The sequence below is a fragment of the Balearica regulorum genome, chromosome Z (genome assembly GCF_011004875.1).
Source record: "Balearica regulorum gibbericeps isolate bBalReg1 chromosome Z, bBalReg1.pri, whole genome shotgun sequence".
NCBI lineage: Eukaryota > Metazoa > Chordata > Aves > Gruiformes > Gruidae > Balearica > Balearica regulorum.
This window is the reverse complement of record NC_046220.1, coordinates 66,684,777-66,756,371: the sequence shown is the minus strand read 5'-3', so window position 1 is coordinate 66,756,371 and position 71,595 is coordinate 66,684,777. Positions and strand designations below refer to the sequence as shown.

General features: G+C 41.1%; 1 protein-coding gene across 5 annotated transcripts; it reads left to right on the top strand.

The window, feature by feature from the left end:
- Nucleotides 1–11,673: 11,673 nt before the first annotated feature.
- Nucleotides 11,674–47,624, top strand: GPBP1 (GC-rich promoter binding protein 1). Of its 5 annotated transcripts, none has more exons than XM_075739361.1 (13): nt 11,674–11,752; nt 12,751–13,797; nt 14,589–14,656; nt 29,086–29,203; nt 33,893–34,016; nt 34,506–34,729; nt 35,382–35,439; nt 39,033–39,217; nt 40,041–40,181; nt 40,624–40,788; nt 42,847–43,031; nt 45,933–46,035; nt 47,147–47,624. In XM_075739361.1, the coding sequence occupies exons 4-13, from the start codon at nt 29,141–29,143 to the stop codon at nt 47,300–47,302; spliced, it is 1,404 nt and encodes a 467-aa protein (XP_075595476.1). In that variant the 5' UTR covers nt 11,674–11,752; nt 12,751–13,797; nt 14,589–14,656; nt 29,086–29,140; the 3' UTR covers nt 47,303–47,624. The 5 variants fall into 5 exon arrangements, with proteins under 5 accessions (XP_075595476.1, XP_075595473.1, XP_075595474.1 ...); XM_075739358.1 differs by having other exon boundaries at nt 35,382–35,448; XM_075739359.1 differs by lacking the exons at nt 11,674–11,752; nt 12,751–13,797; nt 14,589–14,656 and adding an exon at nt 27,777–27,795 and having other exon boundaries at nt 35,382–35,448.
- Nucleotides 47,625–71,595: the final 23,971 nt, after the last annotated feature.

The following is a 71,595-nucleotide window of genomic DNA, read 5'->3' as shown; positions in this document are numbered from 1 at the left end:
TACTACTCTGAATCACATTGTTCGTTGTGCAGATACCATTGTTTTGGGGATTGTATTTGCAATAGAAAATTGATACGTGTCCTGGTTTTGGCAGGGATAGAGTTAATTTTCTTTCTAGCAGCTATAGTATAGTGCTGTGGTTTGGATTTAGGATGAGAACAATGTCATAGACTCATAGAGTGGTTTGGGTTGGAAGGGACCTCAAAGATCATCTCGTTCCATCCCCCCTGCTGTGGGCAGGGACACCCTCCACTAGACCACGTTGCCCAAAGCCTCATCCAACCTGGCCTTAAACACTTCCAGGGATGGAGCTGCCACAAGCTCTCTGGGCAACCTCTTCCAGTGCCTCACCACTCTAACAGTAAAGAATTTCTTTCTAACATCTAATCTAAATCAACCCTCTTTCAGCTTAAACCCATTACCCCTTGTCCTGTCACTACACTCCCTGATAAACAGTCCCTCACCAGCTTTCCTGTAGGCCCCTTCAGGTACTGGAAGGCCGCAATTAGATCTCCCTGGAGCTGCCTTTTCTCCAGGCTGAACAACCCCAACTCTCTCAGCCTGTCCTCACAGGAGAGGTGCTCCAGCCCTCTGATCAGCTTCGTGGCCCTCCTCTGGACTCGCTCCAACAGCTCCATGTCTCTCCTGTACTGGGGAGAGACCACCTCTCCAGCCTGTCAAGGTCCCTCTGGATGGCATCCCTTCCCTCCAGCGTGTCGACCACACTACACAACTTGGTGTCGTTGGCAAACTTGCTGAGGGTGCACTCAATAACACACTGATGTTTTCAGTTGTTGCCAAGCAGTCAGGGACTTCTCAGCTTCTCACGCTGCCCTGCCAACGAGAAGGTGTAGGGTGCCCAAGAAGCTGGGAGGGGACACAGGCAGGACAGCTGACCCAAGCTGGCCAAAGGGGTATTCCGTACCATATGATGTCATGCTCTGTATATTACTCAGGGATGGGATGGGGGGGGGGGGGGGGGGGGGCACTTGGGAACTAGCTGAGCATCGGCTTCAGGTGGTGAGCAATTGTGCTGTACATTGCTTGTTTTGTATATTATTATTGTTATTATTGTCTTCCTTTTCTGTTCTATTAAACTGTCTTTATCTCAACCCATGAGTTTTACCTTTTTCTTTTCATTTCTCTTCCCCCATCCCACTGGGCAAAGGGGAAAGTCAGCAAATGCCTGTGTGGTTGTTTTGGCTGCCAGCTGGGTTAAACCACGACAATACATAAAGTAAGTTTTTTTAATTCCCTAGCTGATTCTGTCTCCCAGCACTTTAACTTTTGTGAGTGCAAGTAACACACCTTTCTGCAGTACTAATTGGACTCCAGTATAATATAAGTAAGTTTGACTTTTTTAAATAGTATTGCTTACTTACCTCTCATGCCAAATTTTGAAAGGGAATAGTTTGCCTTACCTCCTTCCCAAGCTTTTAGTATTCCATTATCTTTATAAAACATAAAGTTTAATTTCTCCCCAAAGAACTTGGAGAAAAATTTAAGTGATTTACTTATAGTAATAATAATTTAATTTTAGTAATAGGCAAAAGAGCTTATTTTTGGTGAAGCTTACCAACAGCCAGCAGATTTACAGCAAGGAGATGTTTTACCCAGATTTACAGACAGATACAGCACTTGCATGTAATGACATTACTGGTAATTACATAAAAGATGGTGTAATGTGAGCATAACAAATATTTTAATTTAGGAGATTTTTTTATGGCTTCTTTTGTGAATTTAAACAATTTCATTTGTGTATCATCATAAATAGTTGTAAATAAAATGTTAGTTATTGTAGCAGGAATTTAGGCAGCCTCAAACTCCTGGCCAAGTCACTCCATCAGTTCCCCTCTACCAGGAGAAGCAGCTTTTCAGTGAATCATCCTTGAATGGAATAATTGTTTGTATTTATTTGGGTTTATTTTTCATTCAGTTTAAAGTGCCAAGGGGGTTCTAGTTGGCCAGCATCTTGGTTAGTTTGCCCTCAAGCCACTTTTACATGTTACTTGCATAGCCTGTATTGAATTTCTCCCTCTTTCTAGACTCCAGAGTCTTCTCCATCTTTTCCAAGCACCTGTAATGCACCCTCTCACTTCCCAGGTGGCATGTTCCTGCCTGTTCCTTAGCACCCATGGAGCTCCTGCCCACCACAGCTCCCTCAGGCATTTTACAGAGGTGGTCTAAGGAAGGCTTGTTATCAGGCACCCACCTTAGGCTGCACCCTGCAGCCCTCCTGGTTTTATCACTGCAGGGGTGGGATAATCGCGGTGTGAAGGGGATGAGTCCCATGCTCCCTCAAGGCCTCAGCTTTCCCAGGAAAGGCTTGCTCAGAGAAAGCAGCTTTCCAGTTGTATTCATACTGACGTGTGACTTCACTTGCCATATAAATGAAAACAACTGTTAGTCAGCTACGCATAGAAAAACATGACCCAGTATCTCCTCTGTAGGCCTTACTGTTGGGCAAGGAGGACTGTAGGAGTTTTTAATGAAAGGGTAGGTGTGTGATTAAATTGTAAACAATTAAGAGCATGACAAGAAACAATTTCTCCTTAGTATTATACCTCACTAATTTTCATTTTATAGCATCAGCAGATATGTCACATGGTATGAAGGAAAAAACATTGTGCTTTTTGGTGTCTGTCAATATTTCAAATGCATATGCCATAGCCATCATAATTTGAAAAATATTTGCAGGAAACTTGCTTTTACTTAGTAAAGCAATGTCGTTAGCCATTCTGCCAAAGTTAGTATAGTGTAATAGGATATCATTGTTTTGGAAGGACTGAGAAGGAATGTTTCCTGAACATTAAGCCCTGTACTTGTGTTTTGAGGGCATTTTTGCCTATTTCTCTGGAGTCAATTTATAATGATAAGCAAGTTTACAAAAAGTATCATCATTGTCTTTCAAAAAGTTCACAAAGATACACAAACATCTATATTCTGCGCAGAAAAGTTAAAAAATACTTGCCAAAAGTCTAATGCAGGATCTCTGACAGAAGTGAAAATCAAAATCAGACAATGCTGATTTGAAGTTCTTGCATCATCTTCATAGATTAAAGTTTGCATTTCAGGGATTTCAAATTTATTTTCTGCTTATTTACAAATACCAGGAGTTTCTAATAGCAACATACAAAAATGCCACTATATAAGAGTATGATTCATAGAATCACAGAATGGTGACCTCAAAGATCATCTGCCATGGGCAGGGACACCCTCCACTAGACCAGGTTGTCCAAAGCCTCATCCAACCTGGCCTTAAACACTTCCAGGGATGGGGCATCTACAGCTTCTCTGGGCAACCTGTCCCAGTGCCTCACCACCCTCATTGTGAAAAATTTCTTTCTAACATCTAATCTAAATCAACTCTCTTTCAGATTAAACCCATTACCCCTTGTCCTGTCACTTCAATCCCTGACAGACAGTCCCTCACCATCTTTCCCCTTTAGGTACTAGAAGGCTGCAATTAGATCTCCCCAGAGCCTTCCCTTCTCCAGGCTGAACAATCCCAACTCTCTAAGCCTGTCCTCTTAGGAGAGGTGCTCCAGCCCTCTGATCAGCTTTGTGACCCTCCTCTGGATTTGCTCCAACAGCTCCATGTTTTTCTTGTACTGGGGCCCCTAGGGCTGGACGCAGTACTCCAGGTGGGGTCTCAAGAGCAGAGTAGAGGGGAAGAACCACTTCCCTCAACCTGCTGGTCACATCTCTTTTGATGCAGCCCAGGATACAGTTGGCTTTCTGGGCTGCAAGCACACATTGCCGGGTCGTGTTGAGCTTCTCGTTCACCTCTAAGTCCTTCTCCTCAGGGCTGCTCTCAATCCATTCTCCTCCCAGCCTGTAGTCGTGCTTGGGATTGCGCTGACCCACGTGCAGGACCTTCCACTAGGCCTTGTTGAACTTCATGCGGTTTGCACAGGCCCACCTCTCCAGCCTGTGGAGGTCCCTCTGGATGGCATCCCTTCCCTCCACTATGTCAGCCACACCACACAGTTTGGTGTCATTGGCAAACTTGCTGAGGGTTCCCACTGTCCATGTCGCTGACAAAGATGTTGAACAGTGCCGGTCCCAGTACCGGCCCCTGAGGAACACCACTCGTCACCAGTCTCCACTTGGGCATGTAGCAATTGAGTGCAACTCTTTGAGTGCCACCATACAGCCAATTCCTTATCCACCGAGGCGTCCATCTACTGAATCTATGTCTCTCCAATTTAGAGACAAGGCTGTCATGCGGGACAGTGTCAAATGCCTTGCACAAGTCCAGGTGGATGACATCTGTCACTCTTCCCTTGCCCACCAATGCTGTAACCCCATCATAGAAGGCCACCAAATTTGTTAGGCACGACTTACCCTTAGTGAAGCAGTGTTGGCTGTCACCAGTCATCTCCTTATTTTCCATGCACCTGAGCATAGTTTCCTGGAGGATCTGCTCCATGAGTATATGTTGGCTTGGTGTCCAGTAGGAAGTAACCATATCTCTAAATTGCCACTTCGGAACAAATAAAAGAGAGACTCTGAAATTTGTTCAGAGGGATCTCGAAACAGCATAACATAGATCCAGAAAGATAAGTCTGAGAAAATATTTCATTTGCTTTTGACACTGTTCACAGCCTTTCATACCATTAATTTCCTCGGTGGTTTGGGGTTTGGTGGTTTTGTTTTGGTTTTGGGGGATTTTTTTTGTTGGTTGGGGTTATTTTTGCAAAGTTTCAGATGACAGAACCACACAACAGATAGTAGAAACTTCTGCTGCCTGTTTTCATCCATTAAAGGCAAAATAGAGAAAGAGGAGTAGCTGAGAAAGAGGTAGATTTCCCTCTTTAACCTTTTGCATTTAACCTTCTTAGAATACTAAAGCTTTGCTGAGGCATTTCAGTGTGGTTTAAAGATGGAAGAAACCTTCTGCTAGTCAGAAAGCTAGTTTTAGTCTTTCTTAAAAAATACTTGCAAGTGAATCTTACTTTGATCATGTGATGCATTTTTTTCTCTCAAAGGCTGATTGATACTAAAGGTAAGGATCTGCAACAGCTAAGCCTGCTCTATCAACCTTGATGGTAGTTCTTCCGGGGGATCATGCCACAAAACTCAGGAAATCTTTGAACTGTGAGTTATATCCCATAGTGTTTGGTATATATGACAAAAACTATGCTTCTAGCAATCAGATCTAAAAAGTGGTATAAGTTTGTGTCTTTTTTTTTTGGGGGGGGGGGTAAAGTAGGGAGACATTATTCTATTAAGTAGATCAGTTAGTATAGCTGGGAAGACACAGACTTTTCTACATGCAATTCCTTCATTTGGTCTGTCTGTGTAGAGAAACAACACATCTCCTGGGCCAGTTTCCTGACACGAGCCTCTGTAGTAACTAAACGTACTTCTAAAAACCGCGGTAATACGTGCATTGATGGTGGGCAAAACTTACAGAAAATCCTTACAAAAATGGTTTTTCTTCACTTGGATGTGAAAAGTTTCTAAATTAATCTTGTCTTTAAAAAATGGGAGGAAATAAAATGCCAAGTTGCTGTCAATACAGAAAAAAGGATAAAGTAAATAGATTTGGCTGTGAAATGCACCTGCATTAAAATGCGATCTGCTCATATTTAAGTATGTGCAAGATCCTAGCATCATGCTGGTCGTCTGGTCTCCTTATTTAAAAATTAACATGCTCTAAGTTCACAAGTTAGCTAGGTTCATTTTGGGGAAAATACAGGAATTTTGTTTTATAGATAAAAGGGTAGGGTAAAGACAAACATCTTAGGAAAAAAGAGCCACTTGATATTGCATGTTCAGTTCATAATTCCTTCAACTTGTTCCTTTTGCATCAAAATTGTTCATTGTGATTAACAGTTATTATTTTAAGTTCCTCATGAAATTTAGAACAACGGGGTATTCACTTGCTGTTATTTCATTTACCTGGATGGAACAGGGCCGAAGTTGAGTACATTTAGGATTTATGTGCTCATTATTTTAGAGAAGGTGTATAGCATGACTTTATCCTTCAACAGAATACATATCATGTCGACAACATTCATCTGGGACATGCTTGAAGAACAATTGTACCCTTTTAACCTCAATTCATTAGCTGGATAACTTACATGAAAGGAATACAACTTAATGTAGATAAACCATTAAAATAGTTTCAAATTACCCTTGATTTAATACTCCCCAATGTTTCTGAGCTGTATTCTTGGAGATGGATGTTTTTACTGTTAAAGCGGAAAAAGATACTAGTCAGGCTATTTTCAGTTACAGTATAGGTGGAAAACTTGAAAAGGACAAGCTGCTCTTTTAAAAGCTTGATTCTTAATAATCTTTCTACCTTTCAATTAGTATAACAAAAGAACAGCCTCTGCGTTCTTGTCCTGGCTTTTCACTAGTGTCACCAAGATGCTGATTCTTGCAGGTAGAAACAGTCATTATCTTGAGAGAGATAAAATGATTAATTAATTTCAATAATATAGGTAAAATTTATACTTATGTGTGTCCTGGTTTCAGCAGGGATAGAGTTAATTTTCTTCCTAGCAGCTGGTATAGTGCTGTGGTTTGGATTTAGGATGAGAACAATGTTGATAACACACTGACGTTTTCAGTTGTTGCCAAGCAGTCAGGGACTTCTCAGCTTCTCACGCTGCCCTGCCAACGAGAAGGTGTAGGGTGCCCAAGAAGCTGGGAGGGGACACAGGCAGGACAGCTGACCCAAACTGGCCAAAGGGGTATTCCGTTCCATATGATGTCATGCTCTGTATATAACTGGGGGATGGGCTGGAGGTGGTGTGGCTCAGGAACCAGCTGAGCATCAGCTTTGGGTTGTGAGCAATTGTTTGCACTTGCTTTGTTGTACTATTACTATTATTTATTATTATCCTTCTCTGTCCTATTAAACTGTCTTTATCTTAACCCACATGTTTTACCTTTTTCTTTTCGATTCTCTCCCCCATCCTACTGGGGGGGTGGGGGGAGGAGCGGATTGAGCGAAGGGCTGTGTGGTTATTTTAGCTGCCAGCTGGGTTAAACCACAAAAATGTGTCATTCAAAATTAATACCTAGGTATTGTTTCAAAATATGAACTGTTACCTACAGCTTTATTGAAGTCTTGGCCCAAAATGCTGCTCCCATCAAAGCCAGTGGTAATTTTAATATTAAAGGTCTTCAGAAAAGAATAAGTCAACAAGCACTTGTGTTTTAATTTTCAGACCTGTTTAGCACTTGGTAATTGTATTGAAGTGCATTGGACACTGAGATGCTCAGAACTGTTGAAAAATCAAGTAAGTAGAGGTTATACATCCTTCAATGCAAATAATAATAATGGTAAATTCTTTAATACAGTCAAATCCCTTTGTCTTATGTGTGTAGTTAGACCCACTGAAATCCTGGAGCAACTGGAAAAGTCATCTTACTTTCCTTTCCTGGAAGAGACAATAGATATAAATAGACAAGTACAGATACTTTGTACTAGTGTTCATTGCGTTACTGCAAATAATGACTAGATGATGCTTTGTACTTTTGTACAATAATTCCATTCTTTTAATTTTATTACTTAAAATGTTTCATATTGTGAACATGCTGCTGGAAGATATTTAAAACTTTGCAACAAGGACTTTTTATTAGAACTGTGTTTGTACTGAGGAATTCTCACTGTGCTGTGGATCTGATTGTACAAATACTCCTCTGTTGAGAAGAACATACATCAGAATTGTTTTTTTAATTAATATTAGGTGGCTATTTTCTGTCTAGTTTTTAAATATTGGGCTCACTGCATCAGGAGCTTTCTGTATCAAATCTGTATTAATCAGATTTTAAACCTGTTATATAAAAATTTTGATTTTGGCCTTCTGCCTGATTCTTTGGTTCAGACTGATTGCATATTGGGCACACGGGGTTTTTAGTATAGGGTTAAGTGTTTTGTACTTCTTCATGTGGACAAAAATGTGCAATAGAAAGGAATTTGGTATTTTTCCATATTTTTCTTCAATATTTGCTTAATTAACAATCTGAGTGTGTCATATACTCGCAGAAGTATCTACTCCTAGAACAAATGAAAGTCAGCACATTTCAAATACCTGTCAAAATACTTTTTAAACTTTTGGTCTCATACTTTGTCCCATCATCCATGTTTGTTCAGTAAATAATTTAATTTTAAATTAATTATACATTTTTAATATTACAATGAGTTCTAAGACTTGTATTTAAATATGGATCGTTAGTACTTGGTGGGATGTTTACGGTTTCATTTCTTATACCTCAGCATTTTCCATACATTTTTGTTTCATTGTATTTATTCAATGCTTTCACGTATTGGTGTAGACAGTCCCTGCATATGGAATGAGCTCTCACTCTTCAGTTATCTCACAGTCTGTAGACTGATCTACACCAAAGAGAGCATTAAATTACATATAGTATCCAGAATACTAAATTTGGATGAAAGTGTTAAATGTGTTTTTCTTCTCTCTTCATCAAACTACCCAGAGGTACCTCAGTCATTCAAAACCAGTAATTCTTAAATCTCAGCTGTTGTCTCAATTCTGCATGTGTTACCCTTTGCTTATATCATGGTTTTTGGAAAGGACTTTTTAAAAACATCTGAGCATCTGTGGCAAAAAATCTTGACCTTCTTTTCCAATTTTGTTTAACAAAAGAGAACTCCTCATATGGAGATATCTCCCCCCCCCCCCCCCCCGCCCCATGTTAATTTCCAGCATAAGTGTCATCATAACCTCCTGCAGCAATTTTCCAAAACAGATATGTTTTGCTCAGCCTACCTAGCTTCAGAAGCTGTTTCTGTTGAATTTCATTCACTTTAATGCTCTCACCCTTGTCGTACTCCATAAACTTTTGAAGATCCAGGTACAGTTTGGGTTCAGAAGACCAAATAACACATTTTATAACCAAAAAATAGTATAAATATTGCTTCACAAATTTGCCATTCTGGGAATCTTCTGTCTTTCCTCTTGCTCTTCATGACAGACAATGACTATGTTTATGCTAGAATTAGTAATGGAACACATATGGTTTTATTAGTGTAATTTAATTATTCCCCATACAAACAAAACAACCTAGATTAGTGCAAGCATTGTTTCGCTCATATAAACTCTGTGAATACCACGAGAACCAGCTCGTATAGTTAGGCCATGCATGGCAGGGACCTCTTCACAAACCAAATTCATATCCAGCAGGCTTGCAAATTAATTCCTTTAAACCAATCCTCACACACTAAGAATGGTCCTGTTGACTTTGCTGGAAATGCTTGAATGCTTGTGACACGTAAACTGTAACGCGTTAAAAGAGAAGAGCTCTTGATTTCAGTGTGAGGTTTGCCATTGATGCTAGCAAGGTAAGGACATCACCTCAGCTGTTTGCTGGGTCAAAGCCTTGCTTTTCATGAAGTGGAAATGGCATTATACCTTCTTTTATGCAACAATTAAAGAGATATAAATCAAACCTATTCCCCTTTACCGCTTTAAAATAATTTCCCTAATGACTATCACAGCTTTTCCTGTGGTTACTAAAATCGATGTGGTTATTGTCACTGGAAGGAAATAGAAGGATCATGTATGAAGCAACACAAACAGTAATCTATTAGGAGTACTGATAGGGATTAGTTGATAGTCTCCTGCTACTTTCTCTGTGTTCCTCTTTTGATACCCACAGTATATAATATATTTCAAAGCCAGAAGATGCTCAGAATATCTGTGCAGAGTGGAGGCTTTAGCCATAACTCACTCGAATGAATTGAAAGGTCATTTCAGATCATTAATATAGGCTTAAGTGCATGTTGTCAAGCTGGCCTGGAAATGCGTTATTGACTTTATACACTTTGTTTTCATGGTGCTTTGGGCTCACGTCTTACCTTGTTTTCCTAGATACTGTTACCCATTATATTTTAGGGTTGTCTGTGTTGCTTTGGGACATGTATATGATCCATTTCAGGTCAGAGATTTCTTGGTATTACATGTGTTTGAAGCACACAGGATAGTGAGTCCTGGAGTCCCGAGATGTTTTTGGTGACTTTTCCTGATTGAACAAACTCCTGATATGAGTTAAACTGATCAATCTGTAGGTTACAAATTACTAGTTTGAAACAGATTTTAATAATGAAACTTGAGACCATGAGCAGTTTTGGTAGTATGGTCCGAGTGACCCCAGGTAGAGGCATCAGACTTGGCTCCTCAGCTGAAGCGGTGGTTCACAGGCGGGCCAGGTTGCAGAACAATGCCCTGCCTTTCCTGTTTGTGAAAATAACCCAGGGGCACGGGTTATGCTCCTTCACCCTGCCTCGTGAGCCTCACTCCTGCAGCACAGGTCAAGGTAAACAAAAGGACAAACAATTTCAAGGATGAGATAGAGGAGAGTGCAGTGCAGTCACGATTGTGATGGGAACCTAGAAAAACACCGTTGCTGTTAGGAATTGAAACTTGGGGTGACTGACTACTCAGCGTTGAGCTGAAGGTAACTGTGCTCGTAGCAGTTTCAGAGGTTCTGTCTGTTTTTGAGGAACCTGGTCTAGTGGAGGGTGTCCCTGCCCATGGCAGGGGGGTTGGAACTAGATGATCTTTGAGGTCCTTTCCAACCCAAACCATTCTGTAATACAATTTCTATTTCTTTTTGTATAACAAAGATGATACTCTCACGTATTTTGTACTTTCTAAATTTCTGAGTTGTTAATGTCTAGTAACTTTTCTAGGAATTGTAAAAAAATCAGTGCATAATTTAATTTCCTACAACAATTTAAATCTCATACCCTGCCATTGAAAGAAAATCCAGAATCAAATGCAGGCTCTAAAAACACTTGCCAATACCCTTTCTAATGATATTTAAACATAATTTTGTGTATTTAATTTTTCACGTAATTAATTGCAAAATAATTTGACTTGCGTAGGAAATGAGATTTCTAAATCGCAAAACGTTAATTCAAGACATTTAGTTCCCAGGCCGCAAAAATCCATCGCGTTTCTTTCCGCCGAAGGGCTGCGTGCAAGTTAAGCACGTTTCTGCTCTCAAGCTTGTAAATTGCAGCTATTCCTGTCGATTCGGTGAAGGTGCTAGTTTTTGGTTCTTCGTTTAAATGGCGGTTATCGGCTTTTTTTCACTCGCCTGAGCCCCGCCGGCGCCGCGATTTAACCCCGCTGCCCGTGCGAGCTGCGCTCAGCCTTGCCCCGGGCCCCCCCGCTCTGCCGGCAGCGGTGGGGACCCGCTGCGCTCCCGCCGCCCAGGCGCCTCGTCACGGGGCCAGCGGGACCCTGCCGGACACCGACCGCGCTGATCTCGGGGGCCGGCACCGCGCTCGCCCACCGCTCCCGCTCACGTACGCGGCGCACGGACCTTCCCGCGGCCAGCTGGGGTCTCGCGGCGCCCGCCCGGGCTAAGGCTCGACCCGACCAGCGCCCTGAGCCCGCGCCTCGGTCGCGTCGTACCGCCGGGCGGGGCTGCCGCCGCCTCCCGTGCCGGTAGGGGTGGCGCCGCTGCACGGTTAATTACGGCGGCGCGGCGGCGCCGGGGACTCCCGCGGGCGGGGCGGGGGCGGGGCGCGCGCTGGGGATTCCCCCGCCACCCCGCGCGGAACGTTCGGGATTGTTCCGTGACGTCACGGCAGGGGGGCTCCCGCCGGCGGGGCGGGGGCGGGGGCGGGGTCGCACCCTCGGCGGCGGCCGAGAAGCCCCGCCCCGGGCTCCCGCGGGGTCGCGCGGCGACTCTCGCGAGGCTTGTGCGCGCAGAGCATTGCGGCTCGGAGCGGCGCCATTTTGGGAGCGAGGCGAGCGGGGTGTGTGCGTGTGTGTGTGTGTGTGTGCGCGCGTGTGTGTGCATGCATGTGTGTGCGCGCGCGCGCGGGGGGTGTGCGCGTGCGGCGCTCTCGCGCCCGTGGTCCCCGCGGCTGGCGGGGGTGGGGGGCGGCCGCCGCCAGGCCCAGGACACCCCCGGCTCTTCCCCCCCCACCCCCTCCCACCCCAGGGGCGGTGTGGTGGCGGCGGGCCGGGGGGCGCCGGGGCCGGGGAGGAGGCGCGGAGGGGCCGGGGCGGGTACTGGCGTGCGGGGCGCCGGGCCGCCCCGTTCCCTCCCCCGCCCCGCGGCCAGGCCCGCCCTCGGGGAGGGCAAGGGGAGCCGCCCCCGAGCCCCCGGCGGCGCGGCCGGCGGTGGCTGCCGCTGCTGTTGCTGCGCGGGGGCGGCGCGGCCTCCCCCTTCTCCCCGGGCAGGCAGGGCGAGCGCTCAGTGCGGGCCGCTGAAGCCCTTCCCGGTGCCCGGCGCGGCACCGCAACAAGAGGCCCGGTCGCGGCCGCGGAGCCGGGGTCTGCCCGCGCACTGGTCGGGCGGGCGGCCCCGAAGCGGCGAGGCTTTCCCCGGGGCGCGCTGGGGCTCCCCCGGGCGGCTCCCGCGGGGCTCGTTCTGTGGTTCCGGTCGGTGTCCCTGGCCCCGGTCAGCACCGCCCTCCCGGGTGCTTCTAGCAGACATGTCCATCTTTCCCAATAAAAGGAGAAATGCCCCTTTCTTATCTTTAAAAAAAAAAAAAAAAAAAAAAATTATTTTCTCCTCTCGGGAATGAGAAGCAGGAGAACGTTTTCGCTGATAGGCTGCGCTCTCCCATGAACATGCCTACTGCTTTCTCCGGGGTGCGAGTGAAGGTTTAACCGAGGCTTCTGTACTCGCGTTCGTCTCCCCGATTGCATGCGTGTTTGCTTTTTAAGAGTCAGGTTTATGTGTTTGTCTGATGCCAGTTCAGATTTCCAAAGAGAAAACTGATTGTTCTGGTTCTTTTTACCGTAGGCAGTTTGGATTACAGAGAGAGTCCTGGATGTTTGCAGCCTTTTGCTTCAGCTGGTAGGGAGAAAAAAAGAGGTGGAAACGTACCTGCAGCAGCTGCTGCTCGTGAAAGGGGAGAAATATCGGACACTGTTTTGGGATTACTTGTCCAAGCTCTTCCTCCTGAAACAAACAGTAGGCATCTGAGAAGTGAATTGGAAGTTTGAAGTCGTGAGCTTTTTCTTTTTAGCAGTGCCGAGCACCTCACCCTTAGATGCTTTTGTCCACATGGCATGGATACATGGCTAAATTTATGAAGTTCTGGATACTCCGGCTGCCAAAATAAAGTGCTTTCTTGCTTTTAGATACTTTTTTCTTCTAGGCAACATTCTGTCTGAGTCATAGGCATAAGCAGTTTTGTTAGCTGGCTCCGGGTTAAATGCAGCCTGAGTCACTGTGTAGACATTGCGGAAAAGTTTCATGGCAGATATTTTCCCCTTATCTTATTTTTTAGATTTTTTGACATAGCCTTCTGTCATTTTGCAATGAGACCTATTTTCTAAATGAAGAATCTAATAGATGGGTTTTTATCCTTTTTTCTTTTATATTTTATTTGATATTTTTGTTGAAAAATGTTGTTGCCAATAAGCAGTATGGAGGTATCCAGATAGCTGTTGTTTACAGATGCCTCTGTTACCCGAAGCTAGCAGATGTTCCACAGTTCAGATGTGAAATTTGGATTTTCAGCTTTGCAGTTTGTGCTGTAAAAAGTGTATTTATTTCACCTGGAGCTGATGCTTCTTATAGTGATATGTACATGGAATAGACAAGAGAAGAAGCTGTCAGAGACAAAAAAGGCTTTTTAAGACAGAGAGTTGGCAAATTTTGGAGATAGCCTTGTGGAATCTGTAAGCAAGAAGGATGGGTGGCTGATTTCTGTGAGGTCAAATCTACGTCAAAGAGCAACGAATGTAGTATCAACGAGAACTGGGGATATTATCTCAAGGAAAACAAACTGGAAAAATATAAATCACACAGTACCTAACACCTTGTGTAGTCCTCTTGGATTAGGTAAGTGTTATACTGTTCATAAATCAGCTTACACTTGAATAAACATTTTATCAGTAAAATCCTTAAATTAGTAATGTTTACTGCTGGGGGGTTGTTGGGTTTTTGAGAACGTTGAAATGAGCTTGCAGAATCTCATTTTTACTTGCTGTTTTTAATAATTAATGGAATAATTCTTGAAGAATTTGAAGAATACATGTTCAAGAAGAAATGTGTGGATAGGAATGTGATTTTTCTGGGAGATCAAAAAATAGGTACATCTAGACTGAATCCCTAGGTAACTTATCCTTCATGTTAGTATAGTAATCTCAGCAATGAGCTATTATACTTATTGACCAGGTCTGCTGGATGGCTTGGAAATCTCAATCTTTCATTTGCATTAGATGTTTTTGCAGTATAATAATAAACTAATAATGTAGTTTTGTGGGCATTTATTTATTTATTTATTATTTCCTTCCACTGTTCTTTGTCGCTTAAGTAACCAAGATATTTTTTACCAAAAATTAGTTTTACTGTCTATGCAAACTAGCTTTTTAATGTGTTGATATTTTAAGGTTGTGTTCAGAGTAATTTCCTATTCTGTAGGAATGAGTGAGCCTGGTCTGTAAGTATAACATTACAAAAACCCTCCACCTTTTTGGAAGGATTCAAAACAAAATCTAGTGAACTAACTAATTTTACATGTTATTTTTAGATGTATTGCTGTCCCCTTCCTCCTGTAGTGGTTGAATGTTTCTGAAGATAGATATAATTTAAATATTGAAATTAATATGTTTACAATAATTTTTTTGTAGGTTTGCATTCAACTGAATTGCTACTGCCTCAAAGAAAATTAAGATGGACAGAAGAACTTAATTCAAAAGTCAGTGGTAGTTTTACTTAAGTTCTCTCCCCCCCTGCTACCCCTTGATAATTCATAAAGCTTTAAATTAAGCATTATTGGGTAGACTGTAAACTGAGTGTCTGTTAAAGGTGATACATTTACCTTAGTTGCTACCTCTTAAAAATTCTTCAGAGCTTCTGCAGTACTGAAGTAGTAGTAGTAGTGAGCTAATGAAAAAAGGAATGGGCAGTGCAAAGATGTTTGGGAGGATGGCTTGTGTTAAAGCCTTGTAGAAAAAGTAATGTTAAGCATGTGAAACTGTATGTAAAGATTGCTACAGTGGTTTTTTCCCCCCTGTACCTTGTTATTTTGACCACGAATTAAAGCCTTGCATCTAAATAAGTTTTTTAAATTCTTAGGCTCGCTGAAGTAGTTGTATTCTGTGTGCTGTCTTGTCAAGATCTAAAAGTTGATCTACCTTCAGCATTTTGCTTTGTTTGGATGGCCTTGCTGTTTTGTTATTTTAACTTCTATTTCAGTTTCGCTCTTTTGAAAACATGGAAACTGGAACATGATTTGGAGTCTGTTCCTGTAATTTCTTGTGGCTGTGGCTTGTGTCTCTTTTACATTGAGTCTCAGTGTGGCTGGGGATTGACTGAATGAACTGAGCCACATGTGAAGGAACCAAACCGACAAAGAAGAATGATCTTCCTCATTCCTTTAGTTGGATTGATCTGTATTTTACTTGAAAGCATTTGGTAAATGGAAGGAGTTCAGGCATGAGTGGCCATTTCATTTGCTTTTTGTCTGTTAGATGGTCATAAACACTAGTAATATGAGTACTTGCTTCTAAACTCATTGGAAAAGTGATATGTCTCTTCTTTTCAAGATAGGAACTTCTAGTGCTGTGAGATACTCTTACCTTTTGACAAGAGGCTCTCACTGAAATCAAGGAGCTGCATCCCCCCACTTACTATTTTGGCTGACATCTTTATCTGGACTCTCTCTTCTGGATGTTTTGAAGAGTTTGCTTTTTAGCTTCATTAAATTAACTCTGTCTTTACATCTTTCTGCTGGTGGGATATATGTATATATTTTCTTTTCACTGTGTTTGCACTTGGGAAGTGCAGTTGTTCTTATTTGTATGCATATGTATTTGACAAGGATTCAGGCATGTTTTAAAGCTGTGCCCTTGTACCCTAAGCAAAATGCATACTGGGGTTAGGCCCATTGAGGAGAAAATGCCTAGCATGCTGGTCCACTTTAATTTCTTCTTTAAGTTTTTATTTGTCTGGTGCTGACCGTCTGTTAAATGGTTTGCAGACAGCTATGAAGATAAGATCCTTGCCCCCAAGAGGTTATACTTTAAGCCTTGATGTAAACATTGCTTTGTACTGGAATAACTGTCAGCAGCTTGGCTCTTTTATTGATGTGTTTATTCTGGTAGAATCCTAAAATGGGTACATTTGTATTGAGACATTGTCTTGAATGGTGTAGGCTGCTCTGCTGTGTGAAAAAACTGTTGGTGGAGGCTTTTAAGAGTAAGCAGAGTTTAAACTTACAGCAAAGCTTAAGTGGAATTACATTTGTAAAATGATATAGAGAAATTGTGTAGATATTTAGCTTTGTTAGTACTGAACAAGTAAATGTGCTTTATGGTTCTTTCTTTCCCTCCATTCTAATGAAATTCTTGTGTTTAAAATGTGTGTGTAAACCAGTGATAGTTCATCAGTGACTTTTGGGGAAGTTGCTTTTATTTTTCAGTACGAAGACTAAATTCTGTCCTGCAAGGAGAACTATTTACAGACCTTATTATAAATGAACTCAAATGAGACTTGGCATGCTTTTTGTTTTGGTTTTTATTACTGTGTGTGTTTGAGCGGTAGTATTACACAGTAACTGGTGGTGCTATCAACTCTTCCACAATCACCTCCTTTTGTATTTTGGGTAAACATAGTCTGGGAAACAGCTAAAATACATAGAATTACTTTTCTGCTTTATTCATTCAGTATAAGTCAAAGCTGCTGACTTTTTAAACTGCTTTTTCTTCAGATCCTTGTGAAGACTCCAAAGCGCAAAAGAATTCCTGGTGATTTTGTTACATAATGTATGCTGAACGGGGTAGTGATGTTATTGCACTAACACTTCAGCTTTTGGACTTTGAACCTTGCAAAGGGCAAGAGATGAGCATTTATCTAGCTCTCCACTAATGCAAGTGTATAGGGTTTCAAGCAGAAGGAACCTGGTTGTAGTTTACCTTCAAATATGAAGTTATTCTGTGTTATGAAATTGTTTACTTTTTAAATTTACATTTTGGTACAGCGGAAGGAGGAAAAACTTTTTTGAATAGAAGTGATGATTAAGTTGTTCAAAACTTTCTTATTAACTTTGTTTCTAAAACATTTCCTAAAAGATGTTTTGAATGTTGTGACATTAATATTTGATTCACAGAAGTGATGTAAACCTTGTTGCTTATGAAGCACATTTATATTTATACAGGAAGGGGACCATACGATAAAGTGCAGTGACTGGGATTTTTAGAACATCAGTGTCCCCCCAAGTCTGCCGACATTCTAGATCCTTGTGCAGAACAAAGTGTGCTTTAGTCGATTCGTCCTCACATAAGGAACTTTAGCCCTAGGTAGAAATGAAGGTGAATTTTCTTTTTTTTTTTTTTTTTTTTTGTGTTTTTGCTAAGTCATTGTACAGCTAGGTTGTAGGGCTGTGGCTGTACTAGACAATGTGTTGGCTTTAAATGGTTAAACAATTGACTGTTACAGTTTGACTTCATACACTTCTTATACCTAGGCATGCCATTAGACTTTTGGAGGTGTTCAGTGTTAAAGGAGGAGCTGCTGCTTGAGCATTCACACAACATTCACGGTGTTGTGTACACACACACTTCCTGGGCACACTTCCTCCTTCTTCAGGCTCAACCCTAAGTTTACTGCAGCAGAGTCTCAGGCGTTGGATTTTATAAAATAATTAATTGAAAGGTACAGCAGTAAGAACAGCCTGGGCTGGGTGGGGTGCCTCCAGGGTGAGGGACCCTGAACAAAGAAATCCCGGAGCAATTACACACTTGTGATCTATACACCCACCCCTCATGCACCCTTCACGCGCTGTCCAAGCTCTTTTAGTTCCAATGGTGATTTTTGGTCTGGGATCTTTTAACATCTAATTGGATTCTTTTTCTGTGCCCAAGCAGGCTATTATCTTGCTGATTTGCAGTTTCGGCCGAAGGTTGGAGCCTCCATATCGTCTGGTTTGCACTCCTTCGGCACCTGCCCTTGCTGGCAGAACATGGAGAACTGAAGCGTCCCAGACTTGGGAAAAACAATGGTGATATCAAAATACTTTCCTGTGTTAAAAGACTAAACACAGCACTGTACCAACTGCTAGGAAAATTGCTAAGAAAAATAACTCTATCATAGCCTAAAGACTTCAGCAAATCTAGCCACTCATGCTAAGTAAAGCTAAGCAAACAGCGCAAATCACACCCTATTATAATCCTAAGTAATTTATTCTAATTAAAACTTATTTATGTTAAACAGTTAATATCCCTCAACAGCTCCTCCCTTTGTGTGTGTGTGAGACACCTTGAATGGTGTGTGAATGGTCGGGCAGCAGCTCCTCCTTTAACATTTAGGTTTGACAGAGGACATGGATCCATCCTCAGTGTTCTGCAGGAAGCCTTAGTTCTCATACTTCTTTTTAAATATGAGGCAAGAAAGTAAATTTAAAAAGTGTGGATATTTTCTTTTACTCTTCCTTATTGTCCAGTGCCAGAATATTCATCAGAACAGTTCTGCATTGGATGGTGGGGACAGCGAGACTAAATCTGGAGATTTGCCTTGCTCTGCAGTAGTAGCACAGTTGAGAAAGAGGCCTTAGCTGAATTCTTCAGAACTTTTTAGTGGCCCTAGAACCAGTGGGAGAGAAGACTTTTAAAGGTTCAGCTCCCTTTCTTTTTATTGGAGGTGTGAGCCTTTGACAATAAACTTTAGAGAACCAAATAACTTGAGAGAATTGCCATACCCAAACTTAACCTCATTTGTAAATTATGTCCGTAAACCCTCTTCTACATTGAAATATAGGGAGGGGGCAACACGCGCACTTTCCCTTCAAAGTGTTAAAAAATTGGTTGTAGAGATTTAAGCTCATTCTGTTGTTGTGGCTGTGTATTTACATGGAGACAAAAGAAAGGAAATAATAATCTTTAGTTGAAATAATTGTCATGCTTTTGCAGCAATTTGCGATCAGTAGAAATGCTTCCATTTTTAAAACTCTGTAAAGCTTGTGTTGGGGTTGGAATATTACTTTCTGTTTTATTAACATGCAAGTTTGGGATAGCAAAATAACTTGAAATTAGCTTATTTTGCTTTGTTCAAACTAAATGAATCACAGAGTAAGGAAGATCTCTAATAAGCTCTGTCTTTAAAAGGGGGATGGAAATTGGGATCTATAGGATTTAAACAAAAGTAGTTTAAAGTTTACACTTACAACTTTACTTCAAATTAGTCCTACTCTTGACTAGAAATAACAGCGAAGGATCTGTTATCACAAGAGATTTGTTGTTTGAAAGAACGTGGTTTTGTGGCAGAAGGAAAAAAACTTTTGATGGAGTGGGTTATTTTAAAGGCCTGCTTAGTTTGAGAAAAATTCTGAATGTTTCTGTTTGTGAAGGAGAGACTGTGTAGTCTGATGAGTAGGACTTGTGCGTAGAGTTTCTCTGCCTAATTCAGAGCAAAGCTTTGTAGTTTTTCTATGGCTGATGCTAAGTAGATGAAATAAACCTTTGAAGCTGGTCCAAGGCGGGAGAACTGATGGGTCAATTTATTCTGTAGCTCAGTTATTCTGGAGTTGCTCTGTTTTAGTGAGAACTTTGCCTGCTTTTTGTAGTGAGAACTTTACCTTGGCAAATAGCTTTCTGTTTTTATTGTCATGAAATGCAGCACCACTGGTGTTTGGCACGTCTTTGATAGTAAACGTTCAGTTCTAATTCCCTCCTAGAAAATCATGTGCCTCCTTTCCCTTCTTGTTAGATGGTCACTCTTTTCAAAGATGTCATACAGGCTTCCTTATTAGACACCTCTGAAATTCATATATATGCTTCATTTGTCTTCCTGACTTCTTAAGGATTTGATATACTTGCTGTAGCTCATTACCAAGGAAGCAAAGCAGCAGCAGTGGCAACAAACTCGAGACATCGAATAATACATAACCTTTTATTTTTTCTACTGTCACATTATAGTATATTTTAATTCTGATGGCTTACAAACTTGTTTTCCCCTATTTTTAGATATTATACTAAAAATTATGGTGACAAGGTGAGGGTGGATTGTCAAACAAGTGTGTAGCTGAGGGGTGGAGTTAAGGTTCCCACATGTAGTTTGTGGTGTGGTGTGCTTATGGTAATAATAATCTGTGAGGCATTAGGTAAAAGATCAGAGGTATGTGCCACTTAGATAGGTGTACATGCTAATTTTAGACTTTTCTGAAGACTATGAATGTGTATATATCCATGTACTTTTAACATTTATTCTGTTCAAGAGTTTCTCTATGCAAATCGATAGACTGAAGTTCTAAACTGGTCTTCAGGGAGCATCAAGAAATTTGAATTTATATCTCCCTTCTAACTTTGGGAATTTGTGGCTTGAAGCTTCTGTATTTTTTTCCCCTGTTAATAAGTTTGCAACTCCACTCACAAGCTTCAAGTATTCCTAGCTTTTTGAGGTTTTTTTGAGAGACAGTCTCTGAAATACCCAGTGTCACAGAAACTGCTTCCTTTGAAATAATATAGGCTATCCACAGAGCATGAGAAGTATAGAAGCTGAAAATGCAGAACTATTTTTACTTGTCTCTAGCTTCTGGTGAGATGGGTTCAGCTGTCAGCGTGGGTTTTTTTCCCCTAATTTTTAGTATTATTTTAAAAATTGTTTTTCCCATAAAATTTTGGTTGGCGCCATTTAAATTGGATGTATTTATTAATATGATAAATCTATAAGATGGACAAAAGCATACAATCTTTTAGTAAATTAAATTTTTAGATTGTAGGTGTTTTGGCTATTTTACTTTTATATTGACTAACCTTTTCCTTGTTATAATGATGTCACCATTTTTGTTTCTTCATGCTAGGACATTATGGAAAAAAAAAAGCTGTTTTTGTTTATTCTGGTAGTTCAGACAAGTAGTGTTACCAAATGTATTTTGCCCACAGTAATGAAACCTGTCTTAAACATTCAAGACATCTTTCTGGACTGAGTATATATTTTTATTTTGTACACTTGAAGAAACCTCCCTGAAGTTGGATCTCTTCAGTACCAATGGGACTGTCTTACCTCTGCCAGCTAAATACTGGTTAGACAAGTTAAACAACATGCTCTTAAAATTGGGTGGAGACAGTCTCTGATCTCATGTCCTTGTCATCCTAAAGTTCTGCTGTGCTTTTTTCTCCACCCACGGTGGAGAAAGGATCAGGTTAGGGAACACTTAAACAAGATCTACGTAAATCCATGCGGCCTGACAGGATGCACCCATGAGTGCAGAGGGAGCTGGCTGATGTCATTACAAGGCCATTCGTTATTATCTTCAAGAGATCTCAGGGTGATTGGGAGAGGCTCTTGAGTGCTAGAGGAGAGCAAATGTCAATCCTGTCATCAGGAAGGATAAGAAGGAGGATCCAGGGAACTACAGGCTGGTCAGCCTCACTTCAGTCACTGGGAAGGTGGTAGAGCAACTAATCCTGGAAACCATTTCCAAACACATGAAGGACAGGAAGGTGAGTGGGAGCAGTCAGCATGGCTTTATGAAGGGGAAATCATGCTTAACGAAGCTAATAACCCTCTGCAAGGAGCTGACTAGCTTGGTAGATGAAGGGAGAGCAATGGATGTTATTTATCTTGATTTCAATAACGCTTTTGACATTGTATTCATGATATCCTCCTAGAGAAGCTGACAAAGTGTAGAGAAGTGAATGATGATGTGTATCAAAAACTGGTTGAATGGCCAGGCCCGGCTTGTCAGAGTTGTGATCGGGGCACAAAGACCATTTGGAGGAAGCTGTTATTGTTGTACCCCAGGGTTCAATACTGGAGCCTGTACTATTTAACATCTTCATTAAAGTCATCGACAATGGGGCAGAGTTTACACTCAGCAAGTTTGCAGATGATACAAAATGGGGAGGAATGGCTGCTATGGTAGATGTTTGTGCTGCCATTCAGAGGAACCTGGACAGGATGGAGAACTGGACAAAGGACAAAGGATCCTCATGAAGTTCACAAAGGGAAAGTGTGAAGTCCTGCATCTGGGGAGTAGTATGCCATGCTACTGCACATGCCAGTACATGCTGGGAGCTGACTAGCTGGTAAGCAGCTCTGCAGAGAAGGACCTGGGGGTCCTGGTGGACAAAAAGCCAACCATCAGCCATCTGCATAACAAATAAGGCCAGCATCTCCCTGGGCTACATGAGGAAGAGCGTTGCCACCAGATCAAGGGGAGTTCATCTCTCCCCTCAGCCCTGGCGAGGCCAAATGTGGAGCACTGTGTCCCACTATAGGCTCCCCAGTACAAGAAACGTACGGACTTAGTGGAGTGTGTTCAGTAAAGGACTGTGAAAAGATGATTAAGGTACTAGAGCATCTTTCCTATGGAGAGAGCCTGATACTCTTTAATCTTCTAAGGAACTAGAGTTGGTCCTTAGTCTTTCAAAATGTTCTCTGGATGTAATATACTTTCTGAAAAAGTATCTTTTTCAGAAGATACTTTCCAGATTTAAAATTAGTAAGTGTATTGGGTCTGGCTGAGATGGAGTTAATTTTCCCCACAGCAGCCCTCATAGTGCTGTGCTGCGCGTTGGTAGCTAGCAAGGTGTTGATAACACACCAGTGTTTTGGCTACTGCTGAGCAGTGCTGGCGCACATCAAGGCTAGGCTGTCTCTCCAACATTTCTCTCCCCCTTCCCCCCCCCCCCCCCCCCCGCCCCCCTGCACCAGCAGGCTGGGGGTGGGCAAAATCTTGGGAGGGGACAGAGCCAGGACAGCTGACCCCAACTGACCAAAGGGATATTCCATGCCATATGACGTCTGCTCAGCAATAAGAAGCTGAGAGATAGGGCGTGGAACTGGGGGCATGTGTTTTTTCATAAAACGTTTGTCTTCTGGAGCAATCACTACACATACTGAAGTCCTGCTTCCCAGGAGGTGGCCAGACATCGCCTGCTGATGGGAAGTAGAGAATAAATCTTTTGCTTTTGCTTTGCTTCTGCACGTGGCCTTTTGCTTTTGCTGTATTAGACTGCCTTTATCTTGACCCATGAGTTTAGGGTTGTTTTTTCCATTTTATTTTTCTCCTCTCCCTGTCCAGCTGAAGAAGGGAGTGATAGAGTGGTTTGGTGGACGCCTGGCATTCAGCCAAGGTTAAACCACCACAGTAAGCCATCAAATTCATGTTTTTCTCATGTAAAATTTTGTGAAGGTGAAAACGATGAGGGAGACTGCAAGTTTGTTAATGCTATTAAGGGCCTACAGAACGCTGAGGAAAGAGGGTATGCCCTCAGAGGGATGTTACAAGGTAGCTATGTTTCATTACAATGGGATGCTTAAAGTTCATAACCCTGCCTGTGATAAATTGAAGAGTTGTGGTGTTGTGAGGTTCCTCCTATAATCTGTAATAGGTGTGGACCTGGGAAAGTAAAAGGTAGGATTACAAGTTTTTACACTCCAGTCTTACCAGTTGCAACATTGTTGTAGTGCTTATAGTTAAATGCATTAAATATGTGATACTAAATGCATCCTAAACCAAGTAATGAAAATTGTCTCAAAAAATAATAGCAGTTAACTGTGAATGCATATTGTCTTTTATGCCATAGTCCTTTCGGGATTCTGTACTTCAATAATTGGGCTCATTTTTTCTTATTTGACCTGTTTATACAAAACAAAAACATGGAACTAAAATTCAGAATGCTTTGATTACATCTGCTTGCTCTGCTCTCTGCCCTTGCAATACCTGAGAAGAGCATTTCTTCCTGCCCTGTCTGTAGGCTCTCAAGTCCACTTACGCAGCCAGTGCAGAGATTCCGTTAAGGTGAATTCTCATGGGAGTCACTTTTCCAACTCCTGAAGAGTATTATGCACTTCCAGCGATGCTTATGGCTGTTTTTAGTGTTGTATAAGTAGGCAAATATATATAGAGAGGACTTCTAATGCTGGAAAGAGTTGATGAGTGGAAGTCAAGCTAGAAGAAATTCTGGATAAAGAATAAGGGAACAGAAGAGATCACTTAAACTTCTTTTTTTTTTTGTATGTAACCAGTTTATTCCAGACCTCAGTAGCCTTTGTTTTATTGATGTGTTTAAGGCCAGGTTGAAGACATTTGTAAAGGAAATTACAATTATTTCACTGTGTTGGCAAGAGCAGCGCAGGAGACATTATATCAATTTCTAGTATACAAAGGAAGTCAGGTTAGATCATAAGTGTTCCAGTGTTTGAGTTGGAGACTTTTTTAATATATTTTAAAGCTTTGTCAGGTCTAATTGTTTCTAGCTTTTTATAGATGCCTGGCATGGGAAAAAAAAAAAAAAAGTCTAGGTCTTTCTTCTTGCCTTATCCTTTTGCTCTATAACTTTTGGCAGCACAGCTGCTTCCTGGTTTAGCGCTGCAGCTAAGTGAGTTAATAAATGCACTTGATTCTGTCTGTAGTGACTCTACAGTTACCGTGTCTGTAGTGAGTCTGGTATGTGACTGCACTGTATTCCCATTTTTGATGTGCTACATAGAGATAGAGGCTGGACTAACAGATGTTAGTTTTTCACTGTGTTTGGCCTGTAATGCTCTCACGCTTCACTAGTGGTTAGAAACTACTGCCACGTAGCTGCCTATTTGGTGAAATCATTCAGGAGTGAAGGAGGGTGAAATCTGTAACTGACTTAGGTGGCAGGGGTCCCTAATGTAGGACAAATGGTATGAGAATGAACAAGCATTCTGTGGTTGACTTGTTAGGTTTTGGTCTGTCGTGTGTTGTCCCATTCTTCTCCCATTTCTTCCCCCCGCCCCCTCCGAAAACATGGAGGGGAGGAGGACGACAGGGGGAGAGATTGTTTTTAAAAAAAATTACTGCAAGAAATGACACAAATTTTATTAAAATGTGAGAAATTGTTAAACCCAAGATGTATTCCATAACACTGTTCTGGATAGTTTGTGCAACTGGATCTCCTTCATTTATGTATTTTGTGCCCCTGTTTATGTACGAAATGCATGGAGGGTTTTAGCTTACAAACAAGCTTTGCAAACAAAACTTAAACATTAGTTATTTGGTCTGTTGCATGTTTTTTTCAGTAATAGTGAATTAAAGGTTGCAGATAAGGTGAAAATTGTAATGTAAGATGAAACTTGAAGAAGCACTTTGCTAAAGTAATCTGAAAGTAGGTTAATCCAAAACTTCATGAATAACTTTCTGGTTTTGTTTTCTGCTTTTGTACCATGTTGAATTCTATCTGTGTTACTGCAGGAAAAATAAATAAATAAATAATACTTTGTTGGTAGTGGGTAGTCTTCATGCTTAAAAAATTTGGGTTTTAAACACTATATTGATTTCAAGTAGCAGGGGAGAGAGGGGGAAAAAACTTCCTGGGGGAACAGTATTCTCATATGGTTATCACCTAAGGTGGGAAAAAGTGTATTAATTATTACAATTTGTACATGCATTTTGCTACACATTAAACTCTTCAGTTATAATTACCCATTTCTGATTTAGAAGCATAATAGGAATTGACAAGTTCAAATATTTGTCTTAAGTGTTAAAGTTGTTCCAGAATCTTGCTCTTCTGATCTTCAGGACTGTGTGTCCAGCCCAAATCTACTATGATTGGTATCTTCTTGTGATTCTTACAGTGTTTTGAATTAAGACATCTCTTTTCTTGGTGGAATTTACTCCTACAAATGTTTAAAACCACTGTTTAAATACATCCTAGGTCCTCATTTTGTGAGGCAAAGCATGCCAGGTAGTTTTCTTGGACTTTTCTTGTCCTGATCACTGAAATAGTTCATTGTTACACCAAGTGAAATTGTAAATTTCTGTACTGTTATTCTAACTGTGAGTTGACTTCTATCTTTTTCTGAGATTATTTTAAAAAGAAAAATATAGTGCAGGAAAAAATTACTATACTGTTTAATATTTGATTTCTTCATTTAATTTTGCAAGCAAGAGTTTAAAAAAAAAAATATTTGCCTTTTCCTGATCTGCTTGTTTCCTGATTTAATTATGGATGGCCAGGGTATTTGTGCCTATTAGAAGTTAGTACTGTTTAATATGAAAAAACTCGATTTTATCTTGTTTAATTGCAAGATCAATAATATGTACAATCAGATGAGAGAAAGTGTTTTCTTGACGTGGGTGGTATGGAGGTCAGTATCCTCAGTAGTTGCTTTTCTTGGTAGTCTTTAACGGTAAACCTGTGAAATTGGTCAGGTAGTGTTCTAAAAATACATCTGTGTTTTTTTTATGGCTGGTTTTTTTTTTTTTATCAAAACCAGCTGGAACAATTAGACCTAAAAGAGTTTTTCTTTTATGGGCTTATTCAAATTTACAGATATTCTGCTGCTGACTTTGTACTCTGAGTATTGTGTAGTTTTGGCCCAGGCCTCTGTCTTTATCACTTCACTATACTGCTTGGTAGGAAAGGAATTGACTCATCTGACAGAGCAGCACCATCAAAAACCTTTTTAGAACTTGAAGAACTGACAACATGAGGAAGACTCGAATCTGCTTCTAGAATAATTTTTGTGGGAAGAAAAATACATCCAGTATCAGTGAGCTATGGACAAAGCTGTTCAAAACACCTTTCCAGTCCTCCGATACTTGGTGATCAACAAATCTTGACTGAGTCCTTGATTAATGTGCAAAAGGTAAAAGTTGGGGATGTTAGAGTGTCGTGGTTTAACCCCAGCCAGCAGCTCAGCCCCACACAGCTGCTCGCTGACTCTCCCCTGTAGGATGGGGGTGAGAATTAGAAGAGTGAAAGTGAGAAAACATGTGGGTTGAGATAAAGACAGTTTAATAGGTAAAGCAAAGCCACGTGCACAAACAAAGCAAGACAGGGAATTTGTTCACCACTTCCCATGGGCAGGCAGGTGTTCAGCCATCCCCAGGAAAGCAGGGCTCCATCGCACGTAACTGTGACTTGGGAAGACAAATGCCATCACTCCGAACACCCCTCCTTCCTTCTTCTGCCCCCAGCCCCTTATATGCTGAGCATGATGTCATATGGTATGGAATATCCCTTTGGTCAGTTGGGGTCAGCTGTCCCGGCTGTGTCCCCTCCGAACTCCTTGTGCACCCCCAGCCCCACTCGCTGGTGGGGTGGTGTGAGGAGCAGAACAGGCCTTGGCTCTGTGTAAGCACTGCTCAGCAGAAACAAAAACATCTCTGTGTTATCAACACTGTTTCAGTACAAATCCAAACTAGCCCTATACTGGCTACTATGAAGAAAATTAACTCTATCCCAATCAAAAGTAGCACAATGAGTTAAGAAAAAACTTTTTTCATGGCAGTTGAATAAATAGTAGTGTTAGGAAGCTTGCTAGTTTTCTAAAAATACCAATATGAATTTATTAAGAAATCACATTGTTAGTGCCTTTGTTGTCCCATACCTAATAGCCAATTCACCAATAATACTTCTTGGATCCTTTGTTATGTTCTTATTTGGTATAAACATAATCTCTCCCTTTGTTTTTCAGACTGTAATTGTCTTGGTCTGAAGATTTGGTTGTTGTTGTGCTGATCTTCCACTATTGATACCTGTCTTGATCCTTTCTAGAGGTTTCATGATTGTCCTGCTTGGAGATGAGAACTGTATCTGAGGGAAGGAGCTGCAGTCTGCTCACATTTAATTTGCTGTTTCTTAATTTAGCATCTCTTGTATTGGTTCATCTGTAAACGTATACCCTTTTCTGTTTCTATACCATTACTGAGCATGATTAATAGTAAAAGTGAATTTGGTTCCTGTTAGAAAGACAAGCTATTTTTGTGATGGTTTGTGACTCTAGAACTTCCTTCATTTGTTTTTTATTAGTCTGACACAATTGGATACTTTAGAAAATATCTCTGGAATTTTTGTTGAGAGTAATTTAAAAGAAAGTGTTGGATGACTTCAACAGAGCAATTTATAACAAGTTATTTGGGTGAGACTTACCTTTAAACTTGTCTCTCTTTGATAATGTTAGTAGATTTTGTGCATCTTACCTTACAGTTTACCTCTGATATTGGAGGTACCTAAAAACTTATGTATGAGCTCATAGCATAAAAAAGAACTGGCAGCTCAAGTAAGTGCAGTTTAATGCTTACAAATCTGTTAGACTTTCTTTTAGAAGCTGAAACATTCTCATCTGTCACTGGAAATCTGCAATAGCCTGGCTCAGGCCAGAATACATCAATAATTATCAGTTACCGAGTTCAGATTCCACAGTTTACTAGTGCTAACGTTACAGCAGCCTTAAATTTAAATCTACTACACCTATGATCACTGACTAACAGATCTGCACGCTGTTGTGCAGAGATGTGGAACACATGTTTATTTGGGTTTCCCTTTGAAATGCATGTGGGTGTTTATTATGTTTTCACTAGCTGGATTTCTAATAGTGTGTATATCATACTTAAAATATTTTTGAATCATTGGCAATTTTGCAGTGTCTAGCTGCAGAGCATGATTCAGATATCTGTATAATTCAGGCAGTGTTTCGTCTATTTCTTTCCTTTCTGTGCTATAGTTCAGCTTCAGGTAATATAGTTCACATTGTATTGCATTCTCTTGCTTATTGAGATATGTTTTCCTGCTTAGGGGGAGAGCGTGAGGTAGGAAAAGTATTCTTGGGTTTTAATCTTAAGCCATTACTTTTCTCTTACCCATTTTCAAACTAGAGAATTTTACTGGATTTTTGACACTGTTTCTGGACATGTAGACTCTGTTTCCATTGAATCTAGAGATAATATGGGGTCTGTGATGGCCCTGAGAATCTTATTTTTTTCATAAGGAACTGTAATATGGCCTCTGAGACTAACTTGTAGGGACTAATTTAAAAAAATCACCTCCTTCTAGGAAGCTAATGAAATAGCTCCTGAAATCTACTCTAAATAGTACCAGAAAGTATTTCAAGAAGCTAATTTTGCCACAGCTTTCTGGATCAGACCTTACACAAGATGCTTCATCCCATTTATAAGAGAAATAAAGGAAGGAATGTTGCAGTTATATTTCCATGATACCTGCAATACATTTGATTAGCGTGACACTTTGGTAATACAGGCACAAACACGATGCTATAAACAAGATGAGGATAGTTAGATTCTAAACCAGACCTGTGTGAGAAAATAATACCAGAAAACAGAAGGGAAGTAATGATCAAAACTCCACAAGTTTAATCTTCGTGTAACATAAGCATCTGAAAAATACTCATTTCTTGTTTTTCCAATTACAGGGACTTGCCATGAGGTGTTGAAGCCTTGTTTCATTGATTCGGAGCCTGGACCTAAATGGCGCAGCATGACTTTGCTCCAGCCTGGCTTAATTTTCCTACTCCACCATCATCAACAAAGGTGTGTTTTTTGTTGTTCTTTTGAACAGGCACTCTCATTATTAGAGAAGTCTGAATGTCATAACCTCAGTCATAGTACAAATGCAAATCTCTTTATAGATAGGGCAATAACAGATGATATTTGTCAAGTCTTCTTGTTGTGATTTAGGTAGTTGTACTGTGGTTGTCAGTCTCATACCTCCGGTAGAGTTTTTTGCTTGAGCAGTTGAGTTCATGGAAATAAGGGTGTGCCTGACCACATTATCAGAGCTGTTGCTGGATTAAGATTGCCTTCATCAAATGTTTAAAATTAATTACTGTATTTTGTGTTAGAAGTACCAAGGCATGTGCTTGATGTTCTTGCTTCTGATTTTGCTCTGTGTCCTATAAATTTTATGGAGGTGTTATTCTGTCATCCAAGTGATTAAAAAAACTCTCTCTTCAGTTGCTGGTGGGCTGCTTGTTACTACTGGTGGAGTGCGGTGCTATTTGTCCAATAGTTGTGCATCTTCACTGTGTTTGATTCATCTAGTCTACTGTTACTCACTTTATACAATGGGACAGTTAGCTTGGAAACAGTAAATAGCAATCTCTGAATCGTTAGGATTTGTAAATATTCTAGGAAGTCATAAATATGCTTGTCTAATAGATGTTTCTTTTTTCTGGCCTATCCTTCTACTCTTTCTTAATTTGTGTGAATGCAGAAGCAGAGGCAGCACTGGATATTCAAACTCCTGTCATTTATTTCCCTATTTGTAGACCTGTTGTCTTCATTATAATCTTTTGAAAGCAGTATCCATATCTGCAGCTATGAGAGTGACATTGCCTTACCTTAATCTGTTTATGTAAGTTTCTTGCTTTATTTCATGTCCATGGAAAATCTTTAGTCTTTATAAACTTATGGAAATAGGCTTGTGCTATTGTTAAATGCATAGTCAGCTGCTAGTATTAGTTGTGTTGCCATTGCTTTACTTCTATATGCCTACACACACACATGCATTTTGTTAGTCAGGTCATTGAATGTCCTTATTCATATTGCTCTATTATCTTTCTTTTACACTGTGACCTAGATAGTTTCTTTGTTTAGTATAGTCTATCAGCAACTCTCAGTTGCTGTTCTAGGAACATCAGGCCTATCTGTTCCAGGATGGTTCCTGCAATCTGTTTGTTTTCATTCTACTTGATTTCTGATATATTTAACTCTTTCGGTCTGGTTTTTCGAATTTAATGCATTTTCTATCGGAAGAGTAATCAGAGCTTAGTTTAATATGGCGTCACAATTACAAAACAATTTTCACATATTTCAATAATCTACTGGAAGAGCTTTTTCTGCATACTTAAGGTGTCAGTAGAGCAGCATAAAACTAAGTTCCAGAACTACTCCAGTACCACTTGAATATATCTGAGGTATAGGCTGTATTTGTCACCTCATTCCTGAATTGTAGGAAATTTCATAGCAAGCATATGTTGTGGATCTTGTGGATCTTGTTCTCTTCCATGATTCTTTGCCTCAGGGAGTTTAGATAGACTTTTCATCTCTTCCAAAAACTCCGTAGTATGTTTTCTCCATTATAGTGTTTGTGCTTCATTGTTTGAAATGCAGCTTATTTCCTTGTATTACCTCCTGCCCCAGTGATCAGCATTCTGTGATAGACAGCACATTTGGATATTAAACACTTGCAAAATCTTTTTGGTCCTACCTGATGTGTAGTAATTCTTGGTTTACAGAATAAGACTTGTCCTGTCATTCCTCTATAAGACAGGTCTCAAATGTTGTGGCCTCCTGTCCCCTCCATTTCCTAGAACAAATTTTTATTTCTGCTTCCCATGTATCAACAAAACACCTGAAGAGAAGACCAGATAAGAGGAATGGAGATGAAGGATGGGTTGAAGAAGGCAAGTTGTCTCATGTTTCACATAGAATAGAGCTGCATGGGGCTATGGTATCAACAACATTTAGACTTGAGAAGGAGAAACTGAACTCTACCAGGTCAGATTTTATTTCCCTGAAGAGGCACTTCTAGGAATTGCATCTTTAGGAGCCTGGTTTCCCCCCTCAGTCCTGGGTAGCTGAGGCTTTTCCTTACATAGGTAAAGGCTAGCATTAGAAAAACCTGATGCCAGGAAGCTGGGATTGTGAATGAGCTTTTTCAAAGTGACTGATACAGATTACAGCTTGACTGAAATCCATCTGGCTTATTGCTGATGATTTCCTCTTAAGGATAAGCTTTTATATCATCTCCCCATCTCTTATATAGCAAAGTCCACCTAAATAGCTGGGTATCCATTGCTCAGTGGCTTTAATTTAGGTCTGGAACTGCTATATTCATGTGAGTGCAGTATTGCAGTTGGGCAGATGGAAATGGGAAGGTGTAGTGAATAGTGAAGCCATCTTGGGATATGGATGAAACTTTTCAGAAAGGATTGCTGTGAAACATGTATGAGGAGATTGCAGACAGACTGATAAACTCATTTTTTGCAAGCTTACTTCATGTTAAGCAACAAGATTACTTCTTATACTTCAAAAACGTGTTGCTTGCTTTCTTGGCTGGATGAACCTGGTTGGATAATTTCTCAACTTCCAGAAATTGCCAGTAGATTTCCTGTTGCTTACAAAGATTACTGTCATCTCTGCTACAAGAGGCTTGATAGACTGATACCTCCATCATGTGGGGAGGATGCAAACTGCATGATTTTTGCACACAATTTTGAGACTTTAGATTCTTTATATCATGTACAGGTCAAACACTATCTATAAAATGCTGTCAGTTATACTTTGTGAAAATGTGATTGTTCTTCAAAGTTCATACAAAAAAAAGGTTAAACTACAAAGGCAATATTAGAAAGTTGTCTTATGTAAATGAACACATGAAGCTATCTTCTAAAATTTCATCTGTGATCAACAGATCTGGAGCTTTGTGAAATTTTTGACAGCTTATTCAAAATCTGTTAATAAGGATTTATTTTTTTACTTAAATATTGTGATTCATTATGATAATTTTTAAACTACTTAGATCTTTTGATAGTTACCTGTGGTTTTCTGTTTTTTCTCTCCAAGTTTGTCAGGGAAGTAATTCACTTCCCAGGTTTCAAATTGAGTGGTCAATCCATTTTCATTTGAATTCTGTACGGTTTGTAAATACAAACTTTGTATTTTAAACATATCTGTTGCTTACTTGAGTTTGAATTTTAAGCAGTGAGTTTTGAACAGCACCTTGAGCTCTTCTTGGGTATGATTTCTTTTGTGTAATTGTCTCTTGCAGGAGGTGGGGGAGATAAGAAGAAGGAAGTAATTTTCCTCAACATGTTCTCCATAGTAGTTAAACTTATTACTGAGATTTCCTTTTTTTGTTGTTGTGTTATTTTGTTGTTGTTGTTTTCCCACTCACTTTGATCAGTGGAGTGTTTTAAGGTGTTAGTGGATAATAGCAGTTGAAATAAAGTTGCGACTTTCATTTTCAGACATACACCATTACTGCTGTCCTTGTTTTCCTGAGTGTTACTCAGTCTGGAGAGAGAACGAGCTTCAGGCAGTGAAATTGATAGTCTGGGTGCAGTAAAGTTGATATTCCCTGGAATCATTAAGCTTAGTTTTACAGTATATTTCCACCCAGCTGTGCATTTATGCATTTGTAGCTCTTATGGCCCTGGGATGTGTTGCATCTCTTGTCCATGTGCAGTGCAATGGACATATATGCGCACAGTAAGTCTGCTGGGAGGGAAGGGGGCTTTGCTTCATCTGCATCAAAGGCTGGCTGTGTGGCGGGGAGGTGCTGGGTAGCACAGCCCTCTGGTGTCGCTCATGGGGAGATGTGTAGCGTGAACAATGGTAAGGCTGAGCACTACTTTAGTAGAATGAAAATTTATTCTTGAATTTTTAAGATGTAACACAGGAAGAAATGTTACTGTTCTAAAACAGTAAAGCCAGATAGAAGTAATAGGGAAGATAGATGCCGTAAGACATCATCTTTTTTATTTTAATCCCCTTAGGTATGAGTTATAGTCAGGATGCATTTTGATTTCTGAATGCTATTCTTAATATGAAATTTAGTTTATAAAATTCTTCCTACTGATATTTGAAGGATTTATTTCTTTAAAATTTCTACAATGCCCACTTACAAGCTGATAATTTGAAGATGTTTGTGAATCCGTACACTTTTTAGTCTAGGTTTTATTTGTGTTTCATAACTAGTTGCATTTGCCTTACTAAGTTACAATGACAAGACTAATAAATTTGGCTTTTTTTGGGTACTGCTGCATCTGGTGGAAGTGACTCCTTGCTTTCTATGGAATGTAGTCTGACCACCCAAATTAAGATCCTAGACTTCTTTTCTGCCTTCCAAGCTGTGATCTTCTGTCCTTTCACACCTTTTCCTATTTTTCCTTTGCTGGAACATGTGTCACTTGTGCTCTGTTCTGCTGCCAAAACAAAATAGGCACTTGGGTTTTTTTTACCTTGCATCACAAGCATGGTCCTCAGCACTGTTTCAGTGTCCTGGAGCAGAAGATACAGCTTCCACTATGCTAGCATGGGAGATGGTGACATAGCTCTGAACATAGGCATACTTGAGGACTGCTGCATTGTCTGTCATTCAAAATCCTTTTAAAAATGAATTGTATTTACCATAAGTAATGTGCATGTTAGAGTTCTGATAATGCAGTTTTGTTGTTAATCAGATAGCTCAGGTCTACCACTTGTGCTCCTTTACAGTCATCACTGAACTTTGAGAAACATTCGGAAAATTTTCCGTGGACTGAGAATCGTTATGAAGCAAATCGCAGAAGACACAACTCTTCAGATGGGTTCGATCCTAACATTGGACGGCCTAATGGAGGTATAATTTATCTTTTGTGGAACATTGTGAATACATTTACATCATTGCTTTCTAGCACTCTAGCTAGAAAAAAAGTCTGATGATAATACCTCTCCTATGCTAAATTCTTATTCTGTAGTAAAATAGAGGTAATGGAAAGACAGATCTTCTGGGAGAGGGTGTGATGACTAAGGGTTGGTTAAAGTAGTGTGATTCCAGCTGTTTTTCTCTCTTAAGAAGAATAAGAACGTCAAGTTAATATTCTAGCCAACAATATACAAATGAGCAGTCAGAAAAGGAGGCTGACTTGTTGGACTGCTATCTTCTTTCTTTGGCGCTGTTTTGTAAGATTCTTCCCTGCTGCTAATGTGAATGAAAACTTAAGTTTACTGTGCTATCACATCCCAGAGTATAGAGCTGCTTACTTAACTTCTCTAACAATTTTGCAAAAGCAGAATATTATTTGAAAATTGTTTGTAATTGCACTTTTTTAAAATTTCAAAATCTAAGGGAATTTTGGGTGGAAAGAGAAGAATGGTTGGCGTTCACAAGGCAGAAATGGTACAGAAAATACATACCATCGTGGGGGATACCATGGTGGAGGTTCCCGCGCTCGTACCAGCACTTTCCACTGTGGAAAAGGCCAAGGACTGCACGAAAACAGTGTACCTGATAATGAAATTGGGAAAAAGGAAGACAAAGAAGTACCCAAACAGTTTGAGGCTGAGGATTTTGTAAGTTAATTGTGATTCTAATAAAGTTTCATTGTTTATGCAAGTGCCCTTTTGTCAATTACAAGGTATTTAATGAGATTTCACCATTTTCAGATCATCATATAAGGGATCACCCTTCCCATAGGTAAGAGGGTGTTAGTCATTTGTCCACTAACTTGTTTCTCCTTTTATATCCATTTTTTGCCATTATATGTTTATTATTGTCACTTAAGTGTTTAAGTGAAACTGCAGTTGGGTTCCAGTTCACTGTGGCTATGTGTATGATTAAATTCCATGCGGTTACCTTACTGGAAATCTAACTAACAAAGTGATCTTTCTGCCAATGGCCCTTTGAGATCTTGTGCTTCAACCTAGAATTGTAGGATATAAGAGGAAGTGTGAGCTTTCTCTTTGAAGAATGATACATCGCTGGTTTTTGCTTTCTCTGGGCATTTCATGTAATAGTATTGACTGCTGCCTGAGGTGTTTTGTTGGAGAAGAGAAAAAAGTGAGCATTGACCTATTTGGGTCTCGGAGGGAAGTGTCTAGTCTGTCTTAAGTTAAAAGTCTTTAACAGCAGAGGTCATACTGCTGACAGTATTGTGATTCTTTATTTCATTGGTCACAGAATTCAAGACTTTTTTTTTTTAATAATGACAAAACTTTCTTTCAGCCATCTTTGAACCCTGAATGTGAGAGGGAACCAAACCAGAATAAATCTTTAGCTGCAGGTGTGTGGGGTGAGTATTTTTCATGTTTTTAAATGTAAATAAGTAGCAGAGATCTAAAGTTGTTTTATTTGAAACGTAAGAGGTTTTTTTTCTAGAATTATAAAGGTATACATTTAAATTATTAAGGTATAGATTGAAATTGAGGAAACTTCAATATTATTAGAATGTAAGTATCTTTTTGTTAGAGAGGTAACACTTCTATTTGAATATCAATCTGTTGATCTGTAGATGCAGCTACAACTAGGATTCTTTTCCACAACAAGTATACATCTTTTTTGTAAAGATGTCAAGAATTTATCTTCACCTGTATTTTCAAGAGGAAATGCAATGAAGGTGGGTCACCTAAACTAGTGATGCAATTGCTAGCTGAAAACTTCGTAAAAGAACACTTCTGACTGATTAGAGCTGTTGGAAGAGTTTGGAGAGAAACTGAGGAGGGTGGAGAAGAGCAGACTAGCTTGCAGAGGTTTAAGGTCTCTTCCTGGAAGCAAATGTCTTAAGCTGTTGGTTGTGTTTACGATTTACTTGTAAGAAATCCAATCCTGAGAGTGGGCCATGAACTCAACTGTAGTCTGGGATTGTTTTCTCATCTCTACTTGATGAAATTTGGCTACCACTTTACAACTTTGTGGGCTTCATGTAGTCAGTTGTTCACCCTTAACTGCACAGGTTTTAAAGTAATAAACTTACTCATGATAAGAACCTTTCTCTTTATGAAGAAATAATTTTAATTAAACATAAAACCTACTACTTAAACTGTTGCTAATACAGAGATCTGAAACTTGTTGCTCATTTTAAATGGTACTTTAATTTGCTGATTCTTTTTCTCATACTTCCCCAGTTTTGCGCTCTTAGGTAACACTAGATGTAGGCCAGCCCCTCAATATAAATATCTAATTGCTAAGAACTTTTGCAGGCGCCTAAACAATTGGACTGCTTTCTCTTTTCCTGTGTTTAGCAGCTTTCATGTGAAAGTCAGGAAATACAGTTATCTTTCAATAAAACAGCAATGGTAACTAAATTCTTTCCTAACGAAGTTGGGAAAAATGTCGTAGCAATTTGGGTGTTTTACAACCATTGCAGCACTCTGGCTGTGGCTGCTGCGTGATGTGGCTCAGTTTGATCTGAAGGAGGGCAAGCTTTCTGGTTTTTTTGATAGCTCTCTTCAGAAACAAGGGAAAGGACAGTTCTGTTAGCTACATAAAATCATAGAGTGGTTTGGTTTGGCAGAGGCCTTTAAAGATCTAGTCCAACCTGTAAGTTACAGTGCGGTGATGTTACAGCTTACAGCTTGATATCTTACTTTATTACAGCTCTGCTATTGCAAACCTTGTGCTGTAATTTGAAAAATGAAATTAAGGCGATCCCTTTTAAAGGAAACAATATTCAGCACAGGAGGAATGTTATCATTCCCTTCTAATGCCTGGTAAAAATGTGTGCTTCTGTTAGATTCCATTTTACTTTGTGTATATGTGATGGCAGCATGTGAGTATTATGAAAAGTATTTTCATAAAGCTTAATGAGAGCTAAGTATACAGTTATCATGAATGTTTCGTAACATAGAATCATAGAATGGTTTGGGTTGGAAGGCACCTCAAAGATCGTCTAGTTCCAACCCCCCTGCTGCAGGCAGGGACACCCACCACTAGACCATGTCGCCAAAAGCTCCATCCAACCTGGCCTTGAACGCTTCCAGGGATGGGGCCTCCACAACCTCTCTGGGCAACCTGTTCCAGACCCTCACTACCCTCGCTGTAGAGAATTTCTTTCTAACATCTAATCTAAATCGATCCTTTTTCAGTTTAAACCCATTACCCCTTGTCCTGTCACTACACTCCCTGATAAACAGTCCCTCACCATCTTTCCTGTAGGCCCCTTTAGGTACTGGAAGGTCGCAATTAGGTGTCCCCGGAGCCTTCTCTTCTCCAGGCTGAACAACACCAATCTCTCACCCTGTCTTCATGGAGAGGTGCTCCAGCCCTCTGATCAGCTTTGTGGCCCTCCTCTGGACTCGCTCCAACAGCTCGATGTTTTTCTTGTACTGGGGCCCCCAGAGCTGGACGCAGTACTCCAGGTGGGGTCTCACCAGAGCGGAGTAGAGGGGCAGAATCACCTCCCTTGACCTGCTGGTCATGCTTCTTTTGATGTGGCCCAGGACATGGTTGGCTTTCTGGGCTGCAAGCGCACACTGCTGGCTCATGTTGAGCTTCTCATCAATCAATACCCCCAAGTCCTTCTCCTCAGGGCTGCAACTATCAATCCATTCTCTACCCAGCCTGTAGTTGTGCTTGGGATTGCGCTGACCCACATGCAGGACCTTGCACTTGGCCTTGTTGAACTTCATGTGGTTCACGTGGGGCCCACCTCTCCAGTCTGTCAAGGTCCCTCTGGATGGCATCCCTTCCCTCCAGCGTGTCAGCCTCACAGCTTGCTGTTGTTGGCAAACTTGCTGAGGGTGCACTCGATCCCACTGTCCATGTCGCTGACAAAGATGTTGAACAGTGCTGGTCCCGGTACCGGCCCCTGAGGAACGCCACTCATCACTGGTCTCCACTTGGACATGTAGCAATTGAGTGCAACTCTTTGAGTGCAACCATCCAGCCAGTTCCTTATCCACCGAGTGGTCCATCCATCAAATCCATGTCTCTCCAATTTAGAGACAAGGCTGTCGTGCGGGACAGTGTCAAATGCCCTGCACAAGTCCGGGTGGATGACGTCTGTCACTCTTTCCTTGTCTGCCAGTGCTGTAACCCCATCACAGAAGGCCAACATCTACCTGCTATAAACAAAGTTAAAGTCACTTAGGCTTTTAAGGTAGATTTTTTAAAATGTAGTAGAAATGCAGGGAGAGGAGACAATCTTGGAAAAGGCTGTTAATGCAGCATTGGAACGCACGTGCAAAAAGTAATTAAAGTTCTTTTTTCACTTTTTGAAAATTTTAGAAGTGTTTTTAATAGATGTTCTTTAAAACTGTTAAATGTCAATTACTCAGTATGACAGCTGACTGTATGTCTCCTAATTAGTACTCCCTTGAACATGGAACTGTTGTAAGCTTCAGACGTTCTGTTACACCAGTTTGAGATAGAGAAACTGGTCATCGCCGTGGTCTAGAGTAGTGCACATATCTTGTCTCATGTTTATAGAGCCTTGGTGTGAAGGATTTGGCTCTAAACTGAGCTGTTGTTAAATAGATAAATAATTATTCTTTTAGTAACTGTAAAGGGAAATATGAAAACCATAATCTTTTTTGAAGATCAGGTAACTATCAACAACTAACAGTATTTGGATTTTAGATTTGCAAGCAAGAACTTTGTAGCTGGATCTTTGAAGAACTTTACTTTCCAAAAGAAAAATTCCTGCATTGCCAAGTGAAACATTTTACAAATGCTGGTTGTAGAAAATGAAGCAGAACCTATGTTTATCCAGGTTTTACAGTGTGCTATTTGTGGAACTAATACTGGACAAAGTTCCTGATTTATGCCTGTTTGCTCTGCACCATACGGCTATCCAGTACCTTATGAACTAGAAAATGAAGATTGTATACACATGTGCGCACGTGCACACACACACACGTGTATTTCTTTTTTTTCCAGAGTATCCTTTAAATCCTAAATCTAGATCTCCGAGAATGCTGGTCATTAAAAAGGGCAGTACTAAAGAATTACAGATATCTGGATTCCCAGTAGGAGGAAGCCTTCATTCACAACCAGTAAGAAATGGAACTGGTGCAAGTGTTTATAAAGGATTAGTCCCTAAACCTGTCACTTCACCCGCAAAGGTGAGTCTTGGACACCTGTGGCATGAACAACATGCTGAAAAATACATAACGCTGTGGTTCCGAATGTGCTTATTTCACCCCTGAGAGTATTGTTCCTAGAGTATTATGCTTTCCATCTCTTGCTAAGAGGAGCGCACTCCAGAAGTGAATGGAAAGAACTTCTTCTCATTTTTCTTTTTGAACTATATCGTAATTGGATCTCTCGTTTTCTTGTATACCTTTTTTGAGCAGTGCAAGAGCTGTCCAGGTGAGAGTGGAAAGGCTGTTTTTAACTTATGGAATAGCAATGCCTTTTGTATATATGACTTTAACAGAAAAGTACATACCTAGTAGAGAGAGATAGTTGGCATAAAAATACCTGCAGAATTTATCCCAATTATTGATAGAGATGATGTTGCAATTGAGTAGTGTCATTCTCATCCCTTTCTAAATGCAACTTTCTATATTCCTCCTTTGATTTTTGTTTCAGGAATTTTTCTGTGCTCCTGAGAACATATGATAGTGGTTCTTAACTCTCTAACATTCTGCATTAAAAACACTACTTGCAGCTGTAGAAGACTTATATTTTGGTTCTTAATACATCAAATATGAGGGTCTTAATTGTTTTGAAATTTTAGTCTTTATATAAAAAAGTGTAAACAGTATTTGTGAGTGGATTAATTGCTCATAAACAGTCTCTTCTCCACAAGAAAACAGGTGTTTGTGCTAAATTGTGGTTGTAGTTATGGTTTGCTTTTGCTTAATCATTTTTTTTTAAAGATTCCTGAAAATAATCCTATTGTAGTTAATAACTCTTTACATTTTTGCTTAAATTTTTGTTTAGCCTACACACTGGAAAAGCCAAGCAAAAGAAAATAAACTTGGGAATCCATTTCCTCATGAATCTGCATATGGTGTTGGCAATTTCAGTCCTTTCAAATCAACTGCCAAGGCATTTGCTGTATCACAAAATTCAGTGAAAGAGGTAAATCAATGTCTGTGTTTTTTATCAAATCCGTAAAACATTTAATTTGGTTAGATAAGGGGATCTGTAAGTTTTATGCAGAATTGTATTAAATAAGTTTTTTTTGGAAGTTAATATGGCAGACACATCTAAGTACTTGACAATTCACTTTGTAGGTTTGCATTAGGAAGTATAACCTGGTAAGTTTAAAATTCAAAGCTGCTAATGGTACGATACACTTCAGAAGGTCCACTGTTTGTTTAGCAGTGCTCCATAAACCTGCATCTGTGGGTTTACTTGTAAGGACTATGTATACTGAAACACAAATATCTTCCCTCTGCTTTTGACCGTGAATATACGTGAAACCTGAAACTACAGGTGCCAGGGAATCTTTTTGTCTTTCAGAGTTTTCTAAATGAATAAACTTCTAATATTCTTTCTTTTTTCTGACTCCCTACATTAGTGTAGTCGGTCAAATTCTTCATCCCCTGTTGACAAAGTTGGTCAGCCTCGTTTAACAAAATTGACAAGAATGCGGACTGATAAGAAGAGTGAATTTTTGAAAGCATTGAAACAAGATAGAGTGGAAGAGGAACATGAAGACAAGAGTCGTGCTGGGCAAGAGAAGGTATTTTTATTCATAGCTATTGTAGATTCAGCAGTAGTAGTTTTCAGATGGACCATAAACTACTTTTTATTTGGCTGCAAACAATTGTCAAGTCATGATCTTGGATCTCTAAATGAAGACAAGAAATTACATGTTGATTAAACAAGTTGTTCCAAGTAGTACTCTTGCTTCAGTGCTGCTTAGTAGTTTCTTTTTTTCTTTCTTCAGTATCTGTTCACACTTGGTAATAACTCAGGTACATCTGTGTCTTTAGCAACAATAAAAAGAATAAATTAAGCTTAGTACACTAACCTAATCTTTGTGGAGGGCAGTGTTTCACACCTTGGCTGTTTGTTACCCTACAAATAGTTAATGGAAAAACTTGGTTCTGCTGATGGGTGTTGGGGGTAATGTTCCTGTGTTTAAGGAATACACAAAGATTTTGATTTAAGATTAAAAAGATATTGGGAAACACTGTTTTGAGCTCAGAATTCTGAAAATAGCACATTAACTTTGTGGGGATTTCTGTTCCTGAAATTGTCTTGAGTCCATGTTATCTTTGATACATGTGTCAAATGCATTTGATTGTCCCATTGTACACAGCTGATTTTTGGAAGCAAGTGTATTGAAAAAAAAAAAAAAGACTTTTAATAGTGGAAGTTGTAATGTCCTTGGACAGGTGTATATAACGTGTAGCCTGGAGTAGTTGTTTTAAGTGCATGCCTCCTGTTCCTGCTGTTAGTGAAAAAATGTTAAACAAATCACATAACTAACAGTCTTCCTACTTCCAACATTCATTTTAATGATCATCGGTAGAAGATGTGGTGTGCAACTGAGTGGATTGGAAGATAAGTGCAGAACAGTTTTCAATAACATAACATAATCCCATTGATGGAATTTTAAGGCCTGCCGTGACAGATTTCACCTCTCAACTAACGAGGCATATCGTGATCAGCAGCTGAATCATGTTGAAGAACATGATTTTGCCCTGTATATATTAAAATTGTTTAATCTTTTATTGAATTTTGTTCGAGATGCATTCTTCAGGCGTATAATTTAACAGCTCAATGTATATTTACTGGGATACTTGTTCTTCAGAAATTCTTGCTGAGCATTCTAAAATTTCTGGAAGCAGACAACACTGAGTGGGAGGGGAATGATGATGATGGTTGATCATGGACTCTGAAGTATGGTTTCTGACAAGTGCAGAACTGACTGATGCAGCAATTGCTTCCTGCTATGGATGATGCTGGTATCTGCCTAGTTTAGGGATTTTGTTGTCAAAAGGATGATAACTTGATAATGATAGTAGTCTTTGTTTTTACAGTTGGTAAGACTTCGGAGGCTATTTGGCTTATTACTAAATAAGAATTACAGGTTGCTGAATGGGGAGAATAAAAAGAAACATCTCTGGTTTATAGGATTAAAGAGCTTTTAATGTTTGAGTGAACCTGAACAGTCTGCTTTCTACATAAACTTTCTTCCTCGTTCTTATTTCATGGCTATTAAGTTACCGTTGCTGTTAACAACAGCCTGAGAAGCTGTGGTGAGTGCATGTGTGCAGGGGAAGCTGTTGTCTGATTTAAGAACAGCATCCAATCTTTCTGAACTTGTGGCAGGTGAATTTGCTGGTTGAGGTATGGTGGCTGTGACCTGCCTCTTAAACTAAGTAAACTTGAGAACTCTTAGGCTTTCAAACTTCTCCTGGCACACGTGGCTCTGATATTTAATTTGAAACCTTGTATGTAAGTTAAACAGATAACCTATTTTTTCTGTAAATATGAAGGGCAGCTTAAATAAGTTTGAATTTTAAGATATGTTTGAAACTTTGTAGAAAAAAGTTTGAGGCAGAGCATGGGAGTTTCTTTCTGTGTTACTTGATCAGTGACACAACTGAAGATTTCTGTACTATCCAGGTATTGCAAACTCTGGAAGTATGAACAGAATTATCTATGAACTAGTTAGTTAACTCCATTAAACTTAATTTAAATTAAATGGAATCACTGAATTGCAGCACTTGCAGACATTTACTCATGAAATTTACTTTTTAACTTTGTAATATATAATTCTTTTTAACAGAATGATGAGTCCTTTAACTTGCATAATAGCAACAGTCCTCATCATGAGAGAGATATAAACCGAAACTTTGAAAATGAAAATCTGCAGGAGAATGGCAATGCTTCAGTTACATCTCAACAGATTGTTCAGTCTTCAGCTTTCCCTCAGGCAGATGTTCTTTCAAGCTCACTTGAGGCAGAGCATAGGTATGTACTTTATATAATACTAAGTGTGTTCCTTCATGGTAAGTGAGCATGTCATAAATTCTTACTGGTTCAGAAGTCAAAATCTGAAAACTGAGAACACACAAAGTGTATAATGAGTACTGTCAAAGTTTAACTTAGGTACTAATGTAAAATGCAATATACTTTGTTTCTACTAGACTTATGTACTGACTTAAACTTGCTTTACTAAAAATGTGATGAATTTCCTTATAAAGAAATAAAGCCAACTGCATAGTCACTTCATCCCTCTGATTTTGGTCTGCGTGTCTAGGAGGAACAATGCATGTAACTGCTATTTGTATTAATAATACTTCAAGTGCTGCATCTTATGTAAAACTCCAGTGAGTTTTTTCTCATTGTTAAAATAATTAGTTATTTCTGTAGCTGACTAGTTGACACTGTCAGTGATTTCACATTTCCAGGATGTGCACTGGAAAGGGAGAAGGTAACTTCCAAAAAAGGATTGAAGCATGATTCTAATATCTCATAAAAATAAGTGCAGTAGCAACTGGTAGAGGCGAGAATGATGCTGCTGAGAAATCTGCAACTCAGTCTGGAGATGCGCTCATCGTGAGCTCAGTCAGATTCTTACTGTTTCTGTTTCTGGCAGCTACAGAATTGCAGTGATAGATGAGACAGGGTTTTTTTTTAGTGATAGATTATATGTATACATTGGACTAGAGAACTTTCCCTTTTGTAGTACCCGCAGAGGAAACTTTCATGACCTCTTATCCCTCATGAGTAGGAAAACTGAAATGCGCGTTGCTCTGTGCCTTTTTTCCACTGCTGGCTGTGGAGACACAAATCTTTGGCCACTAGAGGCTGCTGATGACTTCTGTTTCAAGTAGAAGATAGGTGGCAAATCTAACTCTCATTTGTCAATTCAAATGACTTTGAAGGGCCTTCATAGGTTTTCTGGGCAAGCGTCTTTCCCTTGTGGTATCCCAGAGAGGCTGTGTCTCCATACTGTCCCAGCCCTTTGGCTCTGACCTCTGCATGCATGTAGACAGATGCAAGCCTTTTTGTGGTAAATTGGACTTGAAGTAACAAGCTTAACTTACAGAATACTTGTGCATACTTAGTAACTGCGTTGGTACATCTTGTACAAAATGTATCTTGCGCTTCCCTTCTGCTGGGGAAGTTTCCAACATGCAGCCATCCTGTTGGTGTCAAGTTTGCTAATCAGAAGTTTAATTTTTTGTGTAGTTCACACTTTCCACCATTCTGGAAGCCTAGTATCACTTTAAAAGGACAGCAGTCCTACTAACTTTAGACAACATTACTTAAAAGTTAATTAGTCATTGCCCTAAGTTTTATTTACATTAACAGGAGCTCTGTAACTATTCACTTTATTGTACATAATAGTGTTAAAATCTTAGCTTGCTTGCAGTAAAACTTTCTAACTCAAATTACTGTTGCCAAAAATGTAACTATCATTGAACTGCATTTGGCATTGTGAATCTTTTTTGTGTATGTCTGTATAAATGTACGTATTCTCTCAAAAGAGAGTTGTGGATGAACTGCATATTATTTCTGCTGCTTCCTGAGGATTTAATTTTTCCTGGCTGTTGCATTGTCCGATTTGGTCCAAATACCACAGAGGATGTAATTTCCATTGTCCTGTTAACTTTTTTTTTTTTTTTTTCAAAAAACAGAGTAGTGCTGTTCTCCCCTTCTCCTTCTAGAATTCCAGGCTTTTATTATGGTTTTAACAACAGTCATTGGTATCATTTGTCACCTGCAAGTTTGCCCAATGCATGCCCATTGTATTGGGACCTAGAGTTCTTTGTTCAGAGGGTTATGTTGAAGGGCGGTTTTTGCTGACATTTGGCTAAATGAAGTACCTGGCACATGACGTCAACTGTGAGTTCGTCTTACTTCCCTGGTTTAATATTTTCACTGATCTTAAGCTCTGAGTGTCAGTTTCTTATGTTGGTTCTGGCATGTACTTAAGAATTCTTTTTTTTTTTTTGTGAAATAGCTTTAACGTCCTTTAACATTTAAGGTCAACAGGTGCATGATTTGACTGAAGAAGGTGCTAGTCCTTTTGGCAAAGACTTTGCAGCAAGAAAGCTTACTTTCTTCATTGTTAAATGTCATGTGGTCTTCACCATCAGATAATGCCTGTTTTCACAGCATCTTCATGTGCAAAACTACTTTCCTTCTGCTCAGATACTGCTGTCCCACTTTTGGCACTAGCTGAAATATGTTGATTAATGCATCGTTGGATATCTCAAGCTTAGTCAAGAGAGGAGTCTGTCTCTTGTTTCTTTTCCTCCCCTCATCCCAAAACTCACTCCTAGTTGTAGTCTGTCAGTGCTGAAATACCAGTATTTGACATTGGGTGAGACTCAGTTGTGAAGAATCCTGTCCCAGCTTTGAAATTAGCATATGCTAGGAAGAAGATACTATATGAGGCCATTGCATCCTGAATTGGTTCCCATGCAGGGACACCACCAGTATTCCTCATGGCTGCTCTGTTATCCAGGAAAACCCTCAGATTCCCTCAGTGTGAGTCTTTGTCTCTTCATATAGTTTTCAAGGGGGTACACTGCTGCTCCACCAGAGCAGTTATGCAAAGGAAATACTTTGCTACTTTTCCACCTGACACAGATTTCTTGCTTTAAAATGAAAGTACAGTTTTTACCACATGTAGTGGTAAAACAGGGTCATCTGTGAAGGACCTGAGTACTTTTCAACTTCTGTGCTTTATATATCTTTTGTAAGGTTTTTAACCTACTTTTATATAAGAGTTTGTTTAAAAAAAAAATTACAGACTGATTAATCCATTTGTTACACATCTTTACACATATATGTAGGCAGAGCTTGAAATGTCTGAGTGTGTGTAGCAAATTCCTTAATGTTGTCATTTTTATTTTAAAGGTTGTTGAAGGAGATGGGCTGGCAGGAATACAGTGAAAATGATGAAACATGTGCTCCACTAACAGAGGATGAGATGAGGGAGTTCCAAGTCATTAGTGAGCAGGTAACGCAAAGTTAATGTTCCATTATGAACTTGAAGTTGACTACCCTAAATGCCTTTGAGGAGGATCTGCAGTAATTTTGATGGTTAGGGATGTTGCCGTTTCAGCATCATTTCAGTATTGTGCTTTTGGAAGAATAGTTGCTTTAAAAAGATGAGGAACCAGTGCTTATTGTAGGGAAGGCCTATTCTCAAAATATCAAAGGAAGGGTAAGGGAGTACTTCTGAGTGGTTTCAGCATTGCTGGTGGTAGAATTGCACAGGCTTTCCTGCTCCTCAGCTGAGGAAAGGGAATTTTCTTTCAAGGTTTTTATGCAGTTTCCTTGGTTCTGCAAAATCTGAATTTTCTCTGTTGGAAGTTGAGACACATCTAATTCACTAGTAACAAAGTTTGAAAAGGCATTCTAGACTTTTTTTTTTTTAAAGTTCAATTAGGAGTCTTGTATAGACTTAATGGGGACAGTGAGAAGGAGCTGGAAAGGAGAATCTTGTGCAATGTTAAATCTGAACATTTGATACTTCCATAAGCCTAGCCATGCATGTATTAATTAGAGCATTTTGAATATTAAACTCTGAAATGGTTGGCTTATTGCCCAGCTTCTGCACTATGTGTGGAAACGCAGTAATTGCTTTCTTCTTGTAGAATTAGTTGTTTCCTTTCTCTCCAGTGTCTTTGACTTTCCAACTGCATCAGGTAGACAGATTGGGATACCCATTCCTCCACACTGCTTCTCCTCTTCTGGGCCCCTTCCTTATTGCAGACCCTGCCCTTCTTAGAACAGATGTTTGCAGCACTGTGGAAAAAAGGACTGCATTGCAGGAGAGACCATGTGGGAGGAGGGATTACTGGGGCAAGATGTTTCAGGAAGCGGGTGAGAAGAGGGTAAGCTCTCGTTGACTGCAGGAGCTTAGCACAACTGGAGGCAATTGGATACAGGTGGCTGGCCCAGAAGTGAAGGCTCTCAGGAGAGTTTTCTTTCTTGTGTATGTATGAAAATGTGGTGCTGTGGATCTAATGTAGCCCAGAGATGAAGGTGTAGAGAATGTTGAAACACAATAGATTGTGGTGTTTAGTTTTTCCTTTCTCTAAATACATCTTGTTTTCCCATTTCAGTTACAAAAAAATGGCCTTCGGAAAAATGGCATTTTGAAAAATGGCCTCGTCTATAATTTTAAATTTAGTCCTTGGAAAAACAGCACTTTCAAACCTGCTCTGGAGAATGAGGATTCTGAGACGAGCAGCAGTGATACATCAGATGATGATGTGTGAAGACTTCTGTAACATCTGTAGAAGCCTGTTTTGATCTCATGAGAATTTGGGGATGTGTCGTCCAAAAAAAATTTTCTAATTTATGTAGTAACATACCCACTAGAGAAAGAATGATGACACTTTTCTCTGAAGAAAGCAAGGAATGTTGTGTTGGACATGCTGAACCTTACTATAATTTCTTTGTAAACGAATGTTGTAGAATGAGGACTTGGGTTGACCCAGCATTGACTTTCTTCATCACTGAAGCATTTCTGACTAGCAATGTGACAATGTAACAAATCAGACTTTCTCATTTAATAATAAAAAAAAAAGAACTGTGTAATGTCTTGCAAAGCTTCTGTCTTAAAATGTCCGAGTCTATAAGGAAAGAAAGGGCAGCTTGACACAGTGTTTTGCTTGCCACATCATTTCTTTCTTACAATGGAAATCCTTGACTCCACTTTGTATGCAAAAAGGGCAATGTAGCATGTTGGCTAAAATGAGCAAAGTGCACTAAAACTCTTTTCCTTAATTGAGCTGTTGTAGTGTTCTACTTCTTCCACAACCAACTGCTCTTTAGCCATTTGTAGTGTAGTCGTCGTTATTAACGGCAAAGACCCTGATGTTACAGTTCCAAATTTCTAGAACTAACCTTTAAATTGAAAGCTTTATGGGGTATTGCAGGGCCCCGTATTCTCACAGTGAACACATTTCTTGTGGGAAAATAAGCACTTTGATTTTACTATTCACGTGCAGAAAAATAATTACAGACTGGATTTGTCCACTACATGGAAAATAAACTGATTTACAGAGTATTGTCTCAGTGCGTAGCGTCAAGGGTATTGTTTTTAAATCTGTTAAGTTTTGTTTGCATTTATATTAACTGTACTCTGGCAGCAGTGACTGCATTTTAGAATGAGGTAAAAGTATTTTCATCAGCAGATCTTGCTTTTACAGCAGCAGAAGTGTATCTATGCAATAAGAACCTGTGTTGTTTACTTTGTGTCAAACTTTTTCTTTATGATCATGCATTTAAAAACCAATATTATTGATAGTTTTATTTGGTTCATGTTAGTTCTTTAAACATTTTCCACAGGGCTGTACAAACTGTGTAGCATTAATTCATAAGCACAAGTGCTGCTGGTGATGTCACATACATTTATAACATAGCTTATGTATAGACGTTCCCCCTTCAAGATATTTTTAATTGTAGTATTATAGCAAGTAATTTGCAGTTGAGAACTCTAAAGCAAAAATATGTATAAAGCTGAGATTTTGTCCATATTTAACTTCTTTAGGAAAAGGCTTTTTTTTTAATAAGGTGGCATCTATCAATTTTGGGCCAAAGAGATATATATATGGGGGGGGGGGGGTGGGGGTGGTGTTGGGTTTTTTTAATTAGTTTTATTAGTTTAAATAGAATTTCTATTCAAGAGGTCAGTTTTTGTCTTGGAACAGGCATGCGAATATTGATGTAGTTAATTTTGGCACAATGAATTGAAATATGCCATTTTCTTCTCTTGATTTAAGAAGATAAAAATGTTTCTTTTTTTAAAGAGAAAGCTGCCATATCAGTAATCAAGTCTTTCCTACCTGTATGCCTTACACACCTTTCTCCTTCCCCTTTCCTGCAGCTTTTTTTAACTAACTTTGATGCCTTGGTTTAGTCGATTCCCTTTTTGGTTTTCACATCCTAATAACAGAATCTTCTGCCTTTCCTAATTAGTTAGTGGTATGTGAATACACTATTTTTATTACTGAATGAAAACTTCTTTTTTTTTTTTGCCTTGGTATTTCTCAGAGTGGGATGTAGACTTTTCCCCCCCTCTTTATTCAATTTAGTAAGAAGTGTTACCTCTCTAATTAACCCTTTGGGAATATACTACAATTATAGAAGAATTGTGTCATACTAAGTGTATAGACTTGGGAAATTTACAGATTGTAACCGAGAAAATTCTCTTCGAGAAAGTAGAAATAACAGTTATACTTGGTACTTTTTCACGAGTTTATACTGTGAAACTGGTAACACAAGCAGTGGTTATAATGATCTGTGAGTAAAGCGGGTAATGGGAGTTGAGCAGTGGTTTTGCTCTGGAGACTGAAACACCTTTACAACCTTTGCAACTTACACGTATAAGTGTTGTGGCGGCTTCTCTTGTATCTGCTGTGTTGTCTGCCTGGCTCTGTACACATGACATAACTACTCAGTACTCCTACTACACCATGTTTGTGTTTCTGAAGTCTGGCATGTTTGATACTGTGATTTGATGTGCAGATGCGTAGCCTTAACCAACTGATACTTGTGGATGCAGTTCTAGTCCTATGCAGTGGTCTATTCTGCTGGTTCGGAGATGTGCCAGAGGTCTGCATAGCCCCTAGCTTAAATGGTTATCTGCCTGCTCTGTTACTTCAGTTTGCCCTTCACCACAGTATGGAAGTGGGGAAGCTTTGATGTTTCCGCTGAGGAAATGGATTGCCATACGTTGTATTTATGTCCTCTATTTTGCCATCTTAAGAAATGTTTTCTTCAGTCACTCACCAAGGAACTCTGTTTTCAGATGAGTTTTTGACCTTTATTTTCCTGGGAAATGTCACTTGAAACAAAGTTTGGTTTTCATATTTTACTTCCATAAAATGTATGAAAACATTCTTTTGTGCTCTCCCTTTCCCTTTTGTTCAGTGCTTGAGGAGGTAAAGCAGAATGCAGTCTCATTCTTTAGTACATAACAATGCAATTTTTTCCCCTCTGGCTTTGTTTCTTTCCCAGGACAGTTTTAGTAGTTCATTGGCGTATCTCTTTTGTCGTACATAAACCACCATCCATTCCCAGGATACATCCTCTCTTGTTTTTCTGCTTGAGCAGATTGAACACCAGCAAGGAAGTCTGCCTTAAAGGCTTAGGAAGTTGGTGGACTAAGCTTGCCCGTTCCCTTAGTAGGTTCTAGCAAACTTTGGATGTTAAAGAATGTCTGCTGGAGATAGTTTGTTAGTGCTGGGCTGAAAGAGCTTCAATGACAGTAATCACCGGTTGCTGGATGCAGACATGGCACTGCTGTATGATTTGCAGTCACTGCCATTTCTCCTCTTCATCCTGTCTTTATTGGCAGAGAACCGTATCTTCCTTTCTTCCCTTTCCATCCTTCTTCAAAAAGGAAGAGGTGATGAGTCACTCACTGATTTTCTGATCTGTTGGTGATGAGGAGTGTGTCTTCTGCATCTGCTGGTGGGATGGAGGGTACCTGCGTTTACGGTAGGGAACTGGGGATCCTTTACCTCATTGAGAATGACCAGAGGCCTTCCTCACTGGGCCTTTTTCTGTCTTAACTGGTAAGAGAAGCTAGGTGTCTTTCTTGAAAAGAGTGTTAATTACAGCAAAGTTGTCCATTGAAGCATATTGGACCCAGTCAAGATTTTGAAGTAGATTTTTGCTGCTTGTCATCCCAGTCTTTGAGAAATGTTACCGGGTGCGAAGGAAATTGATTTCTGTTCTATGCAATTGCCTGTGGGGAACAAAAAAAATCAGCTTTATTTATGATGAGGACATCAACTTTAGTGTTTCTTCTTTAAAGAATACTTGTTTTTCAGTAAATACATTTAAACTGCTAGCTGCCAGAAACTGGAAAGGGAGTTCAGTCAAGGATGTCTTTGTTTTTCCCTGTTTTCTGTTTGCTGCCAGGCAGTGGCTGAGGCAGTTTACTCAGCTGCAGGGAACTTTCGGTCTGATTCAGTATTATTGCTGTTGTGCACTGAGAATTATTGGCTCATTAGGATGATAAATGTACTGACTAGCTGGTCAGCTTTCCTCGTGCTGTTATTCAGAGTCATCAGTGAGCTTTACTGCAAATTGAATGACGCTTGTTTCATTCCCGGGATCTCCCTTCAGCCTTCCCTAGAGGTAGCTGGCAATGCATTTGCTAAACCAGCACTGGCAGCGATTTGCGAGGCAGTCTGCCTCTGTGCGAAGAGTAAGTGTGTATCGAAAACTTTGTTCTATCTCCGGAGGTTTGCGCTTCCTCAGAGATTTGTAAGCAAATTCTGGGATCTGTCTCTTGGTGTGTTGCCATCTAGGAAAGACCTTCAGACAGACTAAAGAAAAATTCGTACCTTCGGCCACTTGGGCAGTAGAGTGTGTTGCTCTGTTACTGGATTCAGTGCCTACCAAAGCCTGCTTCCATTGCACTCTCTTGTGCAGATCTGATCCTCTGCTAGAGATGTGAGGTCTTACAGGGTCTATAGTGGCATGTGTTTCTTAAATCCCTACAAATATACCTGAGAGTGTGCTTGCTATTTAGCCTTAATTCTGTATACATCTTCCTTGGACATCCTCTTAGTATGCAGCTATTTATTCCCCTGGCAATAGCACGATTATTACAGGGAAGTGGTGTTCTGCACTTGTAGGGCAAATGCTCATTTACTTTCCTATCCTGTCCAGGTCAAAGATATGGCTTTGAAGTGGAAGGGAGTATTTTTGGCAACTAGGTTGATTGCTGATATCCAGGGAAGCATCTTCACATCAGGCTCATGGACCTTGTGTCATGTGAGAAACTTGTGTTCCCCTTGGGACATGTGGGGAGACAACTGATTTTGGTGCTACTAAGCAAGGCACTACAGAGTTTCAGCCTGGGAAGCAGAGGAAAGCAAACTGTTCCTGCTCTGCCAGGAAGCAGTTCAGCTTGAGAACTGATGCAAGAAATTGCAAATGCTCGAAAGATGAACTTGGAGCAGCCTGGTGGCCCGAGGTATTGAATTTTGCTAGATTTCCAGACTGGCTGTGTGTTGTCTTGAGTTACCTTCTTAGCCTGTACACTCTGAAACAGGCCTCTTTGCGTCAGGTACCAACAGACAGCTCCTCACCTGCTCTGAAGCCAGACAGAACCCACTATTGCCCTAGTGTTCTCACAGTTGGGTCAAGGAAGGTATGTAACTTTTCTTCCAGTCTGTTACTCAGTATAGCCAATAGCAGGACATGATGTGCAGCTTTGATCCTGCTTATTCTAGTACTGTGGCTTTGGTACAGTGGGTTTTGATTCTTATTCCTTCTTCTGTGTGATAGCTGGATGTCTGGGAGCTCTGTGCTATTCTAATCTTTGCATCTTCCCCCTCCCCTTGCTTCCTGTTGCAAGACTGGTGAAGCAGAGCAATCTCTAGCAAGATACGGGACATCTGAGCTCAAGTGACTGCATCATGCACAGATGAAAAATGATTGAACTTTGAGTTGTCTGGCATACATCTGTGCACACGCAATTCAAATGTAATACAAGGGGAGATTGTAGAATTGTTAGCAATAACTTATTTTCTACACTTGCCATTTGTACCTGCTGTCGTTATTGGTGGCTCTTCTCATGAGCATCGTGTACTTTCCTGCCCAGGGTATACAGAACTAAAATTGTAGCCAATCTGAAGGGCCTCTTCATCAATTACCAGGTTCCCTATTTTTTCCTGTGGAATTGCTTTAGGTAACAAGGCATACTGTTTGACAGGATAATGTTTGAAATGAGCTGGTCTGTAAGGAATTGACATGTTCTGTAAGCAGCCTACTGAATCAAGCCTTTGCTTATGCTAAGCTGTAAACACTTCATTACCAAAAGCTGAGAAATACTTCTGTCTGCATTGGAAAGCTATTTCAAAAAGAAGCTCAAGTATAAATGTAAAGTACACAGTTATCTAACCAAATCCTTACATGAGCATTTTTATCTGCTCTGAAGCTTTTTTTTTTTTCATTGTCTACCTCTAAAGTGGGCATGGACAAATAATCTTTGTACAGAATAAAAACGTTTTCGTATTTGAGGTTAATGAATTAGTTATTCTGAAAATGCAATGTGAAAATATCTTAATGTTCCAGTTAAACTATAAACTAGTATAATTTCATTTCTAGTCTTTTTTTTGATGAAACTGCTGAAAAATGTTCATGTCGTAGGTGGAACTGATGGTACTGGCTGTGGTCATGGTTACCTTATGCTTCCACTGCAAGGATCTGGTCTCAGTCACTTGACTGCCAAATACTTTGGGGGACCAGTTTTCCCTGGCTGAGCAGGTCACTGGGGATGCAGCTGCAGGGCGACAGAGCCCAGCAGGGAGGCTGAGGGCAGCTAAAACTGAGGAGGACTCAATGGCAAAAGGGGGGGGGGGAAATTTCAGTGGCAAGAATAAATGGGAGGAAACAGGAGGGGGCAGAAGCTCCTAATTCTGAAAAGAAAGGTCTGCAATATGGTCTTATCCAGTTCATGTAGCTGAAAGCAAGAGTCTTGTCTTCTGATGCCAGTGAAGTGTTCCGTCCTGTCTTAGTGGCTAGTCTTGTGTTAGAAGATTACAGCCAACATTTGCTGCACACGATGATCTTACATTATGCAGTTGCATTGTAAGAAAGTAAAAATCTTAGATGGCTCATGTAGAGGTTTGATGTGGTTCTCTTATTTCTTGACTCTATTTTTAACGTTTTTGCTTCACGTTGAGAGAACACAAAGTTGGTCAGGATGTGCCAGGTTTAACAATAAGCAAGCAAGATGTTGATTTTAGTGGATGTTTCTGAAAAATTTTATCTTGATCTTGGTAATTTATTTACTTAAAGAAAATGGATGATGCTGTGGGCTAACCACAAGGTAAGTTAGTGTTGGTGAAAGGCTTAGTACAAGGGTACCAGAGGCAACACTTATGAGGAGGGGAGTAGTTCTGTATTTTGTGCACAGCGTGGGTGACATGTTAAGTAGGTAAAAACAAAGTACTGAGTAAGGCAGGTATCCTGCCAGGTGAATGGCATGTGCTTATGCAATTAAAAGCTAACAAGTAACACATGCCTGCAAGGGCTGGAAGGTTGTACAGGCTTGTGCTTCCTGGCCTTCAGTCAGGTTTTGTATTTCTCATGTTGCAAGTGCTTGACCTTAATTTTCTTTGAATACCTTTCTCTTGCTGCTTAACAAAGGTGATCCTGATGTTAAAATAGTTTCCTGTTGTATCAATGGGAAAATTAAGATTGAAAAAGGGATTGGAAAAAAGCTGGAGCTTCTGTAAAATCATTAAGGGATTTTAGGAGCAGGCACAGTCCTGCGGGTGAGGATGGGGTCATTCTCCAAGTAACCTGTGGTGTAGAAGTGCCCTTACCTAACAGGTGTATGACTGCTAGAGTAGGGCAGGAGTGGGGAGAGGCCAGAACTCTCCAAGGAGGTGAGGCTGGTACTTGACTGAAATGAAATCAGAAGAAGTATGCACAGCCTGGCTTAACTCATGTATTGGTCAAAACTGGGCACCTACAGTGTGGGTTAAATCTGCTGCTTTTTTTTTTTTTGTGTGTGTGTGTGTGTCTTGCTGCTATTAAGACTTCTGAAAGGCAGATGGCCTCACTATTGAATTTTTGGCAGATTTTGTGGCGAGAAACAGCAAGTCAGCAGCAAAAGGACAGGCCCAGAAGCTGCCCCACTTGGGCTAAGGGAGCAGGACATAGATCAAGACACTGCCACCCACTAGGACTCAATAGATTCTTGCCGTGGATGCCCAGTGGTGGGTAGCAATTACAGCTACAGCTGGCTTCAAGGAGCAAGGGTGGAGAGATAAGACTGGAGCAGAAACTGCTCTAATAAAGAGTAGAAAGCAATTTCTAAAGAAATAGTAAGAACAAAGGGTGAAGAGGACTATGCAGAGGCATTGCTCGTGGGGCTGGGTGGCGGAAGAGCTCAGTGTTTAGCAGAAACAGCTGAGTAAAATAAAGGATGGGCAGCATGGCTCTGCTGAATACAGGGGCTTCAGCAGTGCTGCAGCTGTGGATCAGGAGCTCCTCATTACCTGCCAAGTGGGGCTGAGGGAGCAAACTGGCCTCTGGGTGAGAACTGTGAAGGCAGCCAGTGAGGTCTTGGTGCTGCAATGGGTGCCATGTGGGTGGGGGGCTCAGCAGGGTTTGGAGGGCTCAGCAACACACCTAGGGGAGGAGGAGGACTGATGGAAAGTGGTGGGTTATATCTCCAGGCTGAGCTGAAGTGCTTTGTAGCGCAGCCAGTACACGGTGTGGGCAGCAAGGACCTGTAAGCTGGTAAGTTAGTGTCTGATTTAATGGTGTTTAAGCCCTGACAAAGAGTAAACATGGAAGCAAGTAGAGGAACTGTGGGTGAAATAGTTCTGGCTGAGCAGTGTTTGAAGGAGGTGCGTAGATGGGGGATGCATGGGAGCTGAGCAAAAGACCCCAGTTCTGCAACTGTTTCACTGCTAACTGCTTAAGAAGAAATGATAAAAAGCCATCTCTGCTACGTGAGGTAACTGTTAGGATTTGCCAAACCGGGATGGACAGATGTTAATTAACTAATACTTAGCCTCAGCAAAGAAGGAAACCATTTTGATCACCTTTGAAACAGTGGCAATCTTGGCAGAGCTGCCAGATGTCAGGGGACAAATAGTGTTGTTGATTTTACCGGGAGGTGAGGGGGAGGATCCGGTGTGGAGATGTGGATGGTGAGCAAGGCGAGCCCTTGCTCCGCTGGGCGTGCGGGGAGCACTGTGGGTAGAGCGTGTGTGAACCGAGGAAGGGTATTTCATCATGTTTGCTCATGTTAGAGGTGCCCAGCAGCAGTGATATGCTGGCTGCTGTCATTGTCATGTAGTGGGTATGTGGAGTTAATGGTTATGCTTATAGCTGGTTTTCCTGGTTGTTAATGGTGCGGGGATTAGCGGCTTGGCTGGGATCACAGGGAGCGGTCTCTGAGCCTTGCTGCCTGGGCATCCAGCGGTCCTCTCTGCTCTTGAGGAAGTTCTCATTCCCAGTAACTTCTTCAACATGAGCCTGGTCCTCCTGCAAAGCTCTTCTGTGACTGGCACCTGGATGGTATTATACTGTCCATCTTGCAAGAAAGCTTGACCATGCAGTAGCAGACAGGTCATTTTATCTTTGGCTTACTTTGACAAGGTCTGAGGGTAATGTCAGTCTTTGGCCAGCCAGCTGAACTTTCCCTCCAGCTGCTTGGCCAGGGCCCCTGCATGGTTGGTTGTCCCTCAAGGGTGCTTTTGGTGTTTTAGCTCTGTGCAAAGTGATGAAAATCTGGGCTTCGGGGGAGCTCTAGTGACTCCAGGGAGAAAAAGACTGTGGGGTGGCTAGAGAGAACAGAGGTGAGCTGCTGCTGATTGTTTTTGAAGTATCTGATCCCCAGGAGGAAGAAGCTGCTCAATGTTGTGTGGCTGAGACCTCAGAGCTATTGACACCAATGATCTAAAATACCAGTGTGACAGGAAGAAAAGCAAATGGCTGCATGTGGTGCAGAAGCAGTATTGCTTAGCCAAGAGAACAAACGTCCCAATCAATGGTCAGGTTTCTATTTTCTTACTTTTAAATAGTATCTTCTGACCACTTCACTCTTCACTTCCATTCCTAATTATTAACTTATCTTGTGTGTCTCTCCATCTTTCACAATCTGTGGGTTCTCAGAACTGCCTCTAGCTCTTGCAGATCTTCACTGTATAACATCTCTAAGAAATAACCTATTCTGCCCATATATCTCAAGATTCTTCACTGGGGCTCTTCTCATCTGCCCAGCTCTTGGGTCAGCAGTGTTGTCCCTGGCCTCAGCACCATGCTGCCTCACATGACTCGGGGGATACTGCACAGGTTCTTCTCTCATCTTTGATCCTTTCTGGCATCTTCCATGTATCTCTTGCACCTCATTATGTTAAACATGCTTTTGGCCTCCTGTGATGTAGACACTCCCACTCAGTGTGTCACTTTTCACTTTACTTGAAGAGGATGGCATCTGCCATCCAGTGATGCTGGATTGTGTCATCCATGTGGTCAGGTTTGAAAATGGTATCCTTATACTTTCCTCCATGCTGTCTCTGGAAGTCAGTGAAATTTCATTGTTATCTTCCTTCCTAGAGATGGTGTTTGACACCCCCCCATTCCCACCCCTTCCAAAGTGAAATGCAGCAAAATGAGGAACCTTGACAACTCAGGCTGCACTGACCTCTGCCTGGCTCTGGGACCACATTGCATGCGAATTGTCTCTGCTCTCCCATGGGTCTCTTGTAAGCAGTTTTCCCAGTGTCTGTATGTTGTCTGCTACACTAAGGTTCTGGCCCGGGATCTATGGCTTCTAACAAGTACAGTATCACAAATAATGGATGCTGAGACTCGGAGAATAATATTGCAACCGTTGAAATTTCTTCCTGAAATCTTCAAAACAGTAGGACGTCCTATATTGTTCACCCTAGTGCTGCTGAGGGTACTGGCATGGCATTAGCTCGCGTCTAGGTGTGTATTGACTGCGTCTATCGACGTTGCTTGAGCAGAAGGGAGGTTTCCAGCTGCGGTCGTGCCTGTCGGCTCCGGGAACCAGGAGAGGGTGCTGGAGATCTTCGGCTGGCTTGGTCTCTGCGCCCGCTCTACTCACAGATCTTGTGCAACTATTAGTTTTGTTTTTCTAAACTAGTGTGGCTAAGTTGTTTTTCTAGTTGTTGGGTTTTTTGGGGTTTTTTTTGTTTGTTTGTTTGTTTTTTTTAAATACTTTACTATACCAGCCCCTAAATGCAGAGGCAATTGTACTGTTCGTAGAACTTCTCTACTTTGGTTATACTTTATGACTATACTTATGAAACGACTGACCTGCCTGCTGTAGGTTGGAGTTTGGCTAGAGGCGCTCTTGAGCGGAACAGCCTGCATGTATAGGTATGTTGTATATCAAGGACGGAAAGACAGCTCTGTTGTATTTTTAGCTACACAAACTCTGCATACGTGAACATTTGTTTAAAGAAAAGCTGGGAGCAAAATCAGTTGCATTCTCTGTTCTGCTGCTATTCTCCCCTGAAGTAAATCTCCTATTTGAAGATTGTTAGTTGCATTCATGTGCTTCAGTGATGCTGTCTGAAACTTTGCAGTTGGGTTTGGGGAAGGCAGATGTTCTTCACTGAAAACTTGGCCTCTTTTCAGAGGTGTTTCTACCAGTGTTCAGTGCTCACAAAAAAAGCAGTGCTTAAAAAAAGCAGTTAAAATGGACAACAGAAAAAACCTTATTCTGAGTCTGTTCGTCACAAAAAGCTGACAGTAGAGGACAGAAAAGATATAGTTGAGACATGCTATCATTTATGTATTTGCAGCAATACTGATTTTTGTCAGACTTGGATGAGATGGCTTTTTACTGTCTGCAACCTGCAGCTCACTTAAAGGAGTTTTCTTTTCCACTGGACTTCTTATAAGAAGTTTTTCTCTCTCTCTTGCACTGCAGTTCTGGTTCTGATGCATGCTTGTTGGAAATGAGCCATGAGTACTTATAACGAGTTTTTGTGGCTCTTGGACAAAACCTTCAAATCTGGGTGGCTATCATGAAGCACCTTTATTTTGATATGTAATTGCCTCATTTTTCAAAGATGGAGAGGAACCCTATTCCAGTTCATCAGTAGGAGTAACATATACTCACTATGATTGAAAATGAGACTTCATAACGGGTTTTAGACTTTTAATTAAAAGCAATTTTAACCATCCAGACCTGAGGGAGTTAGTGAATAAGATATATTAATGTGCCAGCCTGTCTCTGGGATGTAAGGTGATACTGTGGCTCTCTTGTTGAGGGAGGAAGACAACACTTCCCACTAGTTTCTTCTGTTGTCACAGTAACTGGGTAAGAGATGCTGCAGGTGTTTTCATCCTGGGCTAAATGCCCTCTAATTCCTTGGTCACATGTTTGTATTCAGTTGTGGGCACATCCTCCTGCTATAGGGAACAGAGATGTGTGGGGGTAGAAAGATGCTTAAGGATTTTTGTAAATAAAAATCAAAGGCTACATGTGTAATGGAGGTCATGCACTTACCCAGTACAAAGCTCTTTTATGGTAAGACTTTGAGGATTCACGGAGCCAGAGACTGAAGGAGGAGAGGCTGGCTTTTATCCTGGGGTTGGTCCAAGTGAAATAAAGCTGCCTACTGCTGTTTCCAGCTCCTTGGAAAGCAGCAGGAGGTGCTCATCCAAGAGGGGAGAAATAAATCCACAGGTCTTGTTCTTGTTACTTCTGTAGTGGAGGAATTACCGCCCCATCTGCCCATGCCTCAACTTGAGTTAAGGTGATACTCAAGAGTTTTTGCTATACCTCTCATGCAAACCTTTTTTCACCATTTAAATCAGGGCCTAGATTTTTACTCCTTTAAAAAAAACCCCAAAGACACTTGCAAACAGCTATTTAACAGAAGCCCTCTGCCCTCATCTTTTACCACTTCTGCGATGGCTTTTTTGCCCTGTAAGAAGAGCTTGGGCATGTCCATTCTCCTTTTGCTCAGCAGCAACATGATGCAGTGTTCCAAATCTAAGGATTTCTCTGGATGACAGAGGCAGAGCAGATCACGTATTTCACACACTGATGACTACAGTGATGCTGCACAAGTTGAGGCATACATGGTGCATCGCGCTGCTGTACAGTAGCATCACTGTGTGGCAGTGCTCAAGTTGGAGCTGCACAGCAAAAGAAAGTCTAAGAGCTCCAGTTCCACAAAATTATTTTAATTACATGTAGGACAGGCCCAAATAATTCCTTTTTCTAGGAAAGAACATTTTGTAGCCTATTGCACTCTACAGGTAAAAGCAGAATACATAAAGCAGACCAAAATGTAAAGGATCAGGCTGCCGGGGCAGTAGGTATTTGAGTGAAGACACTGGGTGTACTCAGCACTCTCTCTTTTCTAGAGGAACTGGACAATAGAGCAAGGTGAAATAGAACTGAGCAACCATTTCATAAACGTTACCATATGATGTGATGTAGGATGCAGTATGTTCTGGAGATGAGAGGAAACGTACTTTTGTTCTGCTCAAGACTTGAGTTTTTTTCTTGTTAAACCTTTTGTAGCTTTCTATTGGAGATGGAAATGTATTAAAAAAACCCCAAAATACACATTGTGGGTTTGCTGATTTTTAATTCTTACCCCACAGAAAACTCTTTAAGGCTAATGCGTATGTGTGTGCAAGTATATGCTTATACATATAATTTTTAAGCTGTGTGAGGACTCCAAGAACAGATCCTGTTTCAATTCTTAGTTTCTTTTTGAACCACCTCATTTTCCATGGGATGTTTCATTGTTTCTGCCTTCCCTGTTAAAGGACAAACTGCTAAGAAACTTAAAACTGTTGTTGTAGGCAATAATGCCCAAGTATCCAAAGACAAACGGGTCACTGCAGTGGGCAGAGACACAGCTTTTGCTGAAGGCACCTGGTTTGAATAAACATGAGGAGGTTCAGAGGACCACCCAATTGCAGCATGTACTGCCTTGTGTAAGCAGAATATGCCCTTATCCTCCCTCCAGGCTGGGGCTATCTCCCAGAAGTCCTAACAAGTTAGTGTCTATTTGTTACTGATTAAAACCTTGCCTTGGTGAAGCAAAATTAATGGTCTCTGCTGAGGCTTGAGTGCTCACGTGTTATTTTCAAGCGCGGTAGGCACGGACTGAGTAAGTCTGAGTTAGGACCTGGAAGAGCAGATTAGGAGTAATTGTGCTGTCTCCTTCCTGTGCTGCCTGTTTAATAATCTGCAGACAGCACCCATGCCAGTGCAATGCCTACAGATCTTTTTAAAAAGGTCTCTTCAGTGGATGCTTCTAGTGCTGGCCACTACCATTTTTCAGGATATGCTAAACCACGGGGTAGCTTCTGAAGATGTCGAATGGGTCTCTGCAAAGCGCGGAGGCTGGCCTGTCCCTCTGGCACGCTCTCCCCGGACGTGAGGAGCGCTGCAGGGCACGAGGCTGTCGCTGGGAGTCGCTTCTGGGGTCACCGCTGCCCACCGCGTCCACCCAGTGCAGGACAAATGGTTCCACTTTTCAGGACTTTTCAGGAAAGATAATTCTTACTTCAGGAAAACAAGAATGTGATTTATATTCACATTTGAGCGGTGAATTGGCTTACTATGCAGGGAAATTGGAGGCAGTCTTTCCAAAGGTTATTTACCATATGTCTCAAACCCGCAGTGTGTGACTGAGAAACAGAGAGCTCTTCTCACACAGTGTTTGTACATACAGATTAATATACTCTGGGGTCAAAGCGAACACTTAGTCCAATGAACTCATCGTGTTTGTTTGTTTGTTTTATAGACCCTACAATGTGCATGGGTTTACATTTGGGAAACAAAAGCAGCAATCAGCAGCTCTTGGCTTTCGTGTATCAGATCTTTCCTAAATGGAATGCAAATACACTTTTGTAGTATTTAGCTTTGTCTTGACATTGTTTGTTATATTCTTTCCTAACCATCAGTGCTAGTCACATCAATAAAATAAAAGGGTAGGGGCAAAGCTGATTTTTTTTAAAACCAGTATTGCTGTAACTCATTACCTGCAGGTGTTAAAGCTTAATTTTCTTCCCTGTTTATTCAGTAATGAAAGTAACTTACTTCACTTCTTATTGATTTTGAGCATTTTCATGTTCATATTGATTTGAGCAATTTTCACTTTTCTTTCCAGATCTCTCTAGTATTCCTACAGGCAGGTTATGTAAACTGCAAAGCTCCCATGTACCAGAATAATATTTGATTTGCAGCCATGCAGAGACAGCTTGATTAAACCATTTTTCTTTTCTACTCCTCAAGAAAATATTTCCGTTGCTACTGGGCTCTTACTAAAACCACATTTATACAGAAAGTCAAGATTTTCTTGGACCTAACACCAGCTGGCAGTGTTCATCTAAGTATGCTGATTTGCATTTTATGAGTCTTAATATCTCTTATTGTATTCTGGTTCTGTAGTCTTCAACAAGAGCACTGGCTGGAGTTGGTCACATTGTAATTTTTATGAATTTTATATATAGTTGAACTGGAGTTACACAACTGTTTTCAGTAGGAACTGACAGATCTTAAGATTTCACAGAATCACAGAACTATGGAGGCTGGAAGGGACCTCTGGAGGTCATCTTGACCAAGCTCCCTGCTTACGCAGAGTCACCCAGAGCATGTTGCCCAGAACCATGTCCAGAGGGCTTTCGAATACCTCCAAGGATGGGCTGTGGGTTGAAATTTATCGGGATTACTCTTGCCTGCTGAGGTATCTTGAGCCTGGGCTGCCCGCAGCTCCCACCTTCTGCTGGGGGTCCATCTCCAGGGCCATGCCACCTGGGCCTGCCTCTGTGGTGGTGGAGCTGCTCGGGGCTGTCTGCCACTGTGGTGCAGATGCAGACAGAGCAAGGGGCCGCAATGGGGCTGCGCGCGGCCCGCGGGCTCTGCAGCACCCTGCTGCGCTGCTCTACAGCAGGTGTGCACCGTGGTGTGCGCGCTGGTGTGCACTGTGCTCTGCTCTGCAGAGCCGTGTCCCTGCCGAGGGGAGCTGACATTCGGAGCTGCCAGCCCATCCCAACGCTTGGAGATGTTCCCTCTTGCTGCAGTAGGGACGGCGTGAAAGCACGTGCGTGCCCCAACTATTATTGCACGCAGAAGCCTGAAATGCCACCCTGGACGATGCGGCATGTCAGTTCTGGCTGCTGCTCTGCCAGAACTGCAGCAGCACCGGGAAAGGGTTCATCCCTAATACCGGGTTGTATGAACGTGGCTGCCCTGCCAAGCCTTTGGTGCTTGCCAGGTGCTAAATAACCACTGACAGCAGAGAGCTGCCCATGTTCGCTGCTATCTGTCCTCTGTGTTTATCACCAGTGTAAAAGCACTCAGAACAAAGCAAGGGAAGCAAACTGGAAGCTAAATGGACAGGAATGCAGAGGAACAGGCTTTTCTTTGTCTTTATGCAGGGTATGTAGGAAAAGATTTAAAAGTCATGAATACCTGGCATTTGTCCACCTCAGAGGTGGTCCTTTTGCAGGTGAAACTGCTCTCTAGGGTCTAGATATCAGACAGCACTCTGTTGTCAAGAGTGCAGGAATTAATCCTTAGGAAGGGGAAGAGACAGAGAAATGGTCCTTGGAAAGAACTGCGTAACACATGTCCAGAAGAGCGGTACCAGCTGCTGAGCTGATCAGTTTGAGATTATGGAGAAAAAGGTGGATGTCTCTTGCATTCCTTCGGGTTCTTGAAAACTTAACTGCAAACACAGGAATGTTTTTGCCAAGACAAACAAGCAAGTGGATATTTAGGAAAGCAAAACAAAACAGAAACCTTCTGGAGTTTGGGAAAAAGCAGCTTATGAATGGTTGGAATCAGCAGCAGGTGAAAAGCTTGTGTGTTAGTGCTTAAAGACCTGGTAATGTTGAACACTCTTCAAAGAGGGGAGCGCTATTGCCCCCAACAGCTTGCAACCATTTATTCAGGGCGTAACTCCCTGGAATTAAGAACATGAAGGATTTTGTGTGCAAGATGTGCCACTCACTGGAAAGCAGCACCAGTGTCTGACCTGAAATATTGGATATTATACAAATGGAAGAAGTGCAAAAGTAGCTGGGAGGACATGCATGTTAGCTCTGCATTTCTGCTGTGCCAGAGCATGAAGAAAATGAGCCTTCCTGACATCCCTGCCCAAATTTTTCTATTTTTCATAGAATGCTCCATCAAAACAGAGTCAGCTCCAGGGTACATATCATCGTCAAAGTGGTGTTGTAGGTAATTCTCACCAGCCATACGCAGGCAAGGGAAACTGCAACCAGTGACCCCTCACATGTGCACTGGAGCTGGTGGTGGAACTGGAGATGGAGACTTTTTTGCTGGCACGTGGGCCTCTCTGTAGGCAGGGCTGCATACTTGCCATGGGTCTGTGGTACCATTAGCTGATGCTGGGAAATGTTGCCAGGTAAATTGGCCTGTGTACTCCCGTGTATTTATTATTCTCATTGTTCCTGTTCCAATGGCCTTTGTCTTGTTTAAGTAATACGTTAGTTTTAGCTACTTTCTTTCTGGTTTCCAGCATAACTCTGGCCAACTGTCCTGTGATAATTCAGTTGCATACCCCTAACTTGTAAAGCTTATAAACATCCCTTTTCACAGTGCAGGTAAAATTGTGATTAAATCTTTCTGCTGATTAAAATGTAGTCATAAAATTGAATAATTTTCCTATTTTTTGAGCAATCCTTAATATAATCTTAACAGTTGTACAGTGTTACTTTTCATATTGCTATACTACGGCTCTATTTTATATAGGAGTGGAACGGAATGGAAAACAGGCAGCAAGTTGTTTCCCCAGCCATGCTGGCCTCCCTCTCTCCTGTCGAGCACTCTTTGCAAACTGGTCAGACTTTCCTGAATCACTTATTTTTTGGGAACGTCTTTACAGCCTGGATAGACTAGCCAGAACTGTTAGTATTAATTAGGCCAGCAAGAAAAGGAGAGATCTGAGTTTCTATGGGTTAAGGTATATAAGAGATGGAAAACAAACAGGTGGCAATTCTTCTAATAGACATGTATTTGATGCTCTGAGCACTGTGCAGGGGAACCAGTGCCCTGCGTAACTCTCTGCCGGCTCCCTTCCATCACAGTCAATCAGACATGCATGCAAATTAATGAGCCCTTTTCCAAACAAGTCCTTAATCAGGAACTGGTGCTGTAATAATTACATCCTAGTTCCTCGAGGGCTTGTTGAAGTAGTTACTGATTTAAGGACATCTTTGGCTTGAAAGCGCATATGTGAGGGAGTATTTGGAAAGCAGTAAGTAGCTCTAACCTTCTCAGAGGCCATGTTTATTTGATTGTAATATAAATCATGTAGCACTGTAAGGTCAGACTCTTCCAACAGCTGGGAAAGGTTGTTCTTTGTGTGTGTTCTGGTATAGGTGAGTTAAGTTTAGGGTTTGAAGAGGATACACCTTGGGAGGGTTTGCTATTTTTAAGAGTTGCTGTCAACTTCTATATCAATAGCTCCTTTGGGAGCTCATGCACAGATTTCATAAAGTGTGTTCCCACAGAGACTGGAGACAAGCACTGCCCGCATGTGTGGTGTTACGTTCACAGCAAAGCCACACCGTGAGAAACTGTACATAATGCATGTGAAAGGTAGAGCTCAGTGACTGGGGTGGAAGATGAGATTTCAGGCAAATGCTAAGCGTGAAGAAATCATAGCTCATCAGAAACTGATTAGCTCCTACTGTGCCGGATGTCGTATTTGATATCTTAATGCTGAAGTGAAATGGCTGATCCTGCAGGCCATCTGCTGTGTAATAGAAGGGCAAGTGCTTTAGATTATTTGCTCATCTGTGATTATTTATCCAAACAATGACAGAACTTCCCCCAGCCTCATTTAACAGAGGCCATTAATGCTCAGGGTGATTTCTTGTTCCTTCACCTTGCAAGTTTGGCAATGCTGGTTTTGGGGATCTGTGAGAGAGGGTTGCCAGCATTCACCAGAAGGTATGGTTTGCAGGAGGATTGCATTTGTTGTACTCAAAGACAATCAACTTTCTTTTGAAACACGGGGAGTGTTTTCCATACCTTAAATTAAAGAAGTTCCATCTGCGTCAAACTCTTGATTTCCAGGAAAGATGAAGACTGTTCAGCAGGATTATATCAACACTGGATTTTTTTTAAACCTAAACACTATCTGACTAAATGCAAAAGCCCTAGCAGAAACTGCTGACCTTTTGCATGATTACAGCCTCTGCCCTGCTGAAGAACCATAAATGAATCATCCTGCAGTGAAATATAAACAGGATGCTGCCCTTCCATTGCTGCTTTGTTTACCAACATGTGCTCATCTGAGCTGCAATGATATTAAATTAGGTGACAAGAGCAGTTGCAGCAACACAGGGTTCCAGGGTCAGAGCTGTGGGAGTGAGCGTTGCTCCCCTTCTCCACCCCCTTCTTCCAAGCACAGACTGTAGCAGAGGAGTTATCATCCTCTTCTGCCAGGTCTGAGTAGTCTTGTTTTGAGACTGCTCATGATAAAAGTTAGCAGTGATGCCTGAAGTGCATGGAGTGCATGATTTGGGTTCTCTTCCTTTTGTTCAGGTTTCACCTGGAACCACAAACCCCAACCAAGTCTCACAGCAAAATGAGAGTCATCGTCTCTCTCTTCTCCTGCCAGGTTTCTTACCCACATGAAAGCGAAGCAGCAAGATGCCAAAGTAAGTCCTAAAAGTTCAAAGAACGTGAAACAGGGTAGCCAATATAACTATGCTGGTTTGGTTAACATCCATGCAGGTTGGCTGTGTCTCCACTGTGCTTCCCTGTGCTGCTTTGTTTTCTTTTTCCTGCTCAGTGTGGGTGAAGCTGTGGAAATGCAGCTTTGCCCCTCTGTCTTCTGTAATAGCAATAGGAAAGCAATCCCATAGTGGTGGTGGACTGAAGCAAAGCAAGTAATAACTGAGCCAAAATGGCTGGGCAAATTAATGGAAATAGATTGAATACACAAACTCTGATTCAGGAAAGCCTGTAGGTACCAAATTTTGGAAGCTGAGGTAATGTCCCTGAGGAATTATCACTATGGTGCCGTTCTTCTTGCACCCATACTTCTGTTCCTGGCTGCTGGGGGAGGCAGAGTGCTCAGGTGGACCTAATCATTCTTAGGGGCAGATTTGGTGAGTTTTGGATTCATAACAGCAACTACAGTTTTCTGTGCTGAGTTGACTTTATGGTATTTTTGGACTCTTTCACGCTTGCGATTACCACTACTTGGTTGTAGAAGAGGGCACTGATTTTTATGCTCTGGTCATCCTGCTACTATTTCAAAGTCTGAGGTTCTTAAAATTGTTTGGTATGAAAGCCAGCATCAATACATAGCAAAATTCTAGTACGGTGTGAAGGCAAGTAAAGAGGAGAGAGAGAAGTGAAATCTATGGATGAAAATTATTTGGAAATGCTTTAGGGAGTGAAGAGTAAAAGGGTGCAAGGATATGTTGGTGTCTGTAAAAACTGAATTCTCAAATTCAGCTGTAGTAACTCCTGGGAGTCTCTGTGCTTTTTGCTCCCAGTTTACTCTCTTTTGGACAGATGTGTTATCTCCTTATGAAAACAGATGTAATATATAATTGAAAGGAGATTGAAATCTGGTTGTGGGTCCCAACCCACAGGACAACTAAAGAGTTCAAAGGTTATTAATGATCTTCCTGAATCAAAATAGGTTGTGTTCAGGTTTTTTTGGTTGGTTGGTTGGGTTATCTTTAAATTTAAATTGGATAATCCTGGAGATAGTGCTTTAGGATGCTCAAGTTTGTTTCTTGCTCTGCTACTTTCCTCCTTGAAATAAATTTGACTACAAAGAAAAGGGACTCTAATTTTCAACCCAAGCATAGAATTGAAAGGTATGGCAGGAACTGGATGCAGGAGCCTGAAATGAGTCTGAAGCACAACGTTTGGCCAGCTCGTGTGAGCCAGCGACACGTGCTGATGAGTCCTTCTAGTGCTGCCTGGTCACGTGTATATTTGTTTAGTTATGGACTTCAGTTTGGTTTTTACAGCAGGCACACTGAAAACTGTCCAGTCTCTAAAGTTATCATGGGGTGGAAATAAACAGCCATAAATCCTGGCTGTAGAGCTCTCACTTGCCCAGGAGACAGAAAACATGGGAGCAGGGGCACAAAAATAGATCTTTTCTCCGCTAGATTTATACAAATGAGCAGATCTCCACAGGAAGCTTCAGGTTATCTTTTTTTCTCTGTCATCTTTCTTGGGATGGCAGGAGGGGAGGGACTTCTGTTTACTTTGTTTTTCTTTTTTACGTAGGTAGATTCTAGGAATGACATTGGTCACTTTGTAAAATATTATCTATGCTTGTTTACTATCTGCAGGATGACAGGAATTAATCCGAAGAGTTTTCACTCAAATTAGGCCTTTTTTCTACATGCAAACTTTGAAAACTAATGTTCATGTGAACGTGCACGTGCTGTAGAATCATAGAATCACAGAATGGTTTGGGTTGGAAAGGACCTCAAAGATCATCTAGTTCCACGCCCCTGCCATGGGCAGGGACACCCTCCACTAGACCAGGTTGCCCAAAGCCCCATCCAACCTGGTCTTAAACACTTCCAGGGATGGGGCATCCACAACCTCTCTGGGCAACCTGTTCCAGTGCCTCACCACCCTCACAGTAAAGAATTTCTTTCTAACATCTAATCTAAACCGACCCTCCTTCAGCTTAAACCCATTACCCCTTGTCCTGTCACTACACTCCCTGACAAACAGTCCCTCACCAGCTTTCCTGTAGGCCCCTTCAGGTACTGGAAGGCCACAATTAGATCTCCCTGGAGCCTTCTCTTCTCCAGGCTGAACAACCCCAACTCTTTCAGCCTGTCCTCATAGGAGAGGTGCTCCAGCCCTCTGATCAGCTTCGTGGCCCTCCTCTGTAGACTCCTGATAGCAAGTGATGCTCTCGCCATTCATGAGAAGGAAAATAATGTCCCAAAAAGGCTCTTTACATGACATCACAGACACATTAAAAAACTTACTGTCCATTTAGTTTTTTCCTTTCATCATTATTTCTCAAAAAATTATATTTTGCTGAGAGACAGCAAACATATTAGCTATTGTTGTACGCTCCTACTTCATGGTAGTGGTTGCTGTGAAGTTGCCTGTGTTAAATACTGCCCAGGAAAATCCTAGCTTTGTGCTGATCCTTCTGCCTGGGAAATTCTGGTGCTGCGTGATTAAGCATCCTCCTGATCAGTCAATGCTGTTAGGAAGAAAGCCCTGTATCTTTCATCCATTCACTGTTCATCTTTATTTCTGCTAACCTGAGGTTAAGATATGAATTGGGGTGAAGTTTAATGGCACTGGCATAGCCAATATATCAGGTCATTGATATCAGGAAAGGGTTTTACTTCTGGGGCAGTTGCTTGCTGCCTGTATGGTCCTCCATGCTCCAGTCCCCTTGAATTGGCTCAGATGTTCTTGACTCCTCAATGAGCTGATTCAGGTTGTTATATTGGGGAAGAAAACCCCAAACCTATTTGATTTTTATTCTGAGAAGAGGGTGGAACTGTGCTTTCCAGTGACTGTGAGCTGTTTGCTTGGCTCATCTTGTAAAATGTCTTCCTAGCTTTCAGACAATCTGTTTACATGCAATTCCTGCTGCACTTTTTTTTTTTTTTTAAGAAAAGAGATTGTTGGTTTAGCTCTGCAGCTGAGACTCTTCCACGTGCTTTCATGTTAGCATGACCTGTAAGTGTAACATCTCATAAATCATCAATGTGATCTGAAACCGACTAAGCCAGAAGGAAGAACACGAAGCGCATACCAATAGCGTGTTGTTTGGAAACTGCATGGTTGATGGAGATGAAGTGGTTTTTAGTGTGCATCTTATCCTGACAAAGCTCATTGCTTGTTTGTTTTCTGCTGTTTTGAGCTAATGGGCTCAAACCCAGACTTTTTAATATTATGCAATAAATTAGTTAAAAAATGTTAAACAAAGCAAGGACAGCTTAACTATTTTGATACGCTCTGCTTTTCCTCTAAATCAGTCAGAGCCCCTTGCAATTTATGCAGAGTGATTAGGAAAAGTATGTGGTGGGACGGCAGAGGACAGGAGGATAGCATAGGGCAATTTCTTAAATGTAACAATTGTGTTTGTGAAGAGACAGAAAATGCAGGTGAGAGCTTGCTGTCAGCCAGTAGAATGGATCAAGTAGAATGTTTGCTAGATTTTATTAAGCATTTGATTTTTATTAAGCATTTGATTTCCATAGCTTCCTCATCAGTTGCCCAGTTCAGTCTGTTGTTGAGGGGTGTGAGGGGGTGGTTTGACCTCGTCTGGCCCTGCTCAAGCCTCCCAGCTTGTGAATGACTGTGCTGTGCTTGGCAGGACAGGGAGCAGGATGGTGGAGGATGTGCAGGAGTCAGTGCTAGCAACAGGCTCTTTCCTGGATGCAGGATCTGAGTCCTGCTCTCCTAGACACTGGTCCTCCATAAAGGAGAACATTGGCCTGCAACCCCCTAGGCTTAGTAGTGGAAATGGGGCATTGGAAATGCTGTTTTCTAAAAGGTTACCTTGTTTTGTAAATACTGCTTGCGCTCATCTCTTGTTTTACCGTGGTTCTGGTGAGTACCGCGGCTCAATGCAGCATGTTGATCCTGCTTTAAAGCTTGCACCCTTCTGAGTCTCTACACTCATGGTTTTTTTATTGTATCACACTACTCATGCTGTCTTAGCTACATTTTCATCTTAGTGTACCATATCTGAGCACTTAAATTCACAACAATAACGTCCATCATTACTAGATGGCCCTTACTGCACAACTGTATGCTGGAAATTGTTTTCAAGCCTAATTCCAGGCTTGAACAGATTCTTTCTGAGTTTCATGTTTTTGGTAGGGTCTCAGAATTCCTTTGCACACTTTTATTTTGCAATTGCTCACCTAGTTCGTGAAGCAAAGTAGGTCTTTTCCATTTTAGAGATGATGAGCTCTTCGGTTCAAATGTGCTTCTAATACCCTCCTAAGCTGGAAAAAAATGTGCAGTAATAAGCAGCTTCTGTGGATGCTTAGCATTGTCTGCGTATTTATCAGCACACAATTACACATCTCCTTCATTAACTACTCGGGGCTAATAGTTATCTGATTTATTTTTCTTATCTATCACCCCCAAGGACACCTTTTAATGAACATAACATCAAGTTTTGAAGCTGCTGGAGCAGTCTTGTCTCCTAGGTAGTGACAGATCACCAGCTGTGCTGCCGTGTGTTTGCTGCTGTATTCCCAGACAAGGGTGGCTAACAGTAGTTTAGCCCTTGCCAGATTGCAGAGCTTCCTCCTAATCCTTGTGTGCTGCCATCACGTTTTGGCAGGTGCCTGTAAGACGCTCCTTGAGTGCCTTGTGATACGGACAGGCTGCAAGTCTGCCAGTGTCCTGCCATGGTAGGCATCATAGAATCACAGAATGGTTTGGGTTGGAAGGGACCTCAAAGATCATCTAGTTCCAACCCCCCTGCTGCGGGCAGGGACACCCTCCACTGGACCCTGTTGCCCAAAGCCTCATCCAACCTGGTCTTGAACACTTCCAGGGATGGAGCTGCCACAGTGTCTCTGGGCAACCTATTCCAGTGCCTCACCACTCTAACAGTAAATAATTTCTTCCTTATATCTAATCTAAATCTATCTTCTTTCAGTTTAAAGCCATTACCCCTTGTCCTGTCACTGCATGTCCTTGCAAACCATTCCTCCCCATCTTTCCTGTAGGCCCCTTCAGGTACTGGAAGGCTGCAATTAGATCTCCCCGGAGCCACCTTTTCTCCAGGCTGAACAACCCCAAATCTCCCAGCCTGTCCTCATAGGACAGGTGCTCCATCCCTCCCATCAGCTGCGTGGCCTCCTCTGGACTCACTCCAACAGCTCCATGTCTTGTACTGGGGCCCCCAGAGCTCGACGCAGTACTCCAGGTGGGGTCTCACCAGAGCAGAGTAGAGGGGCAGGATCACCTCCCTCGACCTGCTGGTCACACTGCTTTTGATGCAGCCCGGGACACGGTTGGCTTTCTGGGCTGCAAGCGCACACTGCTGGGTCGTGTTGAGCTTCTCATCAA

What these genes read in the sequence shown, in the direction of transcription:
- GPBP1 (XM_075739358.1), top strand. Translation starts at nt 29,141, where the DNA reads ATGGCGCAGCATGACTTTGCTCCAGCCTGGCTTAATTTTCCTACTCCA. An exon ending in AGTTTGAGGCTGAGGATTTT is followed by an intron (nt 34,730 to 35,381) that starts GTAAGTTAATTG and finishes ACTTTCTTTCAG; the next exon opens with CCATCTTTGAACCCTGAATG. An exon ending in GTCGTGCTGGGCAAGAGAAG is followed by an intron (nt 40,789 to 42,846) that starts GTATTTTTATTC and finishes TCTTTTTAACAG; the next exon opens with AATGATGAGTCCTTTAACTT.